The sequence below is a fragment of the Drosophila obscura genome, unplaced genomic scaffold (genome assembly GCF_018151105.1).
Source record: "Drosophila obscura isolate BZ-5 IFL unplaced genomic scaffold, ASM1815110v1 contig_188, whole genome shotgun sequence".
NCBI lineage: Eukaryota > Metazoa > Arthropoda > Insecta > Diptera > Drosophilidae > Drosophila > Drosophila obscura.
In genome coordinates this window covers 679,399-740,346 of record NW_024542776.1, presented here as the reverse complement: position 1 = coordinate 740,346, position 60,948 = coordinate 679,399, and the positions used below count along the sequence as shown (strand labels likewise).

At 44.1% G+C, this 60,948-nt stretch overlaps 1 protein-coding gene and 2 long non-coding RNA genes across 9 annotated transcripts; 2 read left to right on the top strand and 1 right to left on the bottom strand.

The window, feature by feature from the left end:
- The first annotated feature begins 2,398 nt into the window (after positions 1-2,398).
- Positions 2,399-8,800, top strand: LOC121404197. The gene is made up of 7 exons (XM_041593431.1): positions 2,399-2,534; positions 3,685-3,786; positions 6,412-6,922; positions 6,980-7,176; positions 7,242-7,552; positions 7,628-8,082; positions 8,464-8,800. The coding sequence occupies exons 1-7, from the start codon at positions 2,399-2,401 to the stop codon at positions 8,798-8,800; spliced, it is 2,049 nt and encodes a 682-aa protein (XP_041449365.1).
- A 2,344-nt stretch (positions 8,801-11,144) lies between these two features.
- Positions 11,145-12,201, top strand: LOC121404206. Of its 7 annotated transcripts, XR_005967810.1 has the most exons (5): positions 11,148-11,183; positions 11,263-11,333; positions 11,548-11,722; positions 11,777-11,930; positions 11,998-12,201. It is a non-coding gene; the product is annotated as an uncharacterized LOC121404206 (long non-coding RNA). The 7 variants fall into 7 exon arrangements; XR_005967808.1 differs by having other exon boundaries at positions 11,147-11,333; XR_005967807.1 differs by having other exon boundaries at positions 11,147-11,460.
- An 8,922-nt stretch (positions 12,202-21,123) lies between these two features.
- On the bottom strand, positions 21,124-21,805 carry LOC121404207. The gene is made up of 3 exons (XR_005967811.1): positions 21,576-21,805; positions 21,351-21,504; positions 21,124-21,283 (listed from the first exon to the last, which is right to left on the bottom strand). It is a non-coding gene; the product is annotated as an uncharacterized LOC121404207 (long non-coding RNA).
- Between the last annotated feature and the right edge of the window lie 39,143 nt (positions 21,806-60,948).

Here is a 60,948-nt window from a genome sequence, read left to right as displayed (position 1 = left end):
AATCTTTTAGGCCGTAACCTTCACCTAGTTGCTTGAAGAGTCCGAAAGTGTCTTGGCATACGCACATGTCATCCTTCGTCATATAAAATTGTGCGTGATCCAAATGACGCGTCCGGAAATGAGTTATTTGGACATATTCCTTCAATAAAAGGGCATGCCTTAAAAAAGATCCAAGAATCTCGGCTCTACTTTTAGGAAGATCCAGGATCGTCACCAAATCGTTCAATTGTTCCTTTGAAAGAGGCTTGCAATGTTTATATACTCCCGATTGGTCATTACATGAATCTGTTGTTCCATGCGACGAAGACGACATCTCCTATTTTTTGCGTTTTAGTGGCGGTATTTCCTCTAAGGGAGGAGCAGGAAGCGTAACGCCTTGACCAGATTGTTTCGGGCATCCCCATTTCATGGATCTCCCGATTCCAGTTATTTTGAATGAACAAAAGAAACATTCAGAGCCGTGAATTTCTGGTTTTCTCCACAGCATTGGAGTAAAAGTAACTGTCCACAACATTTACATTATGAACAGGTAGTGTTGGAGCAGCAGCAGCAAAATAGCATAGCATAGCATAGTATAGCATAGAATAGCATAGTATAAGAGTTATGATGGATTGTTACGCTCAGTCGCTGTTACGCCATCTCCCAGCATGTTCGATCGGCTCCCTTCTGGACTGGGGCGACCGTTGGCATCGCTGGCTGCGACCAGTGCATTAAATGGATTTTTCATTGGCGCCCAAGCAGGGACATCGGTTATCAGCATTTTCGTGGAAATTCGCAAGACAAAAACAGTTAAGAGTGCACTTTCGTCGTCTCGGCACAAGTTACTGGTTTTTAGTCTTTGTGCGAATAAAGCTCTAGCTGGCTGGTCTGCGACATCTGGTTAATCATCACATTAAGGAAAGTTCTTCGGAAAATTCAATGCCGAATCTACAGGTATTCTAGTGCCAAAAATTGAGTGCAATCAAGCCACCATTTTGTGAGTTGTGTGTGCCCATTATAGCATCATAGCCGGTGGCCTCATTTTCTGGCACTGCATGAATTGGAATACCAATTTAATAAAACATAACCCAAATAAAATCAACCGAAGTGAACAGCCAGAAATATTAAATAATTATTTATGTGTGGAAACTCAATAAAAAAGTGCACATCATATTGAGGTCCGACTGTACTCGCTAATAAAAAGCAACGGAACGGTCATTGCCCCTATTGTCAATTCTCTTTTATCAAGTACCGCTTCTTGGTGGTCTATTGGCTTCGGTAACGCTATAGTTGCGCCAAATTGTACATAGTTTGTCGGCGTTTGGTTGTGTGCGCTGACAGCATAATTTTTCTCGTCTCTCTTGCTGTCGCCGCATTAACCCATTAAAGCCGATACATAGTCTTTGGACATTTCAGTTGTCGGTGCTTTTGTAATTAATTGTGGACAATAAACTCTGGCGGTTTCGGCTGTGTGCGTTGGCATCATAATTCTGCAACGCGGTAACGTTGCTATCGCTGTTTTAACCCGCCAATAGAAAGTTTTGAGGAACTTCTTTTTTTTTTGTTTTGGTGTTTGTTTGAAAACAGTTCGTTGAATACAGCGTACTCACCCTCATATCAGCTTTTTTGAACCGTGCGAAAACCTGCGCATTAGCTTTCGACTGTAGTAATTTGAGTAATCGTGTCAAAAATGAGTGAACAAGAGAAGGAATTCGCGGCCAAGGAAGTAAGGGTCCAAGCTCAGCCAAAAGTTACTGACCGCAATGCAGAAACACGACAAGGTGATGAACGGCATAAGGTGACAGAAAACGGCTTTTGAGAAAAAAACAATTTCGTTTGACCCTCTTCAAATTAAGTGCAGTGATCGAAAATTATTGCGACAAGTTAATGGACATTCAGGCAGATGTGGATTCGTTAAATCCCAGCAACGATTTAAGGTCAATGGTCGAGGATGTGTGTATTACTACGAGGGCTATGTATATGTCCGCAGTAAACGAACCTGAGAGTAAGCGAGCACATAGGAACGATCGCGGCGATCAGCGTCATTCGTCACACCTGCCAAAAATGAATTTGCCTAAGTTTAGTGGAAAACATTCCGAATTTAAAAACTTCATAAGCCTGCTTGAGAGTTTGGTGCCTGCTGGCTTGTCTCACTGATGCTGCATTGGGCACAGTGAAGGCGTTCCAAATCTCTGAGACCAATTATGAAAAGGCTCTGGAGAGCTTAAAAAATGTTTACGACAATAAGTGTTTAATCTTTTTCGACACCATCTCGCAGTTGTTCGACATTCCCCAAATAACAAGACCCTCTGCTTCATGCCTGAGGTCCCTCATTGACACGGTGTCTGCCCTCTACTCCTCTCTGCAGTCGTAAGGAAGTGAGAAGGACATAAATAGTGCAATGTTGATTCACATAGCAATGTCCAAAGTACATCATACCACAAAATCGCGCTTCCAAGAGCAATTGGATTACGACAAATTGCCGTCGTGGTCCGATTGCGCATCCCAGTTGAATCGGCGCTATCAGCATCTGGCAGCTGAAGAGTCAACAAGGAGTAAGGGAAAAGGCAAATCAGAGATAGGCAAAGGACACACGAAGTCTTCCTTTTCCTGTGCAAAGTCAGTAACACTTTGTTGCAGTTACGTAAACAAAGTCCCAGACACAACTTGAGCGAAACATAATACGATCGCCCAAGTTGTGCCTCGAGCGACAATAATATATCGTCAGCATATTCTCATAGCTTGACGATACATACATTCCACGCGCAGACGATCCCCCTCACGCTCCCCGCTATCAGCAGCGCTGAGCATATACATATACGTTGTTATATACAAGCACAAGGCGGCCGCTCCGCTGCCTTCAGCTAAGTAGACTTTAAGATTTTTACTGTAAAGACATTCAATAAACTATAATCAAAAGAGACGGATGTCTCCCCGGATATCATTATTCATAGAAAAAGAAACCAATTACATGGCGACCGTGATAGGACGGAGCAGACGCTCCAAGTAAAGATTAATAATGTTAAATTAAATATGGAACCATATTACATGGTGACCGTGACAGCTACGGACTTGGTCCATAGTGAGTCAAAAACTAATAAGAAACGGAAAGAAAGTGAACAAAACTAACTAAAGTGAAATAACGGTGCTGAAATGTTGTGTTAATGGTTGTGAAAACAAAACAAAACTTAAGGGATCGGCTAGAAACCTGATTGGAGAAGAAAATACCTTAGCGCAGGTAATCTCCAGACTCAGAGTTAATGTCAAAGGCGAGTCAGTGGAGGTTTTATCAGCAAAACTGATGAACCTCCAACAAAGAAACATAACAGCCAACCAGTACACAAAAGAGGTTGAACAGATGACTAAAGCTTAGAGGGAGCATATGTACATCACAGATGGACTTCCTCTAGAACTGGCCACCAAATATAGCACATATATATATGTTAAGGCAATGACAACAAATTGCTCAATAGAAAAAGTAAAATTAATAATGCAGGCTGGCACATTCAACACGATGAATGATGTCATTACAAAATTCGTTGGTACATGCACTGACGCTACAGGAAAAAGTGATGCAGTGTTGTACTGCCGCCAAAACAGAGGTAACCGGAATGGTAACTCATTCAGAGGCAGATACAATAATAATAATAATTACAATAATACCTAGGGTAACAACAGTAACTTCAGTAACTATAATCGTTACAGAAATAACCGAGGTAATCGGGGAAACAGTTACCGTGGAAATACCTCAAGAAGACGACCAGGCGATTGGCCCGGCTCCTGGCAGTATCGCCATGTTCCTCTTGAGTAAAAGACACATATTAAATGGCGACCGTGACGTGCAATCCGGAGATTGCAGGACACAGGAAGGGCAGTCTGGACAGCTAGGAAACCATCTCGGACCAATTGATGCCGGATAAATTGAAGGAGGAAACACACAATTTCGAGAAATATAAATATCTTAGTGAGTAGAGTGCGAGTAATGGGTAAACGCGGAGGCATAAAAAAAAAATGAAACAATAGAATAGCACACATTAAGTGGCTATTATACACTAAAACGCCGCCTCCCGCGTGGTCAACTGCACACAAATTGCAGGCCGAGCTTGATTTTATAAAAACAACTCTCGAAAGCAGACACCCAAAAACCGCAGCTCACTCAGCTAAAATACAAATAATAAAAGAAGCAATCAAAACCAAACCTCCATCTCCCAAGCCATTACCAAGAAAGCCGGACATTTGCCCGAACGACTGCCCTGGACCTCTCTACAGCGTTACATGCAAATCAACCTGCATGATACCAGCGACCAGTGCGAAGACCGGCACCGTCCCCGCCTGAGCCCATAGGCCCAGGACATCAGCAGCTGAGAAACGACAAGCGCGAGAGGCACACCGCCACTTGCGCCATCGAAGGAGCGTCAGCGTTCCCAAACCGGCGACGACCAGCTAACGCAGGAGAACGGACATACATATATTACATGGCTGACAACTAAATAATTAAATAATTTAAAAATTAAATATATATATGACAAATTGTAAAGTTGTGCTGAACCTTTTCTGCTCGACTAATAGTATAGCCCGTAAAGCTACACAAAACGATAGGTAGGAATATTGTAAAAACAAATGAACAATTGTAAATTTTCAGAACATTTTCTAATCAATTATAATTCTTATAATCCATATATACTGTAGTATGCTCACATAGTTGGTACCCACTGTACCAACGATACTTAAAGAGTATACACTGTAACACTTTGTTGCAGTTACGTAAACAAGTTCCAGACATAGCTCGGGTGAAACATAATACGATCACCCAAGCTGTGCCTCGAGCGACATAAATGTATCGTCAGCATATTCTCATAGCTTGACGATACATAAAGTACAGCGCATACGATTCCCCTCGCGCCCCCCGCTATCAACAGCGCTGAGCATATACATATACGTTGTTATATACAAACACAAGGCGGCCGCTCTGCTGCCGGCGTTCCTGGCAGCGCAGCCGCGCTGCCTTAAGCTAAGTAGACTTTAAGAATTGTACTGTAGACTCATTCAATAAATATCATCGAAACTAAACTGATCGTATCGAATGTAATAAGCGAAGATAACACTACAGTAGCTATTGTTCAGCGAGCAATCATATCATAAGCAGTTGTCAAGCGTTTAGTGCTCTTCCTGTTCTTCAACGTTTTGATATCACCAAGCAACTTCGCTTGTGTATAAATTGTTTGAAGCCAGGTCATACAATTACGAAGTGCAAGACAGCAAAATGTCGAGTGCGTCCGGGTACCCCATACGGGGTAGAGTCACAGCAAAGTACGTCTGGTTCGGCTCCTGTAGAACAGCCCTCAGTTTCTGAAAACCCAACAGCCTACTCGAGTCATGTGGCGAGTACTGACCAAGTGATTCTCGCGATGGCAGTAGTAAAGGTGAAAGATCGGTTCGGACAGTTCCAATATGCTAGGGCACTGCTAGATTCCGGCTCCCAGATAAATTTTATTTCCGAGGATCTCGCACAGCGCCTAAGACTGCACCGTGACGAGTCATGCATTAGTATCACAACTGTTGGATAAAGTTCGTCCGTCGTAAAGAACAAGGTTCACACGTCCATCCAATCTCGTGTCAACGCTCATAAATTTTCAACCGATTTTTGGGTATTACGTTCAATCTCCACATACCAACCCGACCATGTAGTAAATTTCGCCCAGTGGAATATTCCAGCAAACCTTGAGCTGGCAGACCCACATTTTTTCAAGCCTGCTAAGGTCGACTTACTGCTAGGGGCAGAAACCTTCTTCGAATTGATATGTGTGGGCCAAATAAAGCCAAGTTCGGAACATCCATCAAAAAACGTTGTTGGGCTTGATTGTTTCGGGAAAATATACTGCATCAAAACAGGATGTTGTATGCAATAACGTTGTTGGTAGCGATACGTGTTCTCTCGACTCTCTGGTGGAGCGCTTTTGGGAATTGGAACATGTCCCAGAGAAGTCGAAGGCTGTACATACAGCTGAACAGTTGGCTTGCGAACGCAACTTCAAGCAGACATCACGCAGGCTTGAGTCGGGTCGATTCGAAGTAAAGTTGCCGTTTAAAGTGAATCCCAAGGTCTTGGGTTCCTCTTTCGAGACGGCAAAACGCCGCTTTTGACATGTATATGTCTGCATGACATGTATATGGAGTTTATGAAAGAGTATCTCAACCTTGGTAACATGTCATTGCTTCCAGGCACTCCTCCAGGACACCATTACTATACTCCGCATCAATGTGTCCTGAGACCTGATAGTAGCAACACCAAGCTCCGCGTAGTGTTTGATGCATCGAGTAAAACTTCAACTTCAATCTCTTTAAACGAGACTTTGATGGTGGGAGCCACTATTCAGAGGGAGCTTTTTGCAACTTTTGCACGATTTCGATTAAACCGTTTTGCCCTTACAGCGGATACCTCCAAGATGTATAGGCAAGTGCAGGTTGCTGAAGAAGATCGAAATTTCCAATTGATTCTTTGGAGGGAGAAAGCAAATATTGACGTGCAAACTTATCGCCTGAATACGGTCACGTATGGGACAGCTTCAGCTCCATTTCTGGCCATCCGCTGTCTCGTTGAGCTAGCAAAAGTCTATGCTAAGTCCCATCCTGTGGCCTCGCAAGTCATAGCAAATGACTTTTACGTTGATGATATGCTGACAGGAGCAAATAGTCTGGAAGAACTGGGAAGAATTCGGCAGGAAGTGAGTGAGGTCCTGGAAGCGGGGGGTTTCATGTTGGCCAAATGGGCGTCAAATCATCCCCATCTGCTGTCCGATAGTGGCCAGGAAAAGTCTCTTCAGTTTGACCCTTCCGCTTCCATTAAAACACTCGGAATTCGTTGGAATCCGCAAACTGATTTGTTTCACTATCAGCTGGACGACTCCTTTGATTCATTACCCCCTACGAAGCGCAACATATTGTCAGTTGCTTCGCGATTGTTCGACCCATTAGGGTTACTATGTCCCTTAATTACCAGGGCAAAGATCTTGCTGCAGCATCTGTGGAGGCAAAAGTTGGATTGGGACGAGTCAGTTCCCATGAGTCTGCATACGAGTTGGAACAGGTTCAAGCAGAATTTATTCGACTTGGAAAAATCTCTATACTTCGCTTTATCGGTCTTGCCAATAATTCCACTATCCAAATACACGGATTCGCTGACGCATCAGGTGATGCGTACGGATGTTGTATATACGTTCGTACCAAGGACGATAAAAATGTTTTATCCCGACTTCTTACAGCAAAGTCCCGAGTATCGCCTCTTAAAACGAAATCAATTCCACGACTCGAATTGTGTGCAGCGCTTCTTCTATCCACGCTATGGTCTCAAGTTCGACTGCTGCTAGATAAGTTGGTAATTGAAAGCGTGAACTTTTGGTCGGACTCCCAGGTCACCTTGTATTGGCTGGAAAGGGACCCAGCCACACTAGCAACGTTTGTGGCCAATAGGGTTGCTGAAATCCAGGAGTTGTCCAGTGGTGTGATTTGGCGTCACGTTCCCACCGATCAAAACCCAGCAGACTTAGTGTCCCGTGGAACAGATGTAGATGGTGTAATGTGCTCATTGTGGACTAATGGGCCGCATTTTCTTCTTAGTGGTCCTGAGAATTGGCCGCTTCTTCATCAGGTTGAGTTGTCTCCAGAAATGGAAAAGTCAGAAGATAAGAAAAGTGTGGCAGCACATTCTGTGGCAAAGGGTCAGACTAATGAGGTCATCGAGCTGATTGGAAGATGCTCGTCGTTTCAGAAGTTGCTTCGGATCATGGCGTATGTGAATCGGTTCATTCAAGGTGGCAATCGCAGTCAAGATGTGGTTGTGTCAGCTAAGGAGCTGAAGGTCTCATTTCTTAGGCTGGTAAAGGTAGTCCAAAGATGTGAGCTTGGATCGGAATTCCTCAAACTGGATAGGTCGGAAATTTTGTCTCCACATCTTCAACGACTCAGCCCGTTCATACACACGAGCGAACTCGGCGGAGTCACCTTCCGACTGATTCGTGTTGGGGGAAGATTGCTGCACGCAGAAATTCCATACGATGCGAAGTTTCCTCTACTGCTGTCGCAAAAGTCGCAGTTCGTGATACTGTTTCTACGCCATTTGCATCGTGCTCATTATCATGCAGGTGCAAAAGTAATGGTTTCCCTTCTAAGGCAGCAGATTTGGCTATTGAACGCCCGAGAAGCATGCACAAGAATCGTGAGGAATTGTGTGCACTGTTTCCGATACAAGCCCATCCTTATGGGACAGATCATGGGAAACCTGCCAGCTGACCGAGTGCGAAGAGCTCGCCCCTTTCTGATTTGTGGGGTAGATTTCTGCGGTCCGTTTCAGGTGACCCTCAAAATTCGAGGCAGGCCCCCCATTAAGACCTATGTAGCCGTGTTCGTGTGCTTCGCTTCAAAGGCTGTTCACCTCGAATTAGTAGTCGACCTATCAACTGATAGTTTTTTGTGTGTTTTCAAAAGGTTCGTCGGGAGGAGAGGCCTTCCGGAGAAGGTCTACAGCGACAACGCCACCAACTTCGTGGGCGCGAGCCGAGTGATGGAAGAGCTTCACGCAGCATTTCAGAGGGATCAGGATCGGCTCAGGACGTACGCAGCACAGCACGGCGTCGAGTGGTGTTTCATACCACCGAGAGCACCGCACTTCGGAGGGCTTTGGGAGGCGGCAGTCAAGGCAGCCAAACAACGGCTGATACGCGGAGTTGGCAACGCCAAGCTCACCGCGGACGAGCTCAGCACCCACCTGGTCGAGGTAGAGGCCATCCTCAACTCCCGGCCAATCGCTTCGCCAGTGCATTAAATGGATTTTAATTTAACGGCTGCTGCTTTGTTTAATTTCGCTGACACCGCATACCACCGTTTTCGGAACAACCACCTAGAGCTGCTGGACCGGCGTCATCCCCACATTATCGTTCCGGGAAAAACATTCCGGATTTTTCAGGTAGGTTATATATCCGAGATATATCCATACATAGGACCGGTAAAACCAAAATTACAGGCAGTTGGACCAGCAACGTACCGGACGGTATTTTTTCAGGTGAAATGAGTTTTGAGTCGTTTTGGTCAAACGGCTGTAACTTGGCCGTTTATCCATCTAACAATACCTTAAGCGACGCCTAATTAATGCGTTTATCTTAAACCAAAAATGCATGCCAAGAATATTTTTTTTTCGACTTTTCCTGAGTTTTTAAATTAAAAATTTCGTACAAAAATACTGAAAAAAATTATGAAATTTTAATTTGCGCTTAATATCTTCCAGGCGTTAAGCTGCAGCTACAGATTGTCTGGTCAGATTTATAGCTGCATTTGTCAGCTTTTCACTTAAGTTATGTGAATAATAGAAGCACTACCTCTGAAAAAAATACATGAAAAAAATACCAGATTGTAAAAATTCTAAAGCCTAGTCCTCAGATCGAAAAACTGTTTGCTAGCAAACAGATGTCATATATTTTTCGAGCGACCAGTGGTGTGACCAGAGGTGTGCACTGCATTCCGAGCGGTTACACTGCTCAGACCGCTGCTTGGTTTTGTTTAAAGTTAACAAAATGCACTTCTTCGGCTGGGGCCGCTCTTCCCCAGGCATATCCTGGGCTCCCCAATATTTTATTGGCAAGGTAATGTGTCTGACTATCAGTAACAGCAGATGGCGACGCCTCTCGTGCCGGACACCGTGAAGACAAACTGTTTTGAAAACAATATTTGTTTTATATTTATGAAAATTAATAAAAATAATAAATTATAATATCCATATAACTGTCCTTTATATAATGCTGCATTAATTAGATTCTATTTGTCTTCATTATTAAAATATTTCATTTGGTTTTTTGTTCTCTTATTGCAATGTTTGCTTCGTGTTTGCTGGCAAAAGATATCAAATTAATATATTTTTCGAAAAAAAAAACAAATACTTCTGATACTTTTCCAGTATATACCGACCTTTTGTTTTTTGATCTGACCCAAAAAACAGTTTTTGCGTAAAAAATTTACGGTTCATACGAAACAACCGGTCGGGGGTTTTTTATACCCGACCAAAAAAGAGTGGGGATATGATGTGGTAAAGGGAGGGTACGGGGCGTTTCCGACCCCATAAAGTATATATATTCTTGATCAGCATCAATAGCCGAGTCGATATAGCCATGTCTGTCTGTCCGTCTGTCTGTCTGTCCGTCTTGTTGAGCGCCTAGATCTCAGAGACTATAAGAGCTAGGGCAACCAAATTTGGTTTCCAGACTCATGTGATATCACACTGCTACAAGTGTATTTCAAAATTTCGCCCCGGCCCCTTCCGCCCACATATAAAACGAAAATCTGTGGCAGGCTCATTTTTAAAGATACGATAAAACTAAAAACGCAGTATCGTAGGGAATGCCCATATCTACGATATTGCCGAATCTAAATTAGATCGGATCATAATTATAGCCGGAATTAAGAAATTAATTTTCAGTCGCTTCCCCTGCCCCCTCCTGCCCATGACAACACAACTCATTTTCTTTCTCGCTCGCACACTCTGCCGCGTTCAGTGCGCGAGCAACCCTTAGCGGAGAAGATGTAGAATCTAAATGGTACATGTATAATCTACATGTTAGATGTAGAATAAACATAATATATGTAGATGTAGATAACAGATGTAGCAAAAATTTAATTCTAAAATTCTAAAAAATCATAACCTCAAAAATGTATATACTGACTGAGTACGGGTATAAGTAGAGTCGCGTGGCCAGAAGCGACTCGCACGTTCCTTCTCGTTTCGATCTGAGTACTAGGCTTTAAAAACAAAACTAAACCATAAAAAAAACATAATACCATATAAATTTGTTAGTCCCGAAATCTTTAAGAAAAAGTCATTTTGGTCCACAGCGGAAAATGAAAAAGTTAAACCACTAACCATACAGTATATAGATGTGCCAGTTCATACATCGAAAGGGGCGCAAGCTGAGTGTTCTGTCCCGGCTCCCAGCGCTTCGGCTCTGTGAGGCTGAGACACTCGGGTCGGGAGCCAGGCCATTCGGGTCGGGAGCTGGGCCGTTCGGCATGTATGACTCATGTCGGGAAGCGAAAGCAAGCTGAGAATTGCAAATGTATGTGTGTAAACAGACGTCTGTAGTACTGGCGGTGGCGATTGACCCTGCCGAACTACCTACTACTCTGGTCCGTACATGGGTACCCACCGAAGTAACCCTATGGTAAGCGAACGCGGAACCACTCAAAGAGTAGAAAATAATCTTACTCTGTATACTTTACAACCCACCGCGTACCACCCAGCGAACTAGTTCGATGGGGCTGCAACGTCTCACCAGTAGATGAAAGAAACGAAAAAAAACGAAACAAAAGAAGTAAGAAAGTAGCCAAAAATGAAGCTGCGCTGCTTCTGCGGAGCAGAGCGCTGCTTCGTTTTCAGTTTTTGACATTGCATTGCTGGAATGTTCTATTTCTTTCGGCTGAATTTGTTGAGACGCGCTTGTGAGTTCCAGTGAAAAAAGTGAACATTTATCAAATCAATTATTTAAAAAAAGGTAAGACAAAGCAACTTTAATTAAATATGTACAGCAGGCGGCATTTACGTAGACTTAGGAAGGAAACTAGCGATAAATATGCTAACAAACTAAAACTAGTGAGGGCAGAGACAGTGTCGTCCAGTGAAACAGAAAAAGTTGAGGTACTATCTGTCCAGGGACTGGTACAGATGGACAAAGATATAAACAGCTCAAACAGAGATTTATACGTAAGTATGATGTAAATCAAAATGTTATTGTTTATTCTTATTGTATTTTCACAGATTGATGCAATAAAAACGATTCTCCTGCCAAGCGGTATTTTAAAAAATTTTAAAAATATTCTTGCTAATGCCGTTGTGTTAGCCTATAACGTGGATGGAGTGCAAGGCAAGTCGGCGCTGAAAGATCTTAAGAATTTTTATGGAGTTTTGCTTGGTATGCATATCTGTTTGTCTTTCTAATTTCCTGCCCATTAATATTTATTTGATTTTTATATTTATAGATGCTATAACTGTAGAGGCAGAGACTGGATCAGCGGAAATACAACTAAGAAAAGCTCTTCAGCTGCAAAAAAAACGACATTTTAAAAATATAAGCAACAATAACAACAACAAAATAATAGATAATAATAACTCATAAGGAAATTAGACAAATAAAATAAGTGAAATTGTCAACTGCACGAGCTTTTCTAATTATGTTCCTTGTTTCCTTTCACTACCCCTTATATGGGTACCCATTTCACTACCTACCAGATGGGTACCCATTTCACTACCCATTGTATGGGTACCCAAATCGTCAACCACCAGAAGAGTACCCATTTCACTAGTTCGGGGGTAAACGATGTGGTGTCGCTGGTCCCCATGCCCTATGACATTGTGGGTAAAAATGGAAATGAAGAATAGCATTGCTTAGGGTGTGTCCAGTGGGTAGTGGTGGTCTGTTAGGGACGGGTCATATCACCACCACCGAACTAGTGCCCAGTACTACAGGGACACGACAAAATTTTGTATCAATTCTTATTTTCCGAAACCGTTTTGAGCTTCGTTTCCAGGTTACGTAAATGTGTGTGTGCCATGTATTCACACATACTGTGCTTGTGTGTGGGCTCTACAATTGTTGTCCGCTTGAATTGGTTGTTCGTTTTGTTTTGAGGGCTGATGTGATGTAGCGACCTTTTCAGGGCCGGATCAACCCTCAACCGGGCCCTGGGCAACCATCAATCTGGGGCCCTCCATTTTTTCACGCCAGTTCCTTCTTCTTTCATTTGAAATAAAAACTTATAAATTTAATGTTTGCTTTATTAATTTGTATTTTTATCAGTGGCTATTATATTTTTTATTCATTTTTTGGAGTTTTGTTTTTTCAACAACATTTTTCTGTTATTTCTAGGAGGGCCCTAGGCAACTGCTAATCCGGCCCTGGACCTATTCCCGTCGTAAGACTTCATATTTTCTTGGTGTGTTCTGTCGCTCGACTCGACGCGGGTCGGGTCGAGGCATTGACGAAGCCGAAAGCAGAGGCAAAGGCAAGCCGAAAGGAGAATGGAAGAAATACACCACGCGCCCGTCGCAACAACAGCTTTTCAAAACAAAACGAAAAAATATTTTATGAACGGCTTCGTCAATGCCTCAACCCGCGTCGAGTCGAGCGACAGAACACACCAAGAAAATATGAAGTCTTACGACGGGAATAGGTCCAGGGCCGGATTAGCAGTTGCCTAGGGCCCTCCTAGAAATAACAGAAAAATTTTGTTGAAAAAACAAAACTCCAAATAATGAATACAAAATATAATGGCCACTGAGAAAAATACAAAATAAAGGAGGGCCCCAGATTGATGGTTGCCCAGGGCCCGGTTGAGGGTTGATGCGGCCCTGAATAGGTCGCTACATCACATCAGCCCTCAAAACAAAACGAACAACCAATTCAAGCGGCCAACAATTGTAGAGCCCACACACAAGCACAGTATGTGTGAATACATGGCACACACACATTTACGTAACCTGGAAACGAAACTCAAAACGGTTTCGGAAAATAAGAATTGATACAAAATTTTGTCGTGTCTGTTTACACACATACATTTGCAATTCTCAGCTTGCTTTCGCTTCCCGACATGAGTCATACATGCCGAACGGCCCAGCTCCCGACCCGAATGGCCTGGCTCCCGACCCGAGTGTCTCAGCCTCACAGAGCCGAAGCGCTGGGAGCCGGGACAGAACACTCAGCTTGCGCCCCTTTCGATGTATGAACTGGCACATCTATATACTGTATGGTTAGTGCTTCAGCCAGCCTACACCGAACGTGTCGCAGCTGAGTTTTCTGTCCCAGGTCCCCAGGTCTTCGGCTGTTGGACCTGAGACGTCGGTTGCTGGACCTGAGACGTTCGGGTCGTGGACCTAAGACGTTCGGGTGTGGACCTGAGACGTTCGGCATTTTTTCGACATGTTCGGTTCATGACGAGATGGGAAAGCAAGCCTAAAATTGCAAATGTATGTGTACACAGACACAACAAAATACCCTGCAGTACCAGAAGTGAGCGATGACAAATGTCAACTACGCGTCATTCAGGATTTTTTCTCTGCTGTGCGGCAGACGAGCAGAATATGAAGTGGACGTTGCGATCCACGCGTCGGTCAAACCAAACTCTTTTTTTTCTTCATTTCTTTCTGTGCTGATCTACTGAGAGCATTGTTAACAAATTGAACAGATTTTAGAAATTTCGAATATTTTAATTAGCCCATCTTATTTTAAAGGCGATATTGAAGTGCCCGGAATGAGCACGACGGCATTAGGAACATGAGCAAATCAACAAAACTAAAAAGGTTATGTGAAAAAAAGAACACACAGCACAAAAATGTGAATCGGGTGGTTTTTTCTGTTTTCGTTGTTGGAAATGAAAAATTTCGTGCAAAATGCATATAATTTCGCCATTTCACTTTTACTTAATTTCTTACAACGCACAATAGAATATTTTTAATTAAATGAAACACTGCACTTACCTTATAATAATTTTTCCCAAAATAAACAAAACCTGCGTGTCAATTTTCACCGCACAATTCTAACAACGTTGTCTACGCCGACGGCTAAACCGAATTCTGTTAGGGCCAAAAAAAAAAAAAAAAAACGAGAAGGAACATGTGAGTCGGTTCTGGGGACGCGACTCTACTTATACCCGTACTCAGTCAGCATATTCATTTTTAAGCTTATAATTATTTAGAATTTTAAAATTAAAAAAAATAATTTTTTTTGCTGCATTGTTATCTACATCTAACATGTAGATTCTACATCTAACATGTAGATTCTACATCTAACATGTAGATTCTACATCTAACATGTAGATTCTACATCTATTATGTATATTCTACATGTACCATTTTTTTTTTTTTATTACGGGATTTTATTTATCGAATCTTCCCTATTAGAGACTTACGACAAGTATACAAATCTTAGCCTAATATATTTATTTAATTATTTACACTTAATTACTTAGAGTACGTCCCTAGCTAAGTATTATTGCTGGGTGGGAAGGTCTCTTCGCCGGAGTCGTGTATGGCTAGTGTGCCAAGTTAAAGACTGCGCAAGTCTATTAGGATGGGCTTGAAGCTTGGCCTGGTACTTTGCTTTCACTTTGGCAATTTCATCTTTAACTGATCCTACATTTAAGTCTTTATGGATATGTTCATTCCGTATGTACCATGGTGCCCCAGTAATAGTTCTTAGTATCTTCGATTGAGCTCTCTGGATTATTTCTAAATTACTAACGCAAGCATTTCCCCATAGCTCGGAGCCGTATGTCCAGATAGGTTTGAGAACTGCATTGTACAAAAGTACTTTGTACTCCAGTTTTAGTGGTGAACGGGTGTTTATTAGCCAATGTAGATTACTAGCTTTAAATTTAAGTAGATTTCTCTTCGCTTCGATGTGCTTACGCCAAGTAAGCCTTCTATCCAGATGAACACCAAGGTATGTTACTTCGGTGGTTTGTGGAATGTTGATATTGTTCAGACATAATGGAGGGCAAGTTTGTCTGTTTAACGTGAAGGTGACATGCTTGCACTTTTGCTCGTTTACATGTATCCGCCAGTCTGCTAGCCATTTTTCTAAGGCCACGAGATGAGATGATAAGTGATCCGTGGCCCTTCTTGGGCACTTGGAGCGACTTAATATGGCAGTATCATCAGCAAATGTCGAAGTTGTTGTTAGGCTGTTTGTCGGTAGATCTGCTGTGAATATGATATACAGTGTCGGTCCAAGCACGCTGCCTTGCGGTACACCAGCTTCAATTGGATGATATTCAGAGAGGAAATCTTTGCATCGTACTGCGAAACTTCTTTGCTGTAGGTATGACTCCATTATTCCATGGATGTTCTGTGGAAGTAATATTTTGATTTTGTGGATTAAGCCATCTAACCAAACGCGGTCGAAAGCCTGTGCGACATCCAGAAAAACAGCGGAGCAATACTCCCGTCTTTCAAATGCATTTCGTATCTCAGAGGTTATACGGTTTACTTGTTCAATGGTTCCGTGTTTTTCGCGAAATCCAAATTGGTGAGTCGGGATGGCACCGTTGATGTGTAGGTGTTGTTTGATACGATTCAGGAGCAGCTTTTCAAATATCTTTGATAGGCAAGGCAGTAGGCTGATAGGTCTATATGATGATGGCTTGGACTTGTCTTTTCCGGCTTTATGGATCATTGTGATGACTGATTTCCTCCATTCTTGAGGATAATAGCCCCATTTCATCATGCTGTTGAATATCATAGTAAGAAAATACACTGCACAGCTCGGCAATTCTATGATCATTTTAGGAGAGATGAAATCGTGGCCCGGAGCTTTCTTTTGCTTTGAGATTTGGTCTTTAATGACCCTTGTGACTTCTCCTGTTTGGAATATGATAGGCGGAGTAGCTTCGGGATTGTTGGTTGGTGGGAGCACAAAGCTATTCGTTGCTGGGTGCGGTTTGAAGACGTTTTCTAGATGGACGGCAAATGTATTTGCCTTCTCTTTGTTGCTGCGAGCCCACTCTCCTGTTTGTGTACGCAAAGGTGATTCACTCTCGATTGGTGGGCATACGCCTGATTTTGCTTTCCACAGTGGGAATCGTTTGCTAGTTGGGGAGAGTTGCTCCATATAGGATATTTGAGCTCGGTTTTTTTCATCTTCTAGGGCTCTGCGTAGTAGGTGGTTGGCTATTTTTAGCCGCTCTTTCGATGCAGGTGATCTGTGTGCTTGCCACTCTCGGCGAAGCCTTCTTTTATCGCGTAGCAGCACTTCAATGTGCCTAGAAATACGACTGCTGTTGGAATGTTTATTAGATGCTAATATTGGTGTTGAGTGTTTTGCCGCCAGTGACATTGAGGAAACCAATGCTTCGACTGACCTATCAATGTCATCTTTACAATTAATGTTTGGGCAGCTATCAATATGAGAGCTTATGTACTTCCTGTATTTGAGCCAATCTGTTTTGCTAGAAGTTAGAAAGTGTGGGCGTTCCGAATGCTGTGGATGGTCGTAAAGGTGAAGTAGAATGGGCGAGTGATCCGATGATAGATCTGTTAAGTGATCTACATTAATCTGAGCTTGCAGCACCCTTCGTGTAACTGCAAAATCAATCAAGTCGGGTTGCTTGTTTGGATCTGTGGGCCAATATGTGGGCTTGCCCGGAGAGATAAAGTCTAGCTTGTTTCGTGGGGTTATTATAGCGTTATATAGTTGTCTTCCTTTCGGGTTGGTAAGTCTAGATCCCCAATGGGTGTGCTTGGCATTGTAGTCACCAGCTGCTATAAATCGGTAACCTAGTAGGTCGAAGAATGTTACAAATTCTGTTTCGGAAATGCAGAAACGTGGTGGGCAGTATACTGCGGCTAGGTTTAGGTAGCCGCTCTGAATTTCAATATGAATTGCTGTTGCCTGTAGATAAGGTGTAGCAAATGAAGGCAATGGATAATGCCTAATGCGATTCTTGATCAGAACGCCAGTACCTCCATGTGCCTTACCATCGGGATGATTTGTCGCATAGAAGTTATAGCCATTGAGGTGAAAATAGTTTTTATTTGTTAGGTGAGTCTCTGATATGAGCATGGCGTCAATGTCGTGTTGAGCGAGGAACTGTAAGAGCTCGCATTTGTGCTGAGAAATGCCATTTGCATTCCAGAAACATATATTTAGACAGGACATTTAAACAGATTTCTGTTTGATTAGGAGCTCCAGGAGGAGATTTTGGTTGCGCATAAGCTCCTGCATCGTTTGTTGTATTGCTACCATTGTATTTGTTATAGTTACCAGCATTGACTCAATTCCACTAGGCAATTGGGATGGATTAGCAGGGGTATGTTGGGCAGAGATTTCTGGGATCTGATTTGATGCCTGATTCTGCATTATTCCAGCTGTGGTTGGTTGAAGTGTCGGCTTAGAGACTGAGGCGTACGACCCGTTGTTGTAACTTAACGCCTGAGCAAAAGAAACTCCTGGAGTCGTAGTTGATGGTATATATGTTAAGTTTTGTCGGACGACCGGGTTACGAGCTGCAGTTATTTGTTGGTTTAGGCGATTTTTCAATTCTTTATAGACAGGACAACCTCTATAGTTGGCAGTATGGTTTCCCCCACAGTTGCTACATTTTTTGGCAGATGGGTCCTCCTTATTTACGGGGCAGGCCTCAGTGAGATGAACATCACCACAGGCAACGCAGACTGCCCGTAGAGTGCAATAGGTTTTCGTGTGTCCATATTCCTGGCAATTTGTGCATTGGACCGGTCCATTTCGTTTGTGTGGTTCCTCAACGGTGATCCTACGGTGCAGTAGGTATTGAAGCTTGTATATTGGGTGAACTTCATTTTTCCTTATATGCATACTTTCAGGTGTCAGTTCTACTTTGAACATTGGCTGAGGAATTTTGTTTCTATTTATTATGTTCATTACCATTTTGACTTCGAAGCCCTTATCGTTAAGTCCATCTATTATCTCATTGATTGGGACTGTTGGTTCGATTCCTTTGATAACCACTTGTAATCCTTTGCTACTTTTAAGTTGGTAGGTGTAGTAATTCATTTTTTCATTTTCGAGATATTTCGCAACTGATCGATAGTTTTGTTCGTCATTGACTTGTATTTTTGTTTCATTTATATTACCCCTTTTTATGTACGTGACATGGAATGTGTTTGCGCCAATTGTATCAGTTATTTTTTTGACCAGTTCAGCACAATTTGCCTGTCGAACATAAATAGGTGGCGGTCTTAATTTTTTGGCCTTGGGTGTTTGGGTGATCTCATCTTCGTTTGGGACACTTAGTATCGCAAATCTATTGTTTGCTAGTGCCTTATGTGGCACAGTGTTCTCGGTTATTTTAGTTATTTTGGATGCATTGTTGTTCTTCACATTTTGTGGGCTCAATTTTCTTTTGATTTGCACATAGCGATCGAGCCCAGTCTGAATTAACGCTCCGTTAGCATTTTTTGAGCTTATTGGTTGGGAGAGTTGGGGCTTGTCGCAGTGGGTCGACAGTATCGGGCGCTGGGCAATTGCAGTGGTTGTTGTTGTGGTTGTTGTCGTTGTTGTGGTCGAAGACACAGTTTTGAGCGAGGGCATTGTACTAGTTGTTGTCGATATTAGCAAATCGCTGGTTAGGCAGTACGAGTCGGGGATGGGCACTGAGCACTCCATGACCCACTTTGCAATGCAGGGGAGAGAGCGTGCTCTCTCCTCGTTCACTTGCAATGATGCAGTTTTTGTTGGTACTGCTGCCTTTGGCGAGCGTATAGAGAAGTACGCGTTGCTTTTTGCTTGCGAGAGCCGACGCTCGTCTTGTTGTTGTTGCCGGGCTTGGCTCATTTTGGCTTTGCTTACAGTGCTTGTGTTCCTTACCGAGCTTGTGCTCTTAAACGTTGACACTTGTTCTTTTCTATTATTTCTATTAGTCTTTATTACTCGATTGGATGGTATTCATGGGCAGCACGATCGCTAGTACCCATGCCTACCCCGAGCGCTTTTTTTTTTTCGCGAATTTAATCGCGATTAATTGACTTTATTGAATTTTCACCGCGGAGCGATTAAAAAATACGTCTGTAGTCGTTGACGGTTGATTTGGGTGTACCATTTAGATTCTTCATCTCCTCCGCTAGGGGTTGCTCGCGCACTGAACGCGGCAGAGTGTGCTAGCGAGAAAGAGACAGGTACGGGGCTCTGCCTGAAGTAGGCGTAAGAACCAACTGAAAATGAATTTCTTCATTCTGGCTATAATTATGATCCGATCTGATTCAGATTCGGCAATCTGGTAGATATCATCATTCTCCACGATACGGTTTTAGTTTTATCGTTTCCTTAAAATTGTGCCTGCCACAGATTTTCGTCCTTTGTTTGGTCGGAAGGGGGCGGGGCGAAATTTTGAAATACACTTGTAGCAGTGTGATATCATATGAGTCTGGAAACCAAATTTGGTTTCCCTAGCTTTTATAGTCTCTGAGTTCCAGGCGCTCATCGAGACGAACAGACGGACGGATGGACGGACGGACGGACGGACAGACGGACATAGCTATATCGACTGGGCTATTGATGCTGATCAAGAATATATATACTTTATGGGGTCGGAAACGTTTCCTTCTCTGCGTTGCACACATCCACTTTTACCTCAAATCTAATATACCCCTTAACTCTTTTTTGAGTACGGGTATAAAAAGAGTTTGGTTTGACCGACGCGTCAATCGCGACGTCGACTTGATATTCTGCTCGTCTGCCGCAGCGGCAGAGAAAAAAATCCTGAATGACGCGTAGTTGACATTTTCACTTCTGGTACTGCATGTCCCTAGTTCCGCTTCGTTTCCCCAACAATGTATTTCAGTGGAGAATTTAACACATTCATGTCCTAGGTCGTAGCCACCCCTGGTTCCCGATCGATTATAACGCGATCAGGTACCAAATGTACAACCCTTGTTCGTTTGCTTTGTTCCCAATTGGCAGTTGGGCCCGCAACCTTCCAAAAGGTATTTTTTGTTCATTTTTTCCATATTTTAGGTTTGGTTAACGAATTTTAGCTCCGAAAGTCTCTCCATAGATTTTAATGAGCGATACCTTAAACGACGCCAAATTAACGCACCTATACACAAAAAAATAGAGGACACAAGATATAATTTTTTTTCGACTTTTCCTGAGTTTTTAAAGTCAAAATTTCGTAAAAATCCCCCACAAAAATCATCATTTTTGCATTTCAATGCTTTATATTTCCCAGACGGTAAGCTGAAATCACAAAGTGTTTGGCATCAACTTCTAGCTGTTTCAATTATCTTTTCAAAATAGCAAAGTTTTTTACAACCAGACGTAAGATACTAGAGTTATGTGATTATTCTTTAAAAAAAAGTTCTGCCATAGAAAAAAAAAATATCATCAAACCATTTCTAAGCCCCAAATCTTTAAGAAAAAGTTCGTTTTGTTCCTTGAGGAAAAATCGTGTTGACTAGTGTTACCAGTAGCTAGTTGTTTATGAGCTAGTTCCGACCTAGTTACCAGTAGATCGTCAACAACTAGTTCCCGATCGATCACCCTTCGATTACCTGTAGCTGATTGACCATCAGCTTGCTGGCTTTATAATAAATAATAAAATACAAAATTGTGTTATATGAATGATTAATAAAAAATTCAAAACTAAAATATATATTAAAATCTAGCCTAGCCTACACAGTCTCTAATTCATTTTTTTAGGGTTTGGTGCACTTTAGCTTTAAAACTCTTTTTGTTAACCCTTTGCATAGCTTTGCTCATCAGCATTTCCGGTGCTTCGTCTCCAGGCGGAATACATTCTGTGATAATTATATGTTTAGTTTAATTAAAATATAATAAACACTAGTAGTGTAATTGGTACTTTACCTAGAAAAGCTCCATAAAACTCCGAGTGGCTCCTGAGGGCTTTCTTTCCTTGGACCCCATCCACATTATACGCCAGTACGATTTCGTCACTTAAAATGAGCTTTAAGTTGACGAGCACTCCAGCTGGCTGTAAAATGGATTTAATTGTTTAAATCTGTAAATAGAAGGATTCAAAAAGAAGGATTAGAAAATGATTAGGTCATATTATTTAGAGTTTTAATTTACTTCCATAAATGTCTCTATTGATTTTAACATTCTCCTCCATTTTCAACAACTGCTCGTGCCATGGGCCCAGGGGCCCCAGGGGCCCATCATGGGCCGGCTCCAGGGCAGGAAGGACCGCTCTGAAGAGGAGACGGCCAAAATGACCTGGGCCGAGCAACGGATACAAGAGGGACGGCTGCACTTCGCGCAGATGCCGCAGATGAAGGCATCGACGGAGGGATTTGCCAACAAGGTGGAGGAGAGTCTCGCCACCAAAAGGCAACGCTCGACCGAGAGTGCCATCAAGGACACTCCGGTGAGCAAGCGGCAACACGGGCCCAAGGTGGCAGGCCCCACACCCAAACAGGCGAAGAGACCCCAAAAATCGAAAGTCAGTGAGGTGACCAAACGATACTTAATCGTGGTACTCATTGACCGGAGCGACGAGAACGGCAAAATAACGGCGGCTCGTGGCGCTTCGGGAGGGGGCCAAGCTGGAGGTGGTGGACAGGGAGCTAATCCCGTCCATACCAAAGGCAAAGGTACTCTTCCCCATCGTAATCCAAGGGGACCGTGCGCTGAAGCTGCTACAGCGGCAGAACCCTGATGTGCCCACGTCGAACTGGAGGATTTTGCATATCAGGAGCCCACTACCCAATGAGGGGGGCCAGAGTGCGATCATCCAGATCAGCAATGAGGCAGAGGACCTGCTGTACCCAAGATTCGGGAAGATGGCGTGGGGGATGGGCAGTGTGTACCTGCGGCTGAAAAAGCGCCACCCCGAGGATAAAGATGCGCACACTCTGCAGGCGAGCGAGGTGGAGAAGGTCCTTGGTCTGGATAACATCGTGGAAGCCGCACAGGGTCTTGCGATGGACTTGGAGGAGGAGGAGGAGGACGGTGACCTGACGGTAGTAGTCAACCCGTCGAGTGGAGCTGAGCCAGACGCACATGGTGAGTGTGCTCCAGCTCAACCTCCACAAAAGTAAGATAGCGTCGGGGGAGCTCCTCTTTGCCATGGAGCAAGGGCCCTTTCCTGCCTTTGGAGCATTCAACAACGTGAATAAAAATGCGATAATGGACCGATAATAAAATACAAAATTGTGTTATATGAATGATTAATAAAAAATTCAAAACTAAAATATATATTAAAATCTAGCCTAGCCTACACAGTCTCTAATTCATTTTTTTAGGGTTTGGTGCACTTTAGCTTTAAAACTCTTTTTGTTAACCCTTTGCATAGCTTTGCTCATCAGCATTTCCGGTGCTTCGTCTCCAGGCGGAATACATTCTGTGATAATTATATGTTTAGTTTAATTAAAATATAATAAACACTAGTAGTGTAATTGGTACTTTACCTAGAAAAGCTCCATAAAACTCCGAGTGGCTCCTGAGGGCTTTCTTTCCTTGGACCCCATCCACATTATACGCCAGTACGATTTCGTCACCTAAAATGAGCTTTAAGTTGACGAGCACTCCAGCTGGCTGTAAAATGGATTTTATTGTTTAAATCTGTAAATAGAAGGATTCAAAAAGAAGGATTAGAAAATGATTAGGTCATATTATTTAGAGTTTTAATTTACTTCCATAAATGTCTCTATTGATTTTAACATTCTCCTCCATTTTCATCAACTGCTCGTCCGTTGCAATCGGGAACTGGTCCCGAACAGAATTCATATCGCCCTTCTCCTTTGTAAGCTGTTTTATTAAAACTGTTTGGTCAGCTAATATTTTTTCAAGGACGTTTAATTAATCTGAAAGGAATTTTGGTATTAATTTTGCTAATACAAATATTAATCTTTATTAGTCTTACCACGAAAAACGGCATTCTCCTGCTGTAGATTTTCTGAAAGTACATATTTAATGACGATTTATTTGGTTGAATTTCCTCATAAACTAATTCTTCCTGTTCTATCTGAATTCCAGTTTCTTCTAATTCTTTTTCTACCAATTTTTGTTCCACTTTTATTTCACAGCACGACGCTAACTTTTCAAGGTTCGATTCCCTCTCACTCCTTCGGATTCAACGCAAATGCCTTTTGCTCATCATTTTATTCAAAATATGTAATATCTTGTCACGTACCTGTTTTATGGCGCTTAATTTATTAATTAGGAGGGTTATTTCTCACTTTTTAATTAATTGATCACAACACAATTTCAAATGATTCTTCCAGCAACTAGATCTAGCACAGAGGTGAATAAAAAACAACGCACAAAGCAAACGCGCTGTGAACATATGTAAATACATATATAAAAATATTTTAGTTCAAATCACTTGCTTTACAGAATCTGAAAAACATAATATTACGGCAGCAACGAAGTCGAAACCCGACGGCGTTTGCACAATATTTTTGTACATAAGTTACAGTCACGGGCACGGGGAGGAGCAATCCTCTCTGCGTGTCGCCAGCGGCCACACCTCTGATATGGCGGGAGCAGGTCATATCAGTTGCAATGCTACTGCCACAAAAACGACTCACTACAAGTTGAGCCGCACAGGTGCCGTGGTCGATACAGACTCGGACCTGGAGAGCGTGCTCTCGGTAACCAAGACGGAGGAAGATAGCCTTCTCCGCTCCCCGGAACCAGGTTCCAGCTCCCTGCGTAGGGAAGGGCCGAAGCGTTCCAAGGAGGGGTTGAAGGCGAAGGCCCAGCACAAAGCGGCCCTCAAGATCATGGGCCGGCTCCAGGGCAGGAAGGACCGCTCTGAAGAGGAGACGGCCAAAATGACCTGGGCCGAGCAACGGATACAAGAGGGACGGCTGCACTTCGCGCAGATGCCGCAGATGAAGGCATCGACGGAGGGATTTGCCAACAAGGTGGAGGAGAGTCTCGCCACCAAAAGGCAACGCTCGACCGAGAGTGCCATCAAGGACACTCCGGTGAGCAAGCGGCAACACGGGCCCAAGGTGGCAGGCCCCACACCCAAACAGGCGAAGAGACCCCAAAAATCGAAAGTCAGTGAGGTGACCAAACGATACTTAATCGTGGTACTCATTGACCGGAGCGACGAGAACGGCAAAATAACGGCGGCTCGTGGCGCTTCGGGAGGGGGCCAAGCTGGAGGTGGTGGACAGGGAGCTAATCCCATCCATACCAAAGGCAAAGGTACTCTTCCCCATCGTAATCCAAGGGGACCGTGCGCTGAAGCTGCTACAGCGGCAGAACCCTGATGTGCCCACGTCGAACTGGAGGATTTTGCATATCAGGAGCCCACTACCCAATGAGGGGGGCCAGAGTGCGATCATCCAGATCAGCAATGAGGCAGAGGACCTGCTGTACCCAAGATTCGGGAAGATGGCGTGGGGGATGGGCAGTGTGTACCTGCGGCTGAAAAAGCGCCACCCCGAGGATAAAGATGCGCACACTCTGCAGGCGAGCGAGGTGGAGAAGGTCCTTGGTCTGGATAACATCGTGGAAGCCGCACAGGGTCTTGCGATGGACTTGGAGGAGGAGGAGGAGGACGGTGACCTGACGGTAGTAGTCAACCCGTCGAGTGGAGCTGAGCCAGACGCACATGGTGAGTGTGCTCCAGCTCAACCTCCACAAAAGTAAGATAGCGTCGGGGGAGCTCCTCTTTGCCATGGAGCAAGGGCCCTTTCCTGCCTTTGGAGCATTCAACAACGTGAATAAAAATGCGATAATGGACCGCCTAGAAGCGACCAACACGCATCCCGCAATCAACCTCTGGACCGCTTCCTTGGTGAAAGGGGCACACAGAGGAACACCTCAGGGTGGGGTCCTCTCGCCCCTCCTGTGGAACCTGGTGGTCGACGACCTAATAAAGAGATTCGAAAAGAGATCCCCAAAAATAACAGCTTATGCGGATGACATAAGCATAATTATTACGGGAGTATGTCCATCGACTCTAAGCTCCATAATGGAATCAACACTAAGGGAGATATGTGAGTGAGCGGAAAAAGTAGGACTCAGTATCAACGCGGACAAGACGGACCTCATCCTCTTTACCAAGAGATACAAGGTACCGGCATGGATCCCACCGTAAATTGAAAAAACCAGGCTTACCCCGAAACACAAGTCAAATACCTCGGCATAGTACTGGACAGCAAGCTGGCGTGTAGGCCCAATGTTTTGGAAAGGGTGAAGAAGGCCACCATTGCGCTATATGCATCCAAGAAGATGCTCAGCAGTACATGGGGCCTGTAACGTGCTCTAATGCACTGGATCTACATCTCGGTGGTGCGACCGACTCTGCTGTATGGAGTCTTAGTGTGGTGGCAAGCGACGGAAAAGACGACGTACAATAAGCTTATGGAAAGGACCCAGCGGCAGGCACTGCTTTGCATTACGGGGGCGCTGAGGTCAACTCCATCAAAAGCACTCGAAACCATAATCGGAATCGACCCCCTGGACATCCACGCTCAACGCTTAGTAGCATCAAGAAACATGTCTCTACAGGAATTCGGGCACAGTTCAATTGGCCGAGACATGACCAAAATATCTGACTACATGATCCCCCAAACTTGCCTGGACGTAAACACAACCTCATTTATGGGACCCGACGACTGGAAAAGGGGTCGGGACCAGACTCAACACCTCAACATTTACACCGACGGCTCCAAGATGGAAGGAGGAGTAGGAGCGGGCATATACTGTACAGAGCTTGAGATAAGGCTGTCCTATAAGCAACCGGGCCAATGCAGCATATTCCAGGCGGAAGTCTATGCAATACGGAAAGCGGCGGAGGCGGCTCAGTCCATCGATCGTTCACACGGCGTGGTAAACCTGTTCGTGGACAGCCAGGCGGCGATAAGATCCATGCAGTCGTCAGCGGTCAGGTTCAGAAACGTCCTGGCGAGCAGGGAAGCATTAGACTACCTAACCACGACAAATCCAGTGCGGATCTATTGGGTTCCCAGCCACCAGGGCATCGAAGGTAACGAGACAGCGGATGTACTGGCTAAGGAAGGCGTCGGGTTGGCCATTGACAGAACCGAGAACGTGCCTGTCTCCCTTAGAACGCTACAAAGCGCTCTGGAGAAACAAGCGGACAAGAAGGCCAGAAGCCGGTGGAAGAGTACCACCACCTGGAGAATCTCGAGAACCATGTGCAAGGAGCGCAATGGTAAACTTAGCCACTACTTACTGCACCTTCCACGGAAGGACTGCAGAATGCTAGTGGGAATACTCACAGGACACTGTCTAACTGCAGCACACGCAGTTAAACTAGGCATCACCAACAGTGGTAACTGCAGAAAATGCGATGAAGAAGGGGCTACCGAAACCCTGGAACACCTCATATGCAGCTGCCCGGCGCTATCAAGGGCAAGAAGAAAATACCTGGGTACCCCGGTGATGGCATCACTGGAAGATGCCTCTAGAAGGACACCAGGGGAACTTCTTGCCTTCGCGAAAAACACCTCGATCCTGAAGGACTTTGAAACCCCACAACAATGAAGAAGGTTCATGCCCCCCCAACCGGACAACCAAGGGTCATATCGGCCTATGCGTGGCCCCATGAGGGCCGTCCGGGTCAACCTAACATAACCTATAATATAGATTCCCATAGATTTCGGGGTTTAAAATTGTTTAACAAATTATTTTAAAATCTGGTATTTTTTTTTTTGTTTTTTTTTAGAGGTAGTGCTTCTATTTTTCACATAACTTAAGTATCTTATATCTGGTTGCATAGATATGCAGTTCTAAAAAGCTGACAAATGCAACTATAAATCGTACCCAGACACTTTGTATCTGCAGCTTAAAGCCTGGAAGATATTAAGCTTTCAAATTCAAATTTCGTAATTTTTTGATTTCAACTTCCGGGGCGGGGCGGGGGCGGCCTGTGTGTTGTTGGCTGCGCAGCCTGGGAATTAAGCTTTCAAATTCAAATTTCGTAATTTTTTGCGGTATTTTTTTTTTCGAAATTTCAACTTCAAAAACTCGGAAAAGTCGAAAGAAAAATAATTCTTGGCCAACATACTTAGTTTTAGATAGACGAATTAATTAGGCGTCGTTTAAGATATTGTTCATTAAAATCTGTGGATAAACGGTGGAGCTAAAATTCGTTAACCAACCTTAAAAGTGAAAAAAATAGACAAAAAATACTTTATACCAAAAATTCAACCCCTTTTCGTTAGCTTTGTTTCCAATTAAAAGCCTTCCAAAAAGTATTTTTTGTCAATTTTTTCATTTTTAATGTTAAACTTTGCAGTTCTAAAAATCTGACAAATGCAACTATAAATCGTACCCAGACACTTTGTATCTGCAGCTTAACGCCTGGAAAATATTAAGCTTTCAAATTTCATGGATCCCATGGTTCGTCACAAGCAGACGACGCAGCCAACGCTACTCCCAGGTGAAGCGATCAACACACAGCAAAAATGCAAACTCAGCACACGCCAAAAGACAGGAGACCAGCACAAGGGGCTTACGCAATAAGTACCTAAAATAATATTAAATAAATAAATATTCCTAACAATATATATTCCCGAAGTGCCAACGAAATTCCTTTCCCACGGTACCGGTGCACACCGATCACCTTACCTGGGACATTGGACACTTGCTAGGAGGCGATTGCTTAGGTAACCCTCGATTACCGGGCAAACCCCCCACATGCGCGAGCCAGTCAGCAGTCTCCGACTTTCCTTACCGGGAATATTGGACACTGACTGCAGGGCTAATGATTAGGTAACCTTCTGTTACCGATCAGCCCGTCTGCACGCGCAGACTATAATTCGGCAATATATATTTATGTAAGAACCCTTCGCACATTCTGAAGTAGAAATAAGATATCTGTAAGACATTCATGGGAAAATCGAAGGCCGGCCGATCTATAAAAGGCACTGCCTTGCATGAAGAAAAGGGCAGTCCACCAGCCATCGTAGGCAGGAGAGTCCACCAGCCGTAGCAGTCAGGCAAATAACAAACACGGAAGTCAAAACCACCAAACGCGTCGTAGAACAATTAAAAATAACATAATACATAACAAAACCGGGTAGAATAATAATACGGAAGAATAAAGAAACCCCATTAAAATTAAAAGAACCAAAAAGTGTTGTGATTTCTATTTCAATTGCTGGCAAAGTCCCCGTTTTTCCCAATAAAGTCCTCGTGAATTAGAAACATCTTGTAATTCAGGACCCTGGACAGACTGATGCATACCTCAGCCTGAGATAGGACATTACAAATGGCGCCCGAGCAGGGACTTTAAAGGATTTTTCGTGGAAACTTCAAGAAAACCGAAATCAGGGACTTCGTGGATTAAAGACCCACTGCCATCAAAAAGAAAATTGAATCTGTTTGATCGAGGAGCGTTTTCCTCAATATAGTTGTTCAAGGATGGGGGTTTGTCAATCTCCAAGTGAGCTAATTAAACTCGATGCGAAGAAATTTGCTGGAATCCAATAACAATCCGAAAAGTCGAGGGGGTTCAGTTGAGTGCTAGCCAATGACTATTTAATTGGTTTCTAAGTGCATGAGCACTGAGCATAAGCGGGCTTCTGTGTGGTGAATTCAATTACAAATTTAGTGCAAGAGCGTAACAAAGAGAGTAAAAATGAGCGTAAGGTACTACAAGGCGAGGGTCATTTAAGTGATTATTATATTATATTATGGCATTAAGAGTTTGATCGAACATCCCGGCCGCGTTGAAAGGATTGCTTTCAAACTACCGGAAGAATTGCCAACTTGTGTACTGGCCTGCAGCAAGTTCCATTCGCGGTGCGGAGGTGCACCACGCGTACACGACCATCCCTTCCGAGCACTGTAGACTGCACTCGGTCTAGTTTCCAGCGTAGTGGGGGCAGGTTGTCCTCATGAATGATGACCATTGTGCCCTCAGTGAGATTCGTTGAGGGTGCTGTCCATTTCGTGCGAGATCGCAATTCGTTGACGTAATCCATCGACCATTGCTGCCAAAACCGTTGCTTGACGGCGGTGATCATGTCGTAGCGGTCCAAATTCGACAACTTGACGTTTTCGAGGGATCTCTCAGGCAACGAACGCAATGATTCGCCAACCAAGAGGTGACCAGCCGTAAGAGCGTTGAAGTCGTTCGGGTCTGACGAGAGTGGTGATATCGGGCGCGAGTTAAGGATGGCTTCTATCTCCACTACGACGGTGCTCAGTTCTTCAAACGTAAACCTTGTGTTTGCCAATGTTCGATTCAAGAGCCCTTTCGCACTCTTGACGGCCGCTTCCCAAAGGCCTCCGAAGTGAGGTTCCCTGGGAGGAATAAAGTGGAAATTAATAAAAATCTGTGGCGCAAAATCTATAAATTTCGTCTTGGGTCTCCTTTTTGAACATAAACCTTTTGAGTTCAAGCAGTTGATTTGATGCCACGACAAAATTAGTGGCATTATCGCAGAAAATGTCTGCCGGAAATTTTCGACGACCTCCCATCCGCTTCAATGCATTCAAGAACGCCTTCGTTGATAAGTCCGAAACTACTTCAATGTGAACGGCTTTGGTGAGAAGGCAAACGAACACGGCCAAGTACGATTTTGTAGGCCCCTTTCCTCGAATCCGTAGATAGGTATTAATGGGTCCACAAAAATCCACTCCACAGCGTTCAAACGGTCGGGCAGGAGAGAGTCGAGATGGTGGTAATGAGCCCATAAGTTGGTGTAGCAGCTTTGGTCTGTAGCGAACACAGTGTACACAGGAGCGGACAATTCTACGTGCCAAGTCTCTGGCGTTAACGATCCAGTATTCCAAACGAATGAGAGCGACGAAGGCCTTAGGGCCAGCGTGATAGTTGCGAATATGCAAGTGACGAATATAATTCCAAACAAGTTTAGACTGGCTAGGCAGCAGCAACGGATGTTTTTGACCGTCTGGTAGGTCTGAATATTCCAATCGTCCACCAACCTTGACGAGCTCGAATCCATTTACGAGTTCTAAAAAGGGAGTGAGAAACTTCAAACTACTCTTCAATGGTTTTTGCTTCTGAAGTAAACGAATATCTTCTGTGAAATGAGTTTGTTGAATGTTCCAAATAAGGCAGTGCGACGCAAAACGAAGCTCATTTGGTGTCGGTGAGGATGTGGTAGGCGTCGATTGCTTCTGACATCTCTTTATGAACCTTACCATCCAGGCAATGAGACGAAGACTATGACTGTACGAGCTGACATTAACGGCTATCTCGAGGATATAATTTCTCTCCTGTACCGCGGTGAACATGCTTTTCCGCTTCTCCGAGTTGACCACGTCCATGTCAATGACAAGCTGTTTACTGCTGGTGGGCCATTTCAACGAATCTTCCAGCAGAAATAAGGGACCAGAAAACCATGTCGATTTGATAAGCTCGCTAACGTTGCAGCCTCGCGACAGAAGATCAGCTGGATTTTGATATGTTGGGACGTAGCGTCACTTTCCACCAGACGTCATCTCCTGAATGTCAGAAACCCTATTCCCAACAAAGGTCGATAACGTGATTGAGTGTTGTTGCAGCCAATGCAATACGAGCTGTGAGTCGCTCCAAAAATATGACGTGATGTTGTGTTCAGAGAATATATCCTTGATTTTGTAGAACAGCTGAGACAGCAAATGTGCGCCGCACAGTTCAAGCTTCGGAAGAGACTGTTTCTTCACTGGTGCTACTCTCGACTTAGACGTGAACAATTTCACTGCGACCTGTCCTAGCGAATTCTCAGTGCGCACATAAATACAGCAGCCGTATGCCCGAATCGAGGCATCGCAAAATCCATGCAGTTGAATAGTCCTGGCGTCGGGCTGCAAACAAAACCGCGGTACCGATAGTGACGAGAGTGAATTCAATGACTCCAAACAGTTGCTCCATGCATTGCTTAGAGTCTGTGAAATAGACTCGTCCCAATCCAGTTTTAACAGTCACAACTCCTGAAGAATAATCTTAGCGACGATGACTAGCGGCGACAGCAGACCGATTGGATCGAATAGCGATGATGCAGTGGATAAGATTGTTCGTTTTGTGGTGGTGGCAAAGATTTCCTTGGGAGTGAAGGTAAAGCTAAATACATCAATTTGTTGATGCCACGTTACGCCGAGTGTGCACTACTCTCATTCTCTGATGTGTTTAGTTTCTTAAAAGAGTCATCTTCCATCACGCCTGGATGATTGGAATGCCATTTGCATAAGGGAAACTGACCATAAGCGAGGGTAGCAGTGATTTCTGTTTTGAGTTTGAGAAGAGTTTCTATTTCATCAGCCCCTCCCAGAAGATCGTCAACATAAAACGCCTTTTTAACAGCCGCAGCTCCTAAGGGCCACATATCCTTACAATCATCCGCCAAGTGATGCAAACTACGAGTTGCGAGGTATGGAGCGGACGCGGTCCCATATGTTACGGTATTGAGTTGATAGGTTTGAATCTCGGCATTTGGGGACGTTCGCCACAAAATATACTGGAATTTTCTATCCTTCTCCCCCACAAGCACCTGTCTATACATCTTAGTGACGTCAGCAGTGATGCCGAACCTATGCATGCGGAATCGTAGCAATTGCAGGTACAAATCATCCTGAATGGTCGGACCGACTAACAGAATATCGTTAAGTGACTTCTGCGATGTTGTACGGCAAGAAGCGTCAAATACGACTCTGAGCTTCGTCGAGGTGCTCCTTGGCTTGAGAACGAAATGGTGAGGAATGTAATAATGTGGTTCCTCTAAGTTTGGCTTCGGTACTATGGACATGTGACCAAGACTTTCATATTCCTGCATAAACGATAGATACTGCGAGCGAATCTCCGGTAAACGAGCAAGACGTCTCTCAATGGCATAAAATCGATTACGAGCTGTATCGACTGAATTTCCAAGACAGTTTGGGTCTTCTTGGAATGGCAAGCGCACGACAATTCGCCCACTGGCATCCTTCTGTGTTGTATCCCTATAGTGTTCCTCACAGCGACGATGAGTTGGGAGACTTTTAGCTCTTGATTAAGTCAACCTTCCATAACTGCTGTAAGTTTTTGTCGATCGCCTCTTCTACAGTCACCAAGCACAACGATGGCTGTATATTCTGCTGGCGTTGGTACCTCCCAGCAACAACCCAACCGAACATAGTCTTCTGCAACGTGGGAAGATTGGGACCAATGCGAATCTGGCCAACAGCAAGAGCTCCATAGAAGGCTTCGGTTCCCAATAACAAATCAATGCGCCTCGACCTAAAGAACGATTAATCTGCCAGTGGAGTATTGGCAGGTAGGTTCCAATTTGATATGTCGATCTCACTATCTGGCTGGTTGGCAATGTGAGAGGTTATTCCGAACTGGAGAGTTAGCTGATAGCCAGATGTGCGCGACTTAATAGAAGTCGTCGTACGAGCCTTAAGGTTAGTAAGGGACTCTCCGATACTGCGGATTCCGATGTGGTGCTTTTCACGACGAAGGCGAAGTTTTTGAGCGAAGTTCTCGGTTACAAAATTAACCTGCGAACACGAATCAAGCAATGCTCTACCAAGTTTGTATTCACCTGAGACATCCTTGACCAATACCATCGCTGTCGCTAACAGTAACTGATCTTCTGCTGCTACTTCCATGTGTGAATGAGACGCTGCTTGATGAGACTGACTAGCAGTAGGTGGCCAGGAGGGTAGCGATGATTGTGTTTCTTGTGCTGGAGTTGAAGTTTGTCCTTCTGACGATTGTGGTGTTTGTTGCGGCTGAGAGTGATGCAAAGTTGAATGAAGACTCCGATTACAGGTACGGCAACGATGAGTCGATGAGCATTGTGCCACTCTATGGCCGTTTCCAAGACAATTGATGCAGAGACCGAGGCGTTTCACATTATCGAACCGTTGATTGCTGTTCATAGCCTTGAACTGCGAACAGTTCGTAATTTTATGACCAGAACTAGAACAAAGGGTACAAGACAAATTAGTAATGGCAAACGATGAGGTTGTATGGTGATTTGAATGACGATTGGACTTATTGGTTTCAGCCTTTCGTTGCGACGAAGTACCAGCCGAGGTTCCAGACGAATGGAGAAACTGACAGTGGCGTTCCAACAACTGTGTGCATTTTAGCCAGGTCGGCAGAGTCTTGTAGTCCAGCGATTCCTTCCACTTAATCCGAGTTGGCTGATCACACTTCTCCATAACTATATATATGAGCATGGCTTGAGCAATATTCTCAGGTTTGCCGATGGATTCCAAAGAGCTGAAGATAGCGGAGGCTTTATCCACTAAACTACGAAGCTGCTGACTGTTAGCCCTTTCCACAGGTTGTAGTGCAAACAATGATTCGATTCCTTCTAGAAAAATAAGAGTAGAATTGTCATAACGTTCTTTGAGTTTTTCAAGAGCCTTCGGATAGTTTTCGCTGGTAACCTGGAATGCCTGAACTGTGTTTAACGCCGGCCCCTTTAGGCAGGTCAGCAAATAATTAAACCTTTCTATGTTAGCCAGTCCAGACTCACGCACAATAAGTTGATCGAACGAATTTATGAAATTCTTATAATTCGCATAAGTGCCGTCAAACGTAGGCAGCGACAACCTCGGCAACGATGACCGCACTGGCGGCGGGTGGTGATCCGGCGTCAATATGCTAGCGTTCAGATCTCCTCCTAGTTTTTCCTTTATGGATAGCTTTATTGCTATGTAGGTATCTTCCAAGTCCGCACGTCCTTCATCGTTCGGACTAAGATCCTCGATGTCAGATTGAACGTTTAGAATTTTCTTGAAATACGTTTCCAAGATGCTCAAGCGATAGCGAAGCTCATCATTACAAATTGGGTTTTCCGATTTGCCTTCCACCACAGATTTGATACGAGAAATATTGCGCTTTATATTGCTCCGTTTGCGTTTCAAATCTTCGAGCGTCGTCATTTTATTGTGTAGTGTAAATTACACGCACACAGAACTAGAGATTCCAAATTCAAATGCACGCAACAACAGCAAGCAGGCACCAGATCAGCAGCAGCAAGAGAACAAATTTAGAAGCGAGCGACGGCGACAAAAAAAAGGGTTGAGCGCAATTCCAGTCCAGATAGTGAGCAAAAATTCCAACGACGGCAACGAAAGCGAAAGTGAAGCAGAGAAATTCGAAGAGATAGATAACTGCGTTGACCGATGGACCACAGCAGGTAGCAGTAATGCAAACGAAACGAGAGCGCAAGCGCCGTTAAATGCGATGTGGGTGATAAGCGAATGATAGAATTAAGTGAGAATGGCGAGAGCACAGTGAGAGGTTGATGAACCCGCGATCGATCAGTTCGCTTCTGATATGATTTTCAGAAATTTCGATGGCGACTGCGAGACGAAACGAAAGTGTAGTTGTTGCACTTGCAAATTATGTACCGACGAAGCTGTTTGATGGAATATACATAAAATGCGAGTAATGTAATTTTTCACAGAATTAACACACGAGCCCCACGTTGGGCGCCAAAATGTTTGATCGAGGAGCGTTTTCCTCAATATAGTTGTTCAAGGATGGGGGTGTGTCAATCTCCAAGTGAGCTAATTAAACTCGATGCGAAGAAATTTGCTGGAATCCAATAATAATCCGAAAAGTCGAGGGGGTTCAGTTAAGTGCTAGCCAATGACTATTTATTTGGTTTCTAAGTGCATGAGCACTGAACATAAGCGGGCTTCTGTGTGGTGAATTCAATTACAAATTTAGTGCAAGAGCGTAACAAAGAGAGTAAAAATGAGCGTAAGGTACTACAAGGCGAGGGTCATTTAAGTGATTATTATATTATATTATGGCATTAAGAGTTTGATCGAACAGAATCAATAACAAGTCCGCGCACTTACATAATCCGGGCGCGAAAACAAACGCGAAAGTATACGCAGTGCCAATCCTAAAAGTGCCGTTTAACAGTGACTCATTGCCAAAAATCAACAGAAATCAACATGGAACATCACGACGATGAACAACCAGAGGAGGCAGGGACACTCTCTTTCCAATCCAGGGGTCAGCACCGGCTGGATCCACAAACTCCGTCGGGACGAACTAGAAGTCCTCGCCGAAAAATTCGGATTCGGCAGCGAAGGAACGGTCGATGAACGCCGAAAGAAATTTGCCGCTCTAGTCGCCGGGCCACTCGCGCAAGAAGCCTGGGTTCGCCTAGGAGAGTTCGAGAGGCACTATGCCAAACCAGCCTCACGCTCTCGCTCCAAGTCACCACTGCCCACTACTTCTGGACCATCCGACACTTGCCAAATGGATCCTAAGACCGGATTACGAGTCCCCGCAGCCACCGAATACCGCACTTCTGTAGCCCCGTTTCCAAGGCCCCTAGCTACCGAGACCCACCCAGCACCCGTACCGAGGGTCTTGCCAGCGATCGACCGACCCATGGAAGGGCACCACTACAACCACGCTGCACCAATGGCGGAACGCATCCGAAAGTGGGGAATCCAGTTTGACGGCCAAGATGACCCTCTATCATTCATCGAACTGCTCGAAGAACGCGCGCTCTCGTATGGGGTGGACACAAACCATCTGCCTCGGGCCATGGCCGAACTTCTCACAGACCGTGCCAGTCGTTGGTTCCGCACCAGCCGCCTACAAAGTTCCTCATGGGAAAATTTCCGCCCGGAAATTTTTAACGTTCTTCTTCCCACCACGGTATTTTGAACAATTGAAAGACCAGATCCGAGCCCGCAAGCAAGTGGCGAGAGAACTGTTCAAAGATTTCCTCATCGAGATACGTCTACTCATGCACCACGCCAGGTACGACGCAGCCAAGGAACTGCACAGGATCTACGACAACGCGCTGCCAGCATATCAGATGTACGTGCGCCGACACGAACTACAAAGCTTAGCACAGCTCACACTGTTGGCCACAGAGTTCGAGAGCATCCAAGAGCGGACGATTCCGACCACTTTCGCACCCCCGCGGAACACGCCAAGATACCCAAGGCCAGCTACAGAGCAGAGGAACAGTGACTCGCAGTGGACGCCATTTCGGAGACCACATTGGGAGTCGACAGACACACCAGGGAGACCGCCAGCTCAACCAAACAGTACGACGAATCCCGATATAGCACCTCGCATGATCACGACCCCCATCGCCAACCCACGCACCGCCTGTCGCCGGTGTGGTGAAGCCGGGCATGCGGCATACGACTGCCAAAGTCCCTCGATCCTATTCTGCTGGGAATGTGGCAAACGCGGCACACGGACCGCCGATTGCTGCCGCCAGAATACGTCGGGAAACGACATGCGTCCCCAACTGACTCGGGATTAGCCGGGAACGACGCCTCCTCCAACCCGCGACTAAATAACTCTATACACGTAAGCAACGGCCGGATAGTGGCGATGGTAAGCATAGGAGGATACGCAACGAAAGCCACAATCGACACCGGGGCATCCAGAAGCTTTATCAGCGCAAACCTCGCCCGACAACTAAACAACAACACCAACCTGCAAGATGCATGCGTCCGCATACGCCTGGCCGATGGCTCGGTCAGAGAGATCTAACAAGTTCTACTGGCGCACATCAAGCTGGATCAACGAGAGGTTCAAATCCCGCTCCTGGTCCTGCCAAACATGTTGGGACAAGTCATTGTCGGCATGGACTTCCCAGGTGCCACCGAAACGACGATCCAATGCGGCTCCATGCTGCTGCAGCTACGAGACCGTAACCCCATGCCCACTGAACCCGTGCTTACAACCATCCACGTACAAGACGCCGAACCTCGATACCAGAAACTTCAACAAATCGCAACGAACCCACGTCCACGACCTACCACAACGCTCACGGCACCCAATAACGCAACGCAGCACTTGACACCCAAACCAATCGCAACGAATACGAAGCAACGGCACATTACGGAGAACACGAATCCAAGGTCAACACCAGCAAACAGCAACCAAGCAATCGGGAAAACGAGTCCCACGGTAACTACGGAGCAACCGCGTCCTAGGCCCACAACAGGGAACACGCATCCCAAACAAACCACGAGGATCTCACACACGAGACAAACACACTTGAACCCGGCGCTCGACACAGGAAGCCCAGATCGAAGACAAGCAACAGAGCAACAGCAACAGAGCAACAAGCACGCACAGAATCCGCAACGGAAGAATTGAACGCACGGACACCCTCAAAGCCGACCACCAGCATCGAAAAAGGACAACGGCAGCCACCATCCGACAGCCCAGCAACACGGGAAACAGCCAAGCTAACCCCACGCTGGTCGGGGCCCATAATTGAACTGATATCCATAGAGCACCTCAACGCGGGCCCGGAAACCAGGACGATAACCCCACGATACACCGACAGCCGCCCTGTCGTACCCACGGCCGACGCCACACCGATCCTCGCCAACACAATGGAGTATCTTCCGCGTACTGACATGATTCTTAGCGCCATGCAACGAGCCATGCCTAGAGCCATGTCCGAGATCTTCGTCGCCCACACAAGTCGTTGCTGCGATACCAGAGGCGTCATCGCGACTCACCTGTTCACGTGTTCAAGGCGTGTAGATTCCGCTCATGAAAGTGAGAGATTATTGCAAGAGTAAGCGGATGGCTGCTGGGCAAGATGATGGGATGACGGCCATCAAAATCCAACGAAGAATTCTTCAGCCCACCATCAACTCTGAGGAGTCCAAAATGATCCATGAAAGGGCACAATGTTGAAAGTGAGCTGGATGAGGCGACCACTCCCCTAGAGCGCAGTGACTTCATGTCTTCCCAGAGCTGCGTACGCTGGACTAGCCGCACCAATAGCTGGGTTCCACGTTCAATGTCAGAGACGGTGAGTCCAGGGCGCCGAATCCGGTTGCAAAATTTGTGAATGTAGCCAAAAACGCGTTGCAAAGAAGCGAATGAGTTCGCATACTTGGATGTCCAAGTAGGGTGATTTGGCCAAGAAAACCTTACGACGCAGCTCCAGGGTTGGCTTATCAGGCAACACCGTAGCTGGCCAGTCATCTGAAGAGCCGCAAAGAAAGCGAGGTCCATGAGCCCAAAGGGGTGACTCACTCAACTCGATTGGTAGAGCTCCTCGTGAAAGAATGTCGGCCGGGTTCAAAGCTGTGGGAACATGATGTCATTCCATTTTTTCAGTCAGTTCCTGTATCGTTGCCACTCTATTTGCGACAAATATATTGAATCGGAATGGCTCGTCCCGAATCCAAGAGAGCGCAACAGCCGAATCACACCAACAGTAGCACCTTCCTTTGAAGACACTCATTCCTGCTACCTCAGATATGAGCCTAGCTAGCAATTCCGCTCCGCAAAGTTCCAGCTTTGGTATGGTTAGTGTTTTCAATGGAGCAACACGAGATTTTGCGCAAAGTAAGTGACTGCTGGATCGCTGACCCTTCGACACAACATAAATGCAGGCACCATAAGCCTCTATGCTCGCGTCGCAAAATCAATGAATTTCTAACTCAGAGTTCGGAATGAGCACAAGCCGAGGAAATTCATAACGCCGAATCTGGCCAAAACTACTGCATATTTCCTGACACGAGGTGTTGAGTGCGAATGGCAAGCTTTCATCCCAGGATAACTTCTCTTTACACAACTGCTGGAGAAAGATTGTTGATTTTGTAATGATAGGCCCAGCTAGTCCGAGGGGATCGTAGAACCGAGCTATTGTTGACAAAACGGAACGCCTGCAGGGACGCGAAGATGACTGTAGGGCCGAAAACGAGAATAAAAGCTGATCAGAAACCGGATCCCAGGCAAGTCCTAAAGGTTTAGTGAAATTGCTGCCATCGTCGAACTTTAAAAAGGTTTCCTTGTCCTGTTATGGAACTCCATCGAGCACAGCAGGCACGTTCGAACACCATTTCCTCAACCGGAACTGACCTCTCGACAAAATTCCAGTGGTTTGCTCACGAATGTGGATAGCTGGCTTCAGATATCAAGTCATCGACGTAAAAGTCCCTGCAAAGAATCTCAGCCCCAACAGGAAACGCTACCTGCTCATCCATTGCCAGCTGATGCATCGCCCGCACTGATAAATATGAGGCAGGCTTCGTCCCATAAGTAACGGTGTCCAGCTTAAACACACGCAAATCCTCTTGCATGGAATTCCTCCACAGAATACACTGCAAGTTACTATCCTCGGGTGAGACCCTTACACACCGGTACATCTTGCAAATATCTCCCGTTATCGCAACTGCATATGACCGAAATCGAGTGAGAATATGGAAAAGCTTGGGTTGGATTACAGGACCGGCCATTAAGACGTCGTTCAGGGAATAACCGGATGAAGTTGCTGCGGATCCATCGAAAACGACCCTCAGCTTGGTTGTCGAGCTATCTTTCTTTGTGACGCAATGATGAGGCAAAAAGTAGCGGAAGCAGCTGATTGACTCGGCAGGAACCAAAGACATATGACCTAGATCAAGGTACTCTTTTATGAAAGCAGCATACTGAGATTTCACATCAGGGCGACGATCTAACCTCCGCTCAAGAGATAAGAATCTACGTTGAGCTTGTTGATAAGATTCCCCCAAGAGATCCAAGTTATATTTAGCTGGCAGCCGAACACAATAATCGCCAGTTTGTAATCGATGGAAATGTTGAACAAAGTGAGCCTCATAATCTAGCTCTTCTTTCGTAGACTTTACAATGGGTTCCATGCAATTCTCTACCTCCCAAAACCGTCGAAGCAGTACCTCAAGTCGCTCTTCTAGGTTACTATTGTCAGCAACTGCGGCCGGAGCACGCGACACAATCAAAGAAGATCCCTTTACCGGAGAAAAACCTCCAGACACGACCCATCCCAAACGAGTTTTCTGAATTGATGGCAATCCTGGCAGTAATTTGACCTGACCAACACAAAGAAACTCGTAGAACAGACTGGCGCCAATTAAAAGATCGACACGCTGAGGTCTATGAAACTCTGTATCAGCAAGAGGTAGGTTTGCTGGAATGTTCCAGTCGTGAGTGTCTATTCCGTAACTTGGTTGACGATCGGTTATGTTAGAGGCTACAACAGCAGTGATGAGAGTTGAGTAGTCCGTCGAGCGAGAGTGCAGGCTAATGTTGACCGAAAATCCATCCGTGACGAAGTTTGAATCACCTATTCCAGATACTGCAGTCGATGATTTTATTTTTCGAAGCTGAAGCTGATTTGCAAAACGAGAGGTTATTAGGTGCAGCTGAGAGCCGGAATCAAGCAAAGCTCGGCAGGGAACGAGGACTCCTGAACGATTTTTAACCAAGACTGTTGCCGTGGCTAACAGAACAACATCATTACTGAAACCTTGGGCAATAAGAGCAGCAGAGGTAGACGACGAAGTAGAGGGTGCAGTGGCATTATGAGACAACGTAGGTGCTGAAGTAGATGTTTGAGTGCTGAGATTAGACGGCACAGACGGAGATAGAGTTTCAAGTGCCACTGATTGAGTTTGGACTGCAGTAGCTTCAGGATTACCGAAGTGCAAAAGAGTGTGGTGCCTGCGCCCGCAGATACGACAGCTGCTCGAGCTGCATGTAGTCTCCCGATGACCTGCTTTGAGACATTTTAAGCATAGAGAGAGTCTCCTGACTTCCTTAAGGCGATTCGCAGGGGACAGGGCCTTGAACTTCGAGCAATAATGGATTTCGTGAGCAGTTTCACTGCAAAGAGCGCATCCCGATGAGCTGTGACTTGTGGCAACAAGTGCGGATCTAGAAGGGTTAGTTTTTGTACTTCTTCCCACCTGACTGCTCGGCGCATAAGTTGCCATAACGAAATCCACGGTTTCCAATGTCCTGCATCGCTGTTCCAAGAACGAGGCCATAGATTCCCACGAAGGAATGAGATTGACAAAAGCTGTATCTTCTAAAATTTCCTCCCACTTTGCTTGACTTGCTGGATCCAGTTTCAGTATAAGCACCTGCACGATTATGCATCCAGCGATCTGCTCAGGAGTACCCAAAGCTGACGCCCCATTGAGTTGAACTGCCAAACTCCCAGCCACTACCCACCCACAGCCTGAGCCCCGACTCAGTAATGTGTGCCTGAAGACCAACCGCATTAAATCCTTTTCCAATAATCTAATGCCAGTTATAGTTGCCACCAAGTCTAACGATCGAATTGTCTCCAACGCCGAATCACGCAAGCAAGATCGCAGATGCTGGAACTTTTCAATATTGGATAGGTCCGGATGATTGTCAATAATGGTAACAAACATAGAATAAAAATCTGACCAGTTTGCATACCCTCCGTCAAACGTTGGCAATTGAAAAAGCGGCAGGGACTGTCCACGGCGAGGTGGAGGCTGCGAACAGGTAAATCCAGCAGTTGCATTTGTTCCAGCCAACGTGAAATGAGAAGGCATCTGATCGCTAGTCCTGGCAATTTCACGACAAATTGACGGCTTTAACTCTCGGAAAAGTGTTTGAAACTTGTCGCGCAATCCACTGCTAAATTCTCGACAATCCAATTCTTCGAGCTCGTTCTGCACGGTTTTGAACGTGCCCTGCAGCTACTCGATCTCCTCCAACCTTACCACGAGCATATAGTAGTCGCAAGCCGACAATTCATTCTCCCAAGTGGCACTCAATCTTTCGAGGCCTTCGCACAATTCCGATGCCTTCCGCTTCAGAAAAATCACCCTGTTTTCCGCAGCGGTAGTTATACTGCCGTTTGAACCATCCAACTCCATAGCAGCGACGGCGTTAGAAAAACTTTTCTAGCGGGAAAATGAAAAACAAAGAGTACCGCGCGCAAGTGACGGGAACGAGCACCGCAAACAAAACGTATATGCTTATATGCAAGAGCGGCTGGTGTATATATATGTGGTCGATGACACTTGAAGCCGCGGGCAAACGACAATAACGAACAACCGGCAATATATGGCAATGTTTGAATGCTTAATTGTAGTTGATTGCACGAATATATTAGTTAATGCACAATCACGTCGGGTACACCAAATGTTTCGCTATTAAGAGTTTTTAATAGCCGTTGAAACTCGTTTGATTTTAAGAAAAAGGTCTAGCGTTTCAATGTACAATTTATTTTGTATTCGTTATTAAAGTAGGCGTTAGTATGACTGATATAAAAAAGCGATGCGATTGATACGAAGATTATCTCTCCACTGGCTACAAGGGCAAATGGGCCGACTTGCCAGCGCCCTATGCAGCAAGTGTTAAAGAGAGCGAAAACGAGCGATGAAAGGAGAGCAGATCGGGGCAGATGCTTAGCCGAGCACGAACGTCATATGGAACGCGAGATAGCAGCTTAGATGCTGCAACTGCAACAACAAAGCGAAGAAGGCGAGATAAAATGAAAGAGCGGCCGCTGCCGTGCATAACATAGGCTGATTAACAATGATTGGTACTGTGCAAATAATGAACATAATTAAATCATATTTAGGTTGCTTGACCCGACACCCATCGTCGCCCACATAAGCGACTACCAACGGAGGATCGAAACGCACAGCTCCTTCGACACAACCCTCTTACCCGAAGACCCCAGCCAGCCATTTGACTCCGAAGCCGCCGATCCAACCGAACATGAGCCCGCAGAGCCAAGCATCCGTCGCTTAAACAAGCCGTTGGTCCAACAAAAGAGACATCGTCGAGACCAGCCAGTTCATGCACCAGTCTGGAGACAATACCACCCAAGTGTTTCGCCAGAGCTACAAAACTACTCTACCCACGTCCAACGCCTCCCCGATCATCGCCCACATAAGCGATTACCACCCGAGCATCGATCCGTCAAGCACATTTGACAAACCCATCCTTCCGAAAACCCGAATCAAACCTTTGACCCCGGAGCCACCGAAGACAACCCAGAACTACCGACGGATCCTTGGCCACCCGACATAGCACCGCAGATTCGAGAATGCCTGGACAAATAACTACCAAAGAAAACTGCCGAGAAAACCATCGTCATATGGGATAATCGACCCACCAAGCACCAACTACAAAGCACCGAGAACAGCAGAAACGCCACGATCATAACAGCTGTAGGAAATATAACGTTACCGACGCCACGCTAAAGTGACGAGATTAACAGCGACGAATCCGGAGACTCGGCACAAGCCAAAGGACAGGATAACCCGGAAAAAGGCGAACCTCAGCACCCGCCAAGCGACGCCACAAATCTCTCCATCACCCACCCGGAGTCCACCAGCCGTAGCAGTCAGGCAAATAACAAACACGGAAGTCAAACCACCATACGCGTCGTAGAACAATTAAAAATAACATAATACATAACATAACCGGGTAGAATAATAATACGGAAGAATAAAGAAACCCCATTAAAATTAAAAGAGCCAAAAAGTGTTGTGATTTTTATTTCAATTGCTGGGAAAGTCCCCGTTTTTCCCAATAAAGTCCTCGTGTATTAGAAATATCTTGTACTTCAGGACCCTGGACAGACTGATGCATACCTCAGCCTGAGATAGGACATTACAACCTACACTTGGATTTTAATATTTATGCCGTTGATTTTCAACCAAGAGTGGTTGTATTAAAATTGAATATTTTTCACTTACATTTTGATATAAATATGAACATATTTAAGTTGAATATATTTCATATTTAAATTTAATATGTTTCATATTTAAAATTAATGTGTTTCATATTTAAAGTTAATATGATTCATATTTAAATTTAATATGTTTCATATTTATATTGAGAATATTTCATTTTTGAACTAATTGGTTACGCTTCAGTTTTGTTACGGATGATTCTCCTTCGCGCATCACCGACACACACATCAAATTTTGATTCATCGCTAAATATGATGGTGTTCCATTGCCTTTGAGTCCAAGACATCCGTTCCCGAGACCATTGTAAACGCTTCTTCTTTTGACGAAGCGTAAGCAATGGTTTTTCCTTGGCCTAAGAGTAATTTAAGCTATTGAGTATGTAACATATATAATCACTATACATACTTTATAGAACTTATATCCAATATCTCGCAACTGCAGGCGCGTCCATTCACGCTTCACATTTTTTCCGATTTTATCAGACCAATCAGAGGCTAAATTTCTCAAACTTTGTCGACGATCAGACTTCACAATTGTGGCCAGGGCTCTTTTGTTACGAGATGTTATTGCCGATTTTCGGCCTCTATTTGCGATATTATTTTCAATATTGCCATTTTTCTTAAAGTTGTTTACAATGCCTTGAACGGACGACTTAGCCAGATTTAATTGTTTGGCTTTTTATTTATTTATTTATTTATTTATTCGCCAACGGATAAACCTTATCTGGCTAGACTAACTTAATTCTACATTAAAAAGTAAATACAAAATGAGGAACTAACAATTAAACAAGAAAAACTCAGAAAGCAACCGTCTGACGGCTCCTTTCCCAAGGCAAAAATCGAATCGCATCCCAGCAGGTAGCGAATTATACCGGCGAAGAGCCCTACATATTGGCTCGTTATTACCGTAATTGTTCCGGTGAAGATCAACTACAAAGAGTGCATGGCCCCTAAGGCTCCTGGCAGGCGTGTTAAAGCTAATCCCAGCAAGCAGGTCAGGGCAATCGATGTTACCCACTAATATATTGTATATAAATAACTGAGCCGCAATAGTCCTTCGATCCTCGAGAGAGGAGAGATGCACGAGGCGACATCTGCACTCATAGGACGGCAACGGAACGGAAAATTGCAAAGGCTGGAGTGCAAACTTCAAAAACTTCCTTTGCAATCTCTCGATACGAGCAATTTGAACGACCCCAGTGGGGTTCCAAACCACCGAAGCATATTCAAGGCGCGAGCGCACAAGAAATTAATAAAGACTTAGCCTCGTATATGGGTCCCTAAACTGGGATGAATTACGCGTAACAAAGCCGAACATAGCATAGGCTCTTGGCAAAATGAAGTTCAAATGCTCGATAAAAAGAAATTTTGAATCGAACAAGACCCCTAGGTCAAGTGCCTCTGCATGCTTCAAGAGCGGAAGGCCAACAAGCGAATATGAGGCCTGAACATTGAATACACACTTGCTAAAGGACACAAAGTAACATTTGTTAATGTTGAGAGGCAGAGAATTATGTGTGCACCAACGAGCGACTGCATCCAGGTCTCGCTGAAGACGGATACTGTCGCCTAAAGTTTTGATAGGACGGAAGATTTTCAGATCATCAGCATAAAGCAAATGCTCAGAAGATTGAATGCTGAAACATATGTCATTAATGAAAATAGCAAACAGCAACGGCCCAAGAGCACTTCCCTGTGGAAGGCCGGAAGTAGCCAAATATGGGTCCGACTGCTTTCCGTTTACCAACACAACATACTCTCGCTGCTCCAGATACGACATGAACCAACAAAGCATGCTCGAATGAATCCCCAACCGATGCAGCTTGGCTACTAAGGCACAGTGGGAGACTTTGTCAAAAGCCTTAGCAAAGTCAGTGTACACTACATCGACCTGAGAATGCCTTTCAAAGGCATGTGTGCAAAAATTACTGAAGGCTACCAAATTAGTGGTCGTTGATCTACCCGGCACAAAAGCATGCTGATTTGGGCTTATGTACGACTTCATGAGGAAAGAGATCTTTTTGGCAATGATTCGCTCAAGAAGTTTTGAGACATTGCTGAGTTTGGCAATTGGTCTATAATTAGAGATACAATTCTTAGCACCTTTCTTAAAAACGGGAGTAATAGTGGCAGCTTTCCACTTTTTAATAAACTGACCCGTTACCAAAGAATTTTTGAACAGAATTTTAAGAGGCTCACAAAAAGCAACATCACAGTTGCGAAGCAGAAAGGCAGAAATGCCATCACTGTCGGGCTTACTTGAGTTGTCGAAATCAGCAATTGCCTCCAAAATGTCCACCTCCGATACATCAAGCGAGCCAATATTGACCACTGAAGGGATAGAGTCTAAGACATCAGAATCATGCCAAACTGTGTATGGCTCGAAATTTGAGCTTAAAAAAGAAGCAAAAAGGTTTGCTATGCCACTATCAGTATTTGAGCTCAAGTTACCAAGGTTCATGGCTGAAGGAAGGGCACTCGTCGACCTTTTTGAATTTATGAAATGCCAGAACGACTTAGGATTAACCTTAAGTCCCCTTTCAACGTCAGCAATATACTGATTATATAAAAATTTGTTTAAAAAATCAAACTCCCGCTTATGCTGCACGTATCTGGTCCAGTCAACAGAGTCACGTGTTTTCTTAAATCGTTTAAAGAACTTGTTACGCAGATTCTTATACCTAACAAGACCCTTCGTATACCATGGTAGCCTATACGAGCCACGCACTCTTCTGGAAGCATTATTATCAACAATATTATGAACGGTACTAATGAAAACATTGTAAGAAGAGTCAGCACTAGGATGCGAAAGAACAGAAGCCCAGTTTACGTTTAACATGTCATCCCGTATAGTAGTCAAACTTACATCAGTAAAAATATATTCAAATCTGGGTTCAGACCAGGGCGAGTAACTATAGAATTTAGCTGAGAAGACCAACGGCACGTGATGCATGTCACATTCTGCAATAGGCAGCTCGCAACGTGCAACAGGGCAACCAATATCAGCACTAACAAAAACTAAATCTAGAATCTTATTTAACCTATTAAAAACATTATTTATTTGGGGTAAGCCCATACTATAACAGTCATCCAGAAAAAGAACTTCGTGCTGTAAATGCACATTACTCGGCATCATAGCCGCAGACTGCGGATCAGCGGACCATACCAAGGAGCCCAGATTAAAATCGCCAACTACGCAAAGATGCTGACGGCCTCGTAGATTACCATATATGTTGGCAATTTTCAGCGTGTGCGCCTTGTAGACTTCATAGCTGCTATTCGGTGGAATATACGACGCGCTGATACATAGCGTCTCCGACTGACCGGCCACTGACACACCAATCTGATCCAAGATAGAGTCACCATCAAGGAGACAAATCGGATCACAGCGTAGGGTGCGTCTGACGGCCACAATGACACCACCTTCTCTCCGACGCTTCGTTTTGGCACAATCTCTGTCCTTACGAAACACTTGGAAAAGGTTGGGATCGAAGTACTCGTTGTCGAAGAAGTTTTCATTGAGCCAGGTTTCAACCAAGATGATTACGTCGAAATCGCACGTAGAGGTTTCCAAGTAGACAGCCTGAGCCTTAGTGCGCATACCTGCTATATTTTGAAAGAAAATGCGAATGGATTTGGCCCCGTCCATCAGCATGGTCCCAGAGAGTGGCAATGACGTCCGGCCAGTGGCCACGGGAGGAGGCTCCAGAGCAGCACCAGGCAGTTTCCACTGAGCAACAGGGGCCAGACTCACATGGGAAGCCTGCCGAATCGTCGCAGTACGGATCAGCAGCCCATCCCCATCGAGTAGACTGGGCGGGAACGGTGCTGGGAGACCCACTCTTCCTGAATGTGTTGACAGTGGTGGCAGTCGAAAGAGAGCGCCAGCAAGAGCATCGACATCCGATCCAGCAGCAGCCGAGCGAATGCCGCACAAAGCGCAGCGCGAAAAATGCATATGTTGTAGTTGTTGCGTCGACGGGGAATGCCAAATATGATCGCATAGGCGGTTGCTCACAGCAAAGAGGCGAACAGGTACAGGTAGAAAATTCTGTTGAAAAGCGGCGATCATGAACCCAGAGGCGCCGCTCATTGGGGGTTTTTTGAAGTGGACGGAACTGGACCTTCCTGAGTGGGCGTGGACGTCCGCAACGGTACGATAGCGCGGAGATCTACTGCCGTCAGGTCAGCGTCCGGCCTCTGTCTATGTACAAAGCGGGAAACCCTTACTGAGACAGGCCAAAACTTGTCCTCAAAGACAGCAGCAAATAGATCCCCAGGGACCCCAAGTTTGAAGTTGACAAACTTTAACGAAGATATATCAGCATCTCGCTTGACTAGCTTCGTACAAGAAATTTTCGCTACCGGCACCTTAAGTTGTTCGGCAACAAATTTTGCCACCGCCTCTGGCTCCGTCGCGGTAGAAAATTTACCGATATGCATGTATTTGTTACTCTGCATAACGTTTAGCTGCTCACAGCTCGGAGCAATACCAACAAAACGCTTAGTGTTTTTGTTTCTATTCTTCCTCTCCTTCTTTCTCACTGTGACAAAGCCATCCAAATCCAATGGAAGAGCAGCAGCTGATTCCGGTTCAATGACCGCCGTCGAGGTGGCGGCCCCTAGTCGCGGAGACCACAAGTCAGCCGCTGGCATGGGCTTGTTGGCCTCTTTCCTAGTAGGATTCACCCGCTTAGGATTGACGGAAAGGCCCTGTAAGTCCGACTTGGGATCCCGATAAAGGCTTTCAAGCTTCAGAACCTTATCATTAATTTCGTCAATTTTCGAATGCGAGTCATTAGAAACCACACAGTTATCACACTGCCATAACAGGTTAGGCAGATTTATTAACAGTTTTACGGCATCTGAGTGTAGATCAATGCACGTCAAATGAAACGCACGTCGACATATAGAAGAACACCGAACAGCATCAAAGCAACGAAGCTGAGCGGCAGTGACGTCCGAATTGCATTCCGAGCAGTGATAAAGCGACATAGCGAGAACACGTCCGAGCGTAATGAGAGCTGATTGATCACTGATATTTCACCAAAAGTGTTCCCCGATTTATAATAATCAATAATTAAACTTCTTATTTCGTTGCAAATCGGCTTACCACGTGCCATCGTTGCTAAACTTTGACTAATTTGAACCAATTACACATTTCTTACATTCGGCATTGTATGACTGATTCCAGATTATGACTAGATAGTGATTATGTTACACTGTTTGCTTTTGTTTTGATCTTCTTTCAATTCTAAGCTAAGCTAACGCACCGTACGAATAATTAGTGGTCAAATTTTTCTTATCAGTTAAGCAAAGCATTCAAAGAAATGTTTGTTATTATTGTTGTTGTTGAAGTACAACAAAACTTTTTGTTTCTAATGTTAAGAGAATAAAATGATCTTTCAGAGAAAAATAAGTTCGCATGTGTTATCTACATTAGTATTGAAAATATCTGTTAAACATTGCATATGGCTAAAAAAGCTTGCCGTACGAATTAATAGTGGTCGGGGCTCGTATTATATTGCCTACGCGGACTACACTTCATTTATTCATGGTGTGAAATTCACACTATGAATTGGTTAAAGTTTTTTAAGTATATGTATAAATTTGTATCGAATTTATGTGGCCCCGGGTTTTCCGTAGTTGTTAGAATGATCCAGGACGACAGTGTTTATTATATTTAATGTTTTATTTTTATTATTATTAGATATTTGCTCTGGTTACAATGGGTGTATGTTTAAAACGAGGTTATAATATTGGATATAATAGAATGCTGCGCTTTTGCTTCTTGCGTGTTTTCGAGAGAAACTTTGGCACCGAACTGTCTGGCGTCGATCGTTGAACTCTTGTTCTCTTTTTTCTTTCGACTGCCGCTTCTGGTCTCTCTATCTGTTACGGGCGCTGTTAGCTTAACAGACTCTGCTGCTCTCTGTGGCTTCTCACCAAATCCCACATTCGGCCCTCCTGACGTTAAGTTCGACCCGAACTCCTTCATACATTCCGCAACTGTAGAGGTCTTAAAATGACCTTCTCCTTCTCCTACTTTCTCTACATAATACCGGCCATGCTTGCGAATCTTGACCACTTTATAGGGCCCCAGAAACTTCCCCTTCAACTTCAAACCAACACCATATTGGGTACGCCTGATTGCAACTAAGTCGTTGATACTATATTCCTTTTCATCCTTTCTCTTTTTGTCAAAGGCTCATTTATTCTTTTCCTGCAATGACTGAATATTGTCCCTAGCATCTTTCCTTAAACGCTCACGCTCTTCATCTAGCTCATCTATGAGGGACTGCTGCACCAATTCTCTCAACTCAGCTATACCAGTTATACGCATGTCTACTCCGGTTAGCAGTTTGAATGGAGTTACTTTGGTGCTCCTAGGCTCAATGTTATTAATCATTTGCTGCACTCTACCTACGTGCTTATACCAATTACCTGGACTTTCCAAACTCATCTTAGACAGCATCGGTACTACTATCTTGTGTATTCTCTCGAACTGTCCATTTCATCGAGGTACGCCTGTAGTTAATAACAAATGCAGTATCTTCTGCTTCTCACAGTACTCCTTGAATAAGTGTGATGTGAAAGCCGCGCCACGGTCCGTTACAACTCTGAATGGGTTACCGAACGATACTGCCTGCCTCTCTAAGCAATTCACCACCTCATCTACTCCAGTGCTACGTGTCGGATATAACCAAACGTATTTTGAAAATGCGTCAACAACAGCCAAAATGTGATTATATCTTTTCTTTGTAATCTCCATCGGTCCGACGTGGTCTATGTGATAGGTAACCAATGGTTTATCACCTTTATCAATGGGAGTTAAGTACCCTTCTTGTCTGCCTGCTTTGGTATTAACTAAAATACACTCCACACAACCGCCTACTACTTTGTCTACTTTATCTTTTAATTTAGGAATGAAATAAGACTTCTCTATTAAATCTTGAGTTTTATTCACTGAAAAATGTCCTTGTCTGTGTGCAATCTGTATTATCTCCGTTTCAATTTGCGGAACTACTATCAACTCTCGGTTTGGGTCTTTAAACAGTACTTGATTTGCTATATAATAATCCTCGTATCCCCTATTTTCCACCAGATTCCTAATTAACTTGGTCCATTCATCTGCACACTGTGCTTCCTTAAGCCTGTGCATCATACTCTCTGTCAGCATGTAACAAGCAGTCCGGCTGAGTGCGTCTACGTGTCGCATCTTCGATCCAGAACGATGTTCTATTACATAGTTGTAATCTTGCAGATACATCGCCCACCTAGCTACTCTCAATGGAACGTCTTTCTTTTTTATTGTCATCGCGAATGCGTTACAGTCCGTAATGATTTTGAATTCCAGTCCTAGCACATACACACGCCATTTAGTTAAAGCCGCTATCACCGCTAGAACCTCCAGTTCGTATGAATGATAGTTTTCCTCACATGGCGTTGTTTTCTTACTCATATATATTACTGGGTGCAACTGCCCATCTTCTGGGTCCTTTTGTAGTAGTACAGCTCCAAACCCCAATTTAGATGCGTCCGTGTGTATCTCTGTCGACCATTTAGGATTGTACAATCTTAACACTGGTTTGCTCGTCAGAGCTGTTTTCAACTGCTCAAATGCTACTCGCTGCAAGTCCTTAAACTCGAACTTAGCATCTTCTTTAGTAAATCTGACAATGGCCTGGCTATCAACGCGTATCCTTCAACGAACTTTCTGAAATACGAAGTTAACCCAATGAATCTTTGTATAGCCTTTCTATCCTTAGGTATAGGAAAGTTTGCTACACACTGCGTTTTCTCGTCGCTGGGTGTTATAGTTCCATTTTCCATAATATACCCCAAGAAATCTACATTAGTTTTCAAAACTTGTCCTTTACTCCAGTTTATCTTTAAACCATTCTTTTCTGCTACCTCCAGCACTCTTTTCAACTTCTCTAAACCTTCCTCATCATCTATACTCGGTATAATAATATCATCCATATATACTACCGCGTCACCGTTCTGAATTAGTTCTCTGATTGCCGCTACTATGAAACGGGTAAAACTTGCTGACGAATTCGAAATACCAAACGGTACAAAAAGAAACTCATATTGTCCTTTCTGTGTTACAAACGCTGTATACTTTTGAGACTGTTCTTCGACCGGTACGTGGAAATAACCGTTTTTTAAATCTAATGTAGTAAAAATCAAAGCTCCTTGCAATTTATCGATAACATCCTGCATCTGTACCATCGGAAAGTTATCCCGCACTATTCTCTCGTTCAACTTGCGATAATCGCAGCATAAACGTTTCTGTCCATTCTTCTTTGGCACTAATAAAATCGAAGAGGCATATTCCGATGTACTGGGCTTGATTATCCCTTGAGTCAACCACTCGTTGACCTGCTCGTCTACTATGTTCTACTCACTATAAGCTATACGTCTGGGATGCTGGGATATAGGGCACTGTACATCTCGCCTCGGCTTGTATTACTCAATTACACTACCCGACACGATTTTTCCTCAAGGAGCAAAACCAACTTTTTCTTAAAGATTTGGGGCTTAGAAATGGTTTGATGATATATTTTTTTTTTCTATGGCAGAACTTTTTTTTGAAGAATTTTTGAAATCTGCTATTTTTTTTTTAAGCTTTATATTTCCCAGACGGTAAGCTGTAATCACAAAGTGTTTGGGCTTAACTTCTAGCTGTTTTAATTATCTTTTCAAAATAGCAAAGTTCTTTACAACCAGACGTAAGATACTACAGTTATATGAAAAAAAAAAGAGCTACCTCTGAAAAAAGCTTAAAAAAAAATAGCAGATTTAAAAAATTCTTCAAAAATAAGTTCTGCCATAGAAAAAAAACCATAATTCTTTAAAAAATTTTAAAGCCCCATATCTATCAGAAAAAGTCGGTTTGGATCCTTGAGGAAAAAAAAGGTTCGATTTTGTCGAGTAGTGTTATCTTTCTTATCAGCCCATCCCCATCGAGTAGACTGGGCGGGAACGGTGCTGGGAGACCCACTCTTCCTGAATGTGTTGACAGTGGTGGCAGTCGAAAGAGAGCGCCAGCAAGAGCATCGACATCCGATCCAGCAGCAGCCGAGCGAATGCCGCACAAAGCGCAGCGCGAAAAATGCATATGTTGTAGTTGTTGCGTCGACGGGGAATGCCAAATATGATCGCATAGGCGGTTGCTCACAGCAAAGAGGCGAACAGGTACAGGTAGAAAATTCTGTTGAAAAGCGGCGATCATGAACCCAGAGGCGCCGCTCATTGGGGGTTTTTTGAAGTGGACGGAACTGGACCTTCCTGAGTGGGCGTGGACGTCCGCAACGGTACGATAGCGCGGAGATCTACTGCCGTCAGGTCAGCGTCCGGCCTCTGTCTATGTACAAAGCGGGAAACCCTTACTGAGACAGGCCAAAACTTGTCCTCAAAGACAGCAGCAAATAGATCCCCAGGGACCCCAAGTTTGAAGTTGACAAACTTTAACGAAGATATATCAGCATCTCGCTTGACTAGCTTCGTACAAGAAATTTTCGCTACCGGCACCTTAAGTTGTTCGGCAACAAATTTTGCCACCGCCTCTGGCTCCGTCGCGGTAGAAAATTTACCGATATGCATGTATTTGTTACTCTGCATAACGTTTAGCTGCTCACAGCTCGGAGCAATACCAACAAAACGCTTAGTGTTTTTGTTTCTATTCTTCCTCTCCTTCTTTCTCACTGTGACAAAGCCATCCAAATCCAATGGAAGAGCAGCAGCTGATTCCGGTTCAATGACCGCCGTCGAGGTGGCGGCCCCTAGTCGCGGAGACCACAAGTCAGCCGCTGGCATGGGCTTGTTGGCCTCTTTCCTAGTAGGATTCACCCGCTTAGGATTGACGGAAAGGCCCTGTAAGTCCGACTTGGGATCCCGATAAAGGCTTTCAAGCTTCAGAACCTTATCATTAATTTCGTCAATTTTCGAATGCGAGTCATTAGAAACCACACAGTTATCACACTGCCATAACAGGTTAGGCAGATTTATTAACAGTTTTACGGCATCTGAGTGTAGATCAATGCACGTCAAATGAAACGCACGTCGACATATAGAAGAACACCGAACAGCATCAAAGCAACGAAGCTGAGCGGCAGTGACGTCCGAATTGCATTCCGAGCAGTGATAAAGCGACATAGCGAGAACACGTCCGAGCGTAATGAGAGCTGATTGATCACTGATATTTCACCAAAAGTGTTCCCCGATTTATAATAATCAATAATTAAACTTCTTATTTCGTTGCAAATCGGCTTACCACGTGCCATCGTTGCTAAACTTTGACTAATTTGAACCAATTACACATTTCTTACATTCGGCATTGTATGACTGATTCCAGATTATGACTAGATAGTGATTATGTTACACTGTTTGCTTTTGTTTTGATCTTCTTTCAATTCTAAGCTAAGCTAACGCACCGTACGAATAATTAGTGGTCAAATTTTTCTTATCAGTTAAGCAAAGCATTCAAAGAAATGTTTGTTATTATTGTTGTTGTTGAAGTACAACAAAACTTTTTGTTTCTAATGTTAAGAGAATAAAATGATCTTTCAGAGAAAAATAAGTTCGCATGTGTTATCTACATTAGTATTGAAAATATCTGTTAAACATTGCATATGGCTAAAAAAGCTTGCCGTACGAATTAATAGTGGTCGGGGCTCGTATTATATTGCCTACGCGGACTACACTTCATTTATTCATGGTGTGAAATTCACACTATGAATTGGTTAAAGTTTTTTAAGTATATGTATAAATTTGTATCGAATTTATGTGGCCCCGGGTTTTCCGTAGTTGTTAGAATGATCCAGGACGACAGTGTTTATTATATTTAATGTTTTATTTTTATTATTATTAGATATTTGCTCTGGTTACAATGGGTGTATGTTTAAAACGAGGTTATAATATTGGATATAATAGAATGCTGCGCTTTTGCTTCTTGCGTGTTTTCGAGAGAAACTTTGGCACCGAACTGTCTGGCGTCGATCGTTGAACTCTTGTTCTCTTTTTTCTTTCGACTGCCGCTTCTGGTCTCTCTATCTGTTACGGGCGCTGTTAGCTTAACAGACTCTGCTGCTCTCTGTGGCTTCTCACCAAATCCCACATTCGGCCCTCCTGACGTTAAGTTCGACCCGAACTCCTTCATACATTCCGCAACTGTAGAGGTCTTAAAATGACCTTCTCCTTCTCCTACTTTCTCTACATAATACCGGCCATGCTTGCGAATCTTGACCACTTTATAGGGCCCCAGAAACTTCCCCTTCAACTTCAAACCAACACCATATTGGGTACGCCTGATTGCAACTAAGTCGTTGATACTATATTCCTTTTCATCCTTTCTCTTTTTGTCAAAGGCTCATTTATTCTTTTCCTGCAATGACTGAATATTGTCCCTAGCATCTTTCCTTAAACGCTCACGCTCTTCATCTAGCTCATCTATGAGGGACTGCTGCACCAATTCTCTCAACTCAGCTATACCAGTTATACGCATGTCTACTCCGGTTAGCAGTTTGAATGGAGTTACTTTGGTGCTCCTAGGCTCAATGTTATTAATCATTTGCTGCACTCTACCTACGTGCTTATACCAATTACCTGGACTTTCCAAACTCATCTTAGACAGCATCGGTACTACTATCTTGTGTATTCTCTCGAACTGTCCATTTCATCGAGGTACGCCTGTAGTTAATAACAAATGCAGTATCTTCTGCTTCTCACAGTACTCCTTGAATAAGTGTGATGTGAAAGCCGCGCCACGGTCCGTTACAACTCTGAATGGGTTACCGAACGATACTGCCTGCCTCTCTAAGCAATTCACCACCTCATCTACTCCAGTGCTACGTGTCGGATATAACCAAACGTATTTTGAAAATGCGTCAACAACAGCCAAAATGTGATTATATCTTTTCTTTGTAATCTCCATCGGTCCGACGTGGTCTATGTGATAGGTAACCAATGGTTTATCACCTTTATCAATGGGAGTTAAGTACCCTTCTTGTCTGCCTGCTTTGGTATTAACTAAAATACACTCCACACAACCGCCTACTACTTTGTCTACTTTATCTTTTAATTTAGGAATGAAATAAGACTTATCTATTAAATCTTGAGTTTTATTCACTAAAAAATGTCCTTGTCTGTGTGCAATCTGTATTATCTCCGTTTCAATTTGCGGAACTACTATCAACTCTCGGTTTGGGTCTTTAAACAGTACTTGATTTGCTATATAATAATCCTCGTATCCCCTATTTTCCACCAGATTCCTAATTAACTTGGTCCATTCATCTGCACACTGTGCTTCCTTAAGCCTGTGCATCATACTCTCTGTCAGCATGTAACAAGCAGTCCGGCTGAGTGCGTCTACGTGTCGCATCTTCGATCCAGAACGATGTTCTATTACATAGTTGTAATCTTGCAGATACATCGCCCACCTAGCTACTCTCAATGGAACGTCTTTCTTTTTTATTGTCATCGCGAATGCGTTACAGTCCGTAATGATTTTGAATTCCAGTCCTAGCACATACACACGCCATTTAGTTAAAGCCGCTATCACCGCTAGAACCTCCAGTTCGTATGAATGATAGTTTTCCTCACATGGCGTTGTTTTCTTACTCATATTACGGGTGCAACTGCACTGCCCATCTTCTGGGTCCTTTTGTAGTAGTACAGCTCCAAACCCCAATTTAGATGCGTCCGTGTGTATCTCTGTCGACCATTTAGGATTGTACAATCTTAACACTGGTTTGCTCGTCAGAGCTGTTTTCAACTGCTCAAATGCTACTCGCTGCAAGTCCTTAAACTCGAACTTAGCATCTTCTTTAGTAAATCTGACAATGGCCTGGCTATCAACGCGTATCCTTCAACGAACTTTCTGAAATACGAAGTTAACCCAATGAATCTTTGTATAGCCTTTCTATCCTTAGGTATAGGAAAGTTTGCTACACACTGCGTTTTCTCGTCGCTGGGTGTTATAGTTCCATTTTCCATAATATACCCCAAGAAATCTACATTAGTTTTCAAAACTTGTCCTTTACTCCAGTTTATCTTTAAACCATTCTTTTCTGCTACCTCCAGCACTCTTTTCAACTTCTCTAAACCTTCCTCATCATCTATACTCCGTATAATAATATCATCCATATATACTACCGCGTCACCGTTCTGAATTAGTTCTCTGATTGCCGCTACTATGAAACGGGTAAAACTTGCTGACGAATTCGAAATACCAAACGGTACAAAAAGAAACTCATATTGTCCTTTCTGTGTTACAAACGCTGTATACTTTTGAGACTGTTCTTCGACCGGTACGTGGAAATAACCGTTTTTTAAATCTAATGTAGTAAAAATCAAAGCTCCTTGCAATTTATCGATAACATCCTGCATCTGTACCATCGGAAAGTTATCCCGCACTATTCTCTCGTTCAACTTGCGATAATCGCAGCATAAACGTTTCTGTCCATTCTTCTTTGGCACTAATAAAATCGAAGAGGCATATTCCGATGTACTGGGCTTGATTATCCCTTGAGTCAACCACTCGTTGACCTGCTCGTCTACTATGTTCTACTCACTATAAGCTATACGTCTGGGATGCTGGGATATAGGGCACTGTACATCTCGCCTCGGCTTGTATTACTCAATTACACTACCCGACACGATTTTTCCTCAAGGAGCAAAACCAACTTTTTCTTAAAGATTTGGGGCTTAGAAATGGTTTGATGATATTTTTTTTTCTATGGCGAACCTTTTTTTGAAGAATTTTTGAAATCTGCTATTTTTTTTTAAGCTTTATATTTCCCAGACGGTAAGCTGTAATCACAAAGTGTTTGGGCTTAACTTCTAGCTGTTTTAATTATCTTTTCAAAATAGCAAAGTTCTTTACAACCCCACGCATGATACTACAGTTATATGAAAAAAAAAGAGCTACCTCTGAAAAAAGCTTAAAAAAAAAATAGCAGATTTAAAAAATTCTTCAAAAATAAGTTCTGCCATAGAAAAAAAACCATAATTCTTTAAAAAATTTTAAAGCCCCATATCTATCAGAAAAAGTCGGTTTGGATCCTTGAGGAAAAAAAAGGTTTGATTTTGTCGAGTAGTGTTATCTTTCTTATTTGACCTCTCTGTGAATAGGGCAAATGCGACAAATCAATATCAATGGTCTCATTCTGCTCAAAACTCACCTTACACAAACTCCTAAACTCATTCATCAACTCCATGCATGAATTGACATCTTCTTTTTTATCTGCATGTTCCTGAACCTTTCCTGCAGCACCCAATTTACTTTCTGATCTGAGAACAAAGGACGTGCTATCCCTTGTCACCGTCATGTCTACACTCTCTAGAAGAGTTCTACCCAAGATAGCATCAAAGGCCATGTCTTCGTCCGCAATCACATGAAATTCTACTATTAAGTCAATATAATCAATCTGTACAGGTATGGTGATGCTTCCAAGAGTTATAATTTGAATTTCACCAATTCCTGTTAGACATTTTTTACGTCCAGCCAATCTTTCTTTACCGATCTTTAAAAACACACTTCTGCGTAATAGAAACAAGTCGGCACCTGTATCGACTAGTCCTTTAAGCGCTACTCTTCCATACCTTACTGATTTCAACTCTAATCCGGAAGACGTGAACGTGCTTGATGGCCTAGTCATACCTTTCTCCAGAACTAGATTGGTTCCCGTTTAATGTGCGAGCCATCTCCGCAATTATAACACTTTTTAAGCTTTTCAGCACCTTTCACTAACTCTTTTTCTCCTTTGTTGAAGTGTGAGTCAAACTTCCCTTGCAGTCTCATTAACCCTGACATCTTCTGGTATGCCTCGATTTGCACTTTTAACTGCCTCATACTCCTAGCCTGATACATAAAGCCTTATTTGCATTAAAATCTGGAATCTCATTAACAAAATATTCGATTAAGCTTTCGTCCTCCATATCGATCGGCTTTGCCAACTCCATCAGAGCGTACAGATACTCGTGCAACGTTTCGTTCTTTTTCTTCAGCCGTTTCCCTAGTCTACGATGTACCTCCGCTGATGACACCCTCACACCAAATTCGTCGATCAATGCACTCTTCAAACCATTCCAATCACGAATATCGCGCTGACTCCTTACAAACAACTTCGCTGTTGTTCAAGTTCAAGTTCTTCTATCCATTGATTTACGTCTGGCGAGCTTACACCTGAAAACTGCGACACACTGCCTTCTACATCTTTCAATGTAAACCAGGATCTACCTGAACTAACCATGTCTGCTTGACGTCTTGGACCCGATCCACTTGGATTTTCATCTCGCCTTTCCCTTCCACCCTGCTGTGCAGTATTCGAATCTGCCGTTGTAAAAGATAATCCTTCATTAACGTCCTCTTGGATCTCTTCTTCATCACTCACTTCATCGTTATTCTGATTTGTCTGAATACCATAGTGAGCCAGCAGTCTGTCTTGCAACTCAGCTTTTCTTCCGTTTCTGTTTAAATCTATTTCGGCCGATTTCTCACGCAGCCCCGCCACAGCCAATGCCAAAATCTCGTCTCTATTCATTTTTACAAACTTTTACAACAATTTGAAAGAATAAGAAATGGATCTATGCCGTTCGCTCGGCTAAATACAGTTTGAGAATCTCAGCGCTTCTTAGACCTTACTACTTAACAGGTTCCGTTCCTCAAACTTTATTATGTTATGTTATTGAACATGCAAACTTAACACTATGTTAAATGACTCTGTTAAACAACAGCACAATTGCCAAATGCAATCTGTTATTCTTCCAATACCACAACAAAATTTTTGCCGGTCTGCTTTTCCAGGTCGTTTGTCGGTTCCTCTTTGTCAGTCGAAATTCGGGTACAGACTTATCTCGCTTTGGAATATTCCGCTGCCACTCACCCTCACCAACCAATGCCAGAATTTTCGTCGTCCTCTCACCAACACAGCTCCAGAATTGTCGTCGCCACACCAATACAGCACCGGAATTGTCGTTGGTCTCTCTCGCTCTCACCAACACCGCTCCAGACTTGTCGTCGCCACACCAATACAGCTTTAGAATTGTCGTTGGTCTCTCTCTTTCACCAACACCGCTCCAGACTTGTCGTCCCCACACCAATACAGCCTTTAGAATTTTCTCGTCTTCTTCTCGCCGAAATTATGCTCCTGAGTTTTCCAACGCTAAGCACTTGCGGTTTGCCAGCTACTTTCCCTGATCCACGCTTTCTGCTTTGTCCAGATGTCCACCGCCAACGATCCTGCCTACTGCACGTTGCTGTTCATCCACAAATTTTAGCGTTTCCTCCAGGTTGAGTACTGCGTTCCTTTATCGCCCTCTATGCTGCTCACGTTGTTCCTCGCTATTCCGCCTGCTTCTGCTTTTACCGCTTTTGACTGCTGCGTCTCATTTCTTGCACGCATAGTCTTGCCAACTTACACGCCGTCTTTTCTTGCAGACCTTTGGCCTTGACCAGCCGCCTTTGTCCAGCCCGTGCGATCCACCAGGTACCTTCACTGCTCCACGCCTTCCACTTTGCCCAGATGTCTACCGCCAACGATCTTGCCTAATGCACACTGCTGAACATCCACAAAGTTTTACGTTGCCTCCAGCTTGGGTACTCGTTTATTTTTGTCGCCTTTTTTGCTGTTTCTCTCGTTCCTCCTGATTCGGTTTGCTTCGGTTTTTCTTCTCTTTGCCGTTGCTGCCTGCCGCCGTCTCGCCCACTCGCACGCTTTTCTGATATTTCTTTGCGCGCCGTAGAGTTTCATTTGGAAATTTGTTTCCAGAATGTTCCAAGCAGCTCCGAAGCGATTCAATTAATGTTCCAATATATCTTTTTAAGCACACATTCTAGTTTGATGACTTCCCGATTGTAACTGTTCAAATCTCCGGCTGAGCCCCCAAAAATTGTGGCCCCGGGTTTTCCGTAGTTGTTAGAATGATCCAGGACGACAGTGTTTATTATATTGTTAAGGTACCCTTCCCAACCACCACCACCTACCTCAATCCATCACCGGTCTCAGCTCCCCACCTACCTCACCCACACGTCATCTTGTAAAATTAGTTATATATTTTTTTCA

Coding starts and splice junctions, on each gene's coding strand:
- LOC121404197 (XM_041593431.1), top strand. CDS start 2,399: ATGTCCAAAGTACATCATACCACAAAATCGCGCTTCCAAGAGCAATTG. Junction 2,535..3,684: donor AGCTGAAGAGTCAACAAGGA/GTAAGGGAAAAG, acceptor TAATCGTTACAG/AAATAACCGAGGTAATCGGG. Junction 7,553..7,627: donor GTGGAACAGATGTAGATGGT/GTAATGTGCTCA, acceptor CTTCTTCATCAG/GTTGAGTTGTCTCCAGAAAT.